We start from the raw sequence: 72,089 nt of genomic DNA on the forward strand, positions 1-72,089 counted from the left end.
AGTTGAATGAATTTGAAAGAAACAAAGTCTGGACCTTAGTGCCAAGACCTAAGAATAGATCTGTTGTTGGTACAAAATGGGTATTCAGAAACAAAACTGACAGTGATGGCATAATTGTAAGGAACAAGGCAAGGCTGGTTGCAAAAGGATATTCTCAACAGGAGGGAATTGACTATGATGAAACATTTGCGCCAGTTGCTAGGTTAGAAGCCATAAGGATATTCATGGCTTATGCTGCTCACAAAAAGTTTACTGTCTTTCAAATGGATGTGAAAAGTGCTTTTCTCAATGGAGAATTGGAGGAGGAAGTATATGTTGAACAACCTCCAGGCTTTGTAGATTCCAAACATTCAGATTATGTCTATAGGCTTGATAAAGCACTTTATGGACTTAAGCAAGCTCCTAGAGCATGGTATGAGACTTTAGCTCAGTTTCTTCTGGAAAGTGGATTCAACAGAGGAACTATTGACAAAACACTATTCTATCTCAACCATGGCAAGGACTTACTTTTGGTCCAGATTTATGTTGATGATATCATCTTTGGGTCTCCAAATGACAAACTTTGCAAAAAGTTTGCCAAACTAATGCAGTCAAGATATCAGATGAGTATGATGGGAGAACTTAGTTATTTTCTGGGCTTTCAAGTCAAGCAGAGTGAAGAAGGCACTTTTATTTGTCAATCTAAGTACACCAGAAACTTGCTGAAGAAATTTGGAATGCAAGATTGTTCAAGTGCATCCACTCCCATGGCCACTGCAACAAAACTGGATAAGGATACTGGTAATTCAGTAGATATTACTGATTACAGAGGTATGATTGGCTCACTTCTCTATCTAACTGCTAGTAGACCAGATATCATGTTTGCTACCTGTCTTTGTGCAAGATTTCAAGCAGATCCAAGAGAACCTCACTTAACAGCTGTAAAAAGAATCTTTAAGTATCTTAAAGGAACAGCTGATCTAGGATTATGGTATCCTAGAGAATCAGATTTTAAATTAATAGGTTACTCAGATGCAGATTTTGCAGGTTGCAAAATTGACAGGAAAAGCACAAGTGGAAGCTGCCAATTTCTTGGAGGCAGATTGGTTTCTTGGTATAGCAAGAAACAAAAGTCAATTTCCACATCAACTGCAGAAGCAGAGTATATTGCTGCAGGAAGCTGCTGTGCACAGATTCTTTGGATGAAGAATCAGTTACTGGATTATGGGTTAACATATTTCAAAATCCCTATTTACTGTGATAATCAAAGTGTTATTGCTATGACAGGTAATCCAGTTCAACACTCTATGACAAAGCACATCAGCATCAGGTACCATTTCATCAGGGAACATGTGGATGAAGGTACAGTGGAATTGCATTTTGTTCCCACAGATCAACAAGTAGCAGATATCTTCACAAAACCATTGTGTGAAGCTACCTTTACAAGATTGGTAAATGAACTTGGAATGATTTCAGGTTCTTTCTCTAAATCTGCTTAAACTTGTTCTATGTTATCAGACTTTATGATCAGTATTTACAGAATTAATCTCTTTGTGTATTCTGTGCTTAATTGATAAATGTTTTTAAGTACTGACTGTTGTCTGATATATATCTCTTAACTCTAATAAGTGATATATCTGTTTAAGTAATCATTCAATCCTATGAGGATAATTGTGCTAGATACTAACCTACTAGTCTTCAATAAACAAATGATCCCATGAAAGAAGTAATTATTTATGTGGAAATCTTATGACACAAGCAAATTCTGATACTTGAGCTTAGTTTAGTTTACTTTATTCATCTTATTACTAAGTCCCAAATTAGAATAATGCTACTCATCTGTTTAAGTTCTGATTCTAGTAAAACTGCTGAATGTACTAAGTGCTGATAAACCTCACTTATCAAAAGAAGAAGAAAATAATCAAAGAATAATATCAGGTACTCCTTTGAGATCTAGAGTAAAAATATGAATGGGACGACCCAAGTGCATAGCTGGTATTAAGTAAATATGCATTAGAAAAGCAAAATATTTTCTTGGTGACTTTTCACACTCTATGATTACTGGAGAAATACTCTGATAATAGCATAAATTCTGATAAGCAGTCGTAACTCACTTACACTGAGAAGCCACTGTAAAATAGAATTTAAAAAGATGCATAAAATTAGCACAAAAAAAAAATAGTTGAGGTGGACTCATGCATGAACTCATTTATCAGTAGGTTTCAGGATAATGACAGCTCTTTAGCAAAATTTTAATTATGACTTATTTCTAAGATGTACTGAAGTAAATCAGACTTTACTCTTTATTAGTTATTTAGCTTAATGCACACACAAATCACTCCATATGAATGATGAAATTTTTGTGGTGGTCTATGTTCTTTTAGACAAACAGTCACTGTGTCACCTTGCACAAATTCTGAGGACACGTTCTAGTTATATGTTCTGATGATTAAGTTCTGAAGACTATAACTCAGAACTTGTATGAAAACTTACTAAGATAGATATTCCTTGTTCGAGTTAAGACATTATGTTCTGATGACTGTTAAGTTCTGGTATAGGTCTAAGTTCTGATTTTTCAGTCTAACCCTTTACTTGACTTATCTGTGAGTAAAATTTGGTAACAGTCTCAGATTAATTTAGAATATGTTGAAGTGGAAGATTAATAGTCTATGGTTAGGACTAATGGCACTCGTCCTTGAACAGTTCACTCTTGTTACATGTGCACATTCCTTTTCAAATGACTGTTATTCTTTTTCAAGTCTAGGGAGACGAGGTAGACTTAACTCTATCTGTCAGCATTAAATATCTTCGCGTCTCCTGGCATTCTCTTGCCTATATAAACAGCCACTTCACATTAGCCTTTCCATCAATTTTTCTCACAATCTTAACTTCATATTCTTTTTCAAAAACATCATGGTCCGATTCAACATGTTTTTGAATTACCAAAATTTTCATATGGAGCTAAGCTGCGCCGACTGGCAGCAGGAGTGGCATGTAACTGCCATTCCTGAAGAGATATGGGGCTCTGTCCCACAGGCGGTGCTGAACCGACTTCTGTTCTTCGAGATGGACTACCAGCTTCATCTTGATCGATTGGAGGAGGAAAGGCGGGAAGCTATCCGTCAGCAAGAGCGAATCATTCGACTCGCTATCTTGTTTGTCGAAGATAGGAAGAGGAAGATGACTTAATCTCGTCTTCTTCCTGTTCTTCTTCATCCTCAGCTTTGTCAGGCTTCTTAGCTAGGACTAAGGCTATTGATGTTAGATTTAGAAGCTTAGGACAAGATTGTAAAAGTTCTGATGTAATTTCAATTTCATCAATGTATTATTTTGATATATTAATGGAATTTGTTTTTGTCTTATGATCTTGTCTCTGAGAAATTTTGATACGCATTGATAAATCCTGATAAATATTCTGATGATCGTATAAATTGTGTCTGACTTTAAGTTCTGATAATGTTTTATCAGTACTTACTTAACTGATTGATTTTACTCATTCTCACACACAGTTTTTTTTTCAGAATATTGATATTGCAGAGTAAAATATTTGAATTAGTGGGAACAGTTTCAATTTTAAATTAAAACTGATTCACCTTGATTAATGGAATCTAGGTAAGTGGAACGGTTTTTCCTTGAAAAACTGCAAGTGGGTGGTAATTATTCCTTATTTACCGTGCCCATTACTTTTTGCCTTCTCTATGTATAACAGGTGTCAAGGTATTTACCACTACTTTTAAATGCATGTCTGCCATGTGTCCTCAACGGTTACTTTTTGTGTATAAGTAAAAGAGAGCAAAGATTGTCAAATCTTTTATTTACCTTTATATTTTATCTCTCTCTTTACTTTTCAACTCTCTCATCTACTGACGATTTTCTTTTAAGAGGCATTTTCTCAAACACATTACAGGTTACCGATTTCTTTCCAAACATAATGGCACCCAAGGACATTCTCTTTGATGGAGCAAAGTTTGTTCCTAATAACTTCTCTGCGATACTAAACACTACAGAGGCACCCTCTGAACTTCATTTCATTCAGGACTTTCTCACTAGTTCTGATATTGGGTTTGCTCTAACTGAGCCTACATCCATTTCTGGAGTTCAAGTACTGGAGTTTTGGAGGAGTGGAGTATATGACAATGGTGGTGCTCAAGGGTCCCCAAGTATAATATTTTCATCAGAGGAAGATGAGTATGTTGTGACTTTGTCTACAGTTAGACAGGCATTACAGCTACCTGAGGACTGTGTTTATTCTACTGTTGATGACTCAGTTCTTCAAAACATGATGGTTAGTCTGGGATATGAAGGAACATTGACCATGCTTGGACAGTTGAAGAGATCTTTCATAAGGAGGGAATGGAGTTTCTTCTTTGATTGCATTACCAAAGCTTTCGCCAACAAATGTTCAAATTTTGATGCAATTCCCATATTCAGCCAACAAATCGGGTATGCACTTCTAAATCACACTGATTTTGATTATGCACGAGCAGTCTTAGGTTTTATTGGGGATAGGATGACAGAAGATCGCAATACTGTATATTTTGCAAGATTTTGTCAGCTTATTTATAGTTTTTGTTGTAATCCGCCCCAAAATTTTGGTGATCTAATTCCATCTTTCAGAATAGCTAAGAGAGCTTTTACTGATTTATTATCTTCTGATAATAAAAAGGCTGTGTTAAGACCCCTCTTAATACCTTTATCTGTCAAATAAGCCTTAATCACCTATGATCCTGTTAAGTACACTGCACTTTATCCTGATGTTCAAACATCAGAACCTGGTTCATCAGCACCTACCACCTCTACTCAGCCACCTCAAACCTCTCAACCATCTCTCAGAACATATCTCAAGTCCTATGTGAAGCCTACATCTTCTAAGTCAAAGAGAACAAAGACTGTTTCTCAAACACCTCAGAAGAAGAGGAGGATTACTTTGAGAGATGAATCAGATTCTGAGGAACAGATTCTTTCTTCAGAACCTGTGGTAACTGCAGCTGAGAAAAAGATTTCTCAGAAGGATTCTGAACTTGGAGGATCTAATCTTCTCAAGAGGCTTAGAAAAATGACAATTCCTGAAACTTCCAAGGACTCTAAATTACCAAGGAAATACAAGAAACAGAGGGCAAAAAGGCCAGTTTCAGATGATGAGGAGGAAGCAGCTAAGGAAGGGGATCAAGAATCTCTGATCTCACAAGAAAAAGAATTTGATCCAGTTACTTCTTCTCCATCCACTCCATCTCAGGAAACTGTATCTGACAAGGCTAATTTCCCATCTGTGTCTCTTGGTAATCAAGGCACAAGTGCTGATAATGCTGATCAACACTTAGTTGTGCCTGGAGTAATTTTCTTAGAAGCTCCAACAGCAACAAATCTTTTGCCAACACCTGTTACTGATGCTATTCAAACTCCGGAATTATCTAAGTCACCTTCTCTGCATCTAGACACTGATGATCAGACTTTAGGTGAGCATCAGGATATGGCTGTTGATCAGAACTTAGCATCAGATCAGCAATTAGAGGATGCTGACGCCTCCATTGCTACTCACACTGCTATTATATCAGATGATACTGATTCTATAAGTTCTGATGCTGCACATGCTGGAGATACTGGTGATGCTGCTCCAACTGCAAATACTGATGCAGCAGGTCCTTCAGGACATATTCCTCTTTCTAAGTCTGAACTAGTAAAGAAGTTTGTTACAGAGGAACCACCAGTGCCTTGGAGTGAAACTCCTGCAGGACAGGAGTGGACTAAGGAATGGAACTCAGTCTCATGTATTCCATCTGCGTTACATCTTACTGAGCACTTGACTAAAGCTGATGAAATATTAAATTCTGATGATTTCAAAACTCAGCTTCGTGTCACTGCATTGAGTACTAAACATCTACAAGGTCTTCATTCAACTACTCATGCAGAAATACACAAGATTCAGGAGAACTTTATCAAACAAGAACAAGTTTGGAAACTTGATAAGAAAAAGTTCTTTCAACCATCTATGGACAGGATTGCTTATATTGAGAAGACTCAAGATCGTCAACAAGCACAGATTGATAAAATTCTGCAAAATCAAGCTTCTCAGCAATCACAACTGACTGAAATCCAATCTTCAGTGGAATTGCTTATCTCTCTTCTACTTCCTGCTGATGCCAAAAAGTGGGAGAAAGTGATTAAGTCCAAATGCAAGGATGACAAGACACTGCAAGGAAAGGATGATGAAAAAGATGACCAAGGAAACTCTGGAATGGGTGGAGGTCATAGTCAAAGTAAAAGATTCTCATCAAGAAATGCTGAAATTGCAAGTCACAGGATAAGTTCTGATACTGGGAAGAGAATAAGTTCTGATACTGGTAAAAGAATAAATTCTGATGAACTTCTAGATCTTGATGAAGAAATGTCAAGACAGTTATTTCTTCAAGAAAATCCAGGAATGGACTTGGAAAGTTTAAAGGAAGAAGAAGCTAGACTTAAATCAAAGAAAGCCACATCAAAATCTGAAGCTTCTGGTAAAAAGTCACTTCCAAAACTGAAAGGTATTGTGATTAAAGAAAAGGCATAAACTGAAGCAACATTTGCTAAATCACAACCAAAGATAGATCCAAGATCCAAGGGTAAAGAAAAGGTTGGTGAACCTGTTAAAGTTTATGTACCTCCTGTTGATGAAGAAATTACTGATAAAGAAGATAATCTTGCTCTGACTTCAAGAAAAGTTCTTAAAACAACCTCTGACACAGCTCAAGTTGTTCAGAGTCAAGAAATTAAAAGTTCTGATATTCAAAAGAAGCAAGTAACCTCTGACACAGCTCAAGTTAACTTGATATCAGAAGGAAGATCAAAAACACTCCTACCAGGATTCACTAAAGCAAAACAAACTCAACCTTTGAAGACTACTGCAAGTCGTTTTGAAGCTAGAGTAGTTACTGGAAAGGAAGCAAGAGATAAAACTGGATTGGGAAGTGCTGATGAAAGAAGAGTACACAACACTACCAATGATCCAACTTCCTTGAGTGAACCAGGAATTGGAGCAAATCCTGAAAGATTGAATCAATTGGAATCTGTACAAATGGTTTACCATACCCACTTGAAGGAACACATCTTGTTGTATTTCATGACAGATGGTAGGGTTTATCATATAAGACAAAATACCATTCCATTGAAGTATTTTGAAGAATTGGAGCATGTATTATTCTTACTTCAAGTGGATGACAGATTGACAGGGACTGCTGCAAACTATTTGAAAGAACAGATTCAGAGACAGAAAAGACTTTATTCTGTTAAGTCTGACAGCATATATGTTCCAAAGTACAGAAATCACAATAGTGATATTGTTGATATGAAGCCTAATACTGCACAGATCAGAACATATCTTGGTATTAAGGGGCTTGAATTTAATCTAGAGTCTGACAAAGCTTATGTCATAAGACTAGATCAGGAGTTGAGAAAAGCAAAGATTAATGATCTCAGAGCTGCAATATTTCAAACTGGTGAAGATACTGCAGAGCTTAAAGATGTCAAACGGAGAATGATTGATGAACTCAGATATGCTGAGAAATGTTTGTTGAAGAATTATCTCAGAACAACTCCTGACATCAGAGAGATCAGAAAATGATGAAGCCAAGTCGAAGATCTACAACTGCTTAAATTCTGATGTGTATACAGACTAAAGTTGTTATCAGAAGTTGAATTGGTAAAAGCTTTAAGGACTGTAAGTTGTAGTTATCTTGTCTAATTCTCATGCATTTGTACTTAATGTTTTTGACATCATCAAATATCTGTTAAACTTGTATATTTTGCTAATTTACAAGTTGGGGGAGATTGTTAGATATATTTGATAATGTCATGGCTAATATGTTTTATGTTTAGATTTCAGATCTTATTTGAACAGGACAAATCAGTACTTAACTGATCAGTACTTATACTGGACGTCAGGACTTAAGGGATATCAGTACTTATGTTATCAGGAGATAAGCATCAGGAGATAGATATCATAACTTAAGTGCTGAAGGACGATCAGATAAGGACAGTAGCTGATTAAAGTTAAGAAGATCAAGATAAACATAAGAAGAGATATGCATGAAGAAGGAATTCCGTAAAGAATGGAATGCTTGGAAGAAAAGATATCTGATTGATATATATTAGGAAGCAGAATTATATTCCATATCAATTAGCGATTATCTTGTAACTGTGTAATATATAAACACAAACATAGGGTTTACACTATAAGTGTTATCATTATCGAGAATATTATTTACTGTAACCCTAGCAGCTCTCGTGATATTTTGTTCATCACTGAGAGATAACAGTTCCAGATTGTAACAGAGTTTATTGTTTCAATAAAGTTTGTTTTCTGTTACATAAGTTCTTGAAGTTTGATTTGATTGTAATAAACACTGTATTCACCCCCTCTACAGTGAAAGTGTGACCTAACACAAAGATATACTTATACGAAAGTACTATCTTTATTTGAATAATCAAAAATAAGTTTGATGATCGACACTTTATTCTTTAATAAAATAAAGAATATATTTCAGTAAATAATCGGAGTCATAGGTCCTCAAATGAATATTCAAATAATATTCAATTAATAAAATAAAGTTATCGAATAAACCTTATTCGATTAATAGTTTAGAAAACTATAACCATATATATATAAATATATATATATATATAAAATCTACTCGGGATCCTCGACTCCCGGTTTTAGAAAATGTTTTCACCTTTGGGTCCCTATACTAAGGGTATATGCAAATTACCGCTATTCTCTAGCATAGGTATTATCAACTGAACCAACAGATATATATGGAAAGAATACGAAACAGGCATGCATATGTACCATATTACATACTACAATATATCGCAAGAATTTGCTAAATAACCATTATGCATCTATCACAAGATAATGCATATACAAGTGTATACATCACAACAACAGTATAACGGATAGAAAACTTGCCTGAGTGCTCCCGGATAGACTTAAGCTTAGAGTGGGTCCGATAACCTATGAATAACAACATAAGTCGGAATTAGACCCCGGTCGCTGAAGAAACTAGACTTTAACCATTTAGAGTCCTAATGTTCGCTTTCGCGCTTAACGATTCACTTAAGTCGCTCGAGTACCCGTGGCTCCACCATTTTTAATAAATTTACCATTACGAGTTTTAAGGAGATTCTTTCACAAATGTCTTACCAACTGCCTATTACACCTTACATAAATGTTTCTTACCGCAATTAGTCATTTAAGGTCCTTTACCAAGGTTTCAAAGTAAGACGAGGGGTAATGGTTCGTTCGCGAAACGTCGTTACTTAAAACGGCCGTTTCTCCTAAACCGTACATCGGAATCAAACGAACTACATATCAAAACGAAGCTCGTAACAGGAATTATCTAAACATGGCAATGGTAAAAACCTAACAGTGAGTTCAAGGGTTCTGATGTTAAGAACAAAAACAGTCTACGGTAAATCGGGCATTACGACGGCTATGTTTACGCGATTTCCCAATTTTATACCATTCCAATTCAACCACCAATCAATCCACAATCACAACCAAATCAAAATTCCATCCATACTACATCATAACAGCCCCAACAACTCAACATTAACACTTTATACTTATTCCCCACATGAACTAAAAGCTTTACTTAAGTTCTTTAACTAATTAACAAGATTTACAACTCCAAAAACACCACAAAACCAACTAATCTATACAAACTCAACCAAACTTTAAACAAACAAGCATCATGCTTCACATATACTATATCAATCATATTCATTCCTAATTACTCAAAACTAAAGTTAGGGTTTGGAGTTTATACCTTCCTTGGAAAGTGGAGAATCAAGAGAATGGCTTGGAATCACCCTTAAAGTCCTTATCCAAGCTTAAACTAAACAAAACTTCAAGAACAAAAAATTTAGTTCTTGAAAAACACTATTCACCATCTTCTTCCATGATTTATTGGAAGAGATTGTGAAGGAATTAGAAGCTTAAACTTATAGGATATCCATATCTATGTACAAGGAACCTTAGGTAATTACCTTGTGATTTAACAATGCTTGGAACTTGATTTTGATTTTTTTCTTCCTTTGGAAAAGCAAGAAGCCGAGAGCAAGCTTGGAAGAAATGAAATGTTTTGTGTTTTGTTTGGTGAAAATGAAATTTTTGGCTTGGTTGGTTGAATTTTGATTTGTTTTAGGTTAATTACCTAATTAACCTTGATTTTGTGTGGTTATCATTCAACCACACTTCCTCCCCCCCATGTCATGCTTACATCATCAAGTGATGTCACCCTCCCTCCTTTGTCCTCTTCCTATTGGTTTGATGACATCATCCCCAATAATCCCTTTGATTAGCTTCTAATTGTTTGCCTAATGACCGTTGATCTGTTATACGGTTCGCTTAACTTTCGTTCTCGTTTCTCGTTTGAGGGATCATACCCGGGATCTTATTACTTGGGTTTCCTTAACCTTTCTCAATACATTATATTCCTTTTATGATCCTCTCTTATAATCTTTTAATTTAAATCCTTTTTTCATGTTACCTTATACTCAATTCTTTCCGTATCTAGTGGATTTTTGGGAAAAATCAAAGTGTTCGGAATTGGATTCTGACGATCTTTACATACACTTATATACCATATAGAGTACTAATAAAATCTCAGAATATCCATAACAGAACCCCTGCATAGTGTGGCATGAAAAGTTTTCTCATTCAGCAAAAACACTATTCATAAGGGTTTCAAAAAATTTCCAAAAATTGGGGTTATTACATTCATATTGTTAAATGAGAAGCTGCATTTTGTTTTCTCTAACTTATCCACTACCTTCACAGATAAGTTGCACAGTATCCTAAATTTCCTTAGCAGTTTGGCTGTTAATGACATTATCAAACATATCTTGGTCTAGGCCATTAAACAAGATGTTCATGGCTTTCTTGTCCTTATGAATAGACTGTCCAACATCAACTGTGGCAGTGGCAGCTGTGGCCACCTTGTGAGGGATGTGAAGACCATTCTTAATGCAGTTGATGTAGCTTTCATCTTGAGAGAGAAGATGTAGATGCATCTTTACTTTCCAGTGATGATAATTATCTCTTTCCAGGATTGGAATCTTTACTCCAATATCCTTCTTACTCATGATGTTAGTAGAATAGATCTTTAAATTCTTTGTATTATAAGAGCTTGCTCTGATACCAATTGTTATTCCCAAGGAACTAACAATGAGATTTACAGAAGGGGGGTTGAATGTAAATCTCAAAACTTTTTCAAGTTTTGAGCAGTTTCAAAGGCTAAGTGTTTTGATGAACAGTTGTGTGTGAATTGCTTTGAGCAGGTGCAGACAGATATATATTCAGGACACAAATGTAAAGAACACAAAAGCTTTAAAAACTTTTCTGGTGGATTTGTTATTCCACCAGAGATGTGTATTTCAGAAAATCTGTGATTTAAAGAATTGATCACAGCTGCGTCCTAGTACAAACTAGATGATTTTCTCTCTATATTTTTCTAAACAGCTCTGGAAAATTCATGTCTAATTACTAGCTGCAACTTGGTTTATATATCACCAAGTTTACAAGTGAAGACAAAGATAAAATACAATTTTAAAATACTTCTTCACATGTTTCTTCTCCATTTCTCTATCAATGCAATCTAGGATAATCTGTGAATCTTTGAATACTTCCTTGTTTGCACCAGAATGGATATGCTGCATTTTCTTAATTCCTCCAAGAGGCTACCAGATTCCAATTGTCTCTGTCAACCCATGTGCCTCTGTCAGCTTATGAATTGTCACTGTCAACTGCTATTGAACTTAGCATCCGTTGAAGCTTTCATCCGTGATGGCTTTATCAGTTGAAGCTTTATCCGTTGATGCATTAGCAGTTGAAGCTTTATCCGTTGATGCATTCATCCGTTGATGGATGTTATCCGTTGAAGCTTTAGAGACATCCGTTGAAGCTTTGTTTCTCATCCGTTGAAGGCCTTTAATTTATCAGTTAATACTACTTCATTTATACAAACTTACAAGGCATGAAATATTTACAATTAGCCCTCCTATTTGCATATCCACTAGTAGTCAACATGACTTATAATTTCCCACAACTTCTAAGAATTATAACTTAAATACAGAAACTGAAATGTGCTACAATACTAAACTTATTTCTAAGTAAAGCTACTCCATCAATGGATAGCCAGAGTGGTCTTATTCGTTGAGGCTACAAACACTAGATTTCTACTTAAGTGTTTTGCTGAACTTATCATCAAACTAATACACATATTCCTAACACACTTGCTATTCCTTTGTTCATATTTCATTTCGATTCTTGATTTCTCCGTTTCTTTGGATTCTTAATTCATATTCCATGGGTGCTACATTGAGATTGGTATATTCTGGTGATTAGAATATATCAAAGCATACCGATTGTTCCGGTTGCTAAGCGATGGACTGGATAATGATATTTTGGGGATTGAGTGTGTCTTAATCCTGAGGACCGGGATATGACTGGTGCCTCGACATGGGCCGTAGTGCCTGGGTACCCGACTGGATCTATATATTGAGATATAGATCTGCATTATATTCTGACTGATCAGCAGAATATAGATGCGAACTTGTGTCCAGTTTAGTTCATTTGTACTCGCCAGTAATGGCCTTCTTTCTATTCTTGTGGGGTTATATCTTTGCAGATATACCCGGGTGACGGATTCATTTAAAATGTTTTAACACTATTTATATTTTGTGGACTTGTTGAACAATTTTTGGCTCACCCTTTTTGTTGTTATTCACCTTATTGTTTTCAGTTAAGAAGGAATATGAAACCCATCAGGACTCGAGTGGTAAAGAAGCGGGTCAAGCCTCGGGATCCTCTCATACCCAAGGTATTGATCCCGATCTAGGAAGAAAGCTTTGAGTTGTCCGAACAGGTGGTGTGTTGATAGATAGGGTGTGTGTTTGAATAAAAGATGAACTTAGTTTAAAACTGGTTAGACAATGGTTTGTAATAAAGAGAGTTTGTGAGAGTTTGAGTTTGGTTTGTAATAAAGTAGGTAGTGGTTCTTATTTTCATACTTCAACCTAAAAAGATCCTGGTTAGTGTTAAAGGGGTTTAGTTTCATTTCTTTATTAATTGTTAATCAGATTGTACAGGTTTGGTGATTAGCTAGTAACCCCCAGACTAATACCCTGGGTCTGGAGGGCGTTACAATGGATATCAGAACTTAAGTACTAGAGGACTAACAGTTAAGGAAGGAAGCTGATTTACAGGAAAGAAGATCGAAACTAATACGGAATAAGATACGCATGGAAAAAGTTCGAGGACTAGAAAAATTATATAAGATATCTGGTTGATATATTTTAGGAGACAAAATTATATTCCATATCAACTAGAAGTTATCTTGTAACTGTGTGTCGATATAAACACAGACATAGGTTTACTCTATAAGAGTTACGATCATCGAGAAGATCATATATTGTAACCAAGCAGCTCTCGTGATATTTGTTCATCACTGAGAGAGAACAGTTCCATTGTAACAGAGTTTGTTATATCGAATACATTATTTTTCTGTTACTCGTGCTTTAAATCGATTTGATTGTATTCTACACTGTATTCAACCCCCTTCTACAGTATTGTGTGACCTAACATGGATTTTGTGTTCCTTGGGTTTGCGGGGATACGAGTAAGATTACAAAAGATCCGAGTCTCGTTTACGGTTGTTGGTGTTGCGTTACTATTGGACATCCTAAAGGTTGCGATACTTCGAAGCTAGGTTGCCAATTACTTTGTAGCTGATCAAATGTATACTATTTTAACTGTATCACATAACTTCTTGAAATATTGAATTCAAAATTTTATGTTTTATATTACCATGCAATGTGTTATCATCTTCAATTTTTTCGAGCTATCGAGATTTTATTGCAGAAAATATGAAATGTAATATCCATAATTGAATCGAAATTGGACATGGGGAAATTTGGATGGTGACTAGAAATATGAATCCGTAATAAAAATAAAGTGTATTGAACGGGGTAAATGAAGATAATATTTACTATATATGTGGTAAAATCTGTTTATTAAAGATTTTATCAAGAAACTGCCAGAAGCTCAACCAATATGTGTATTAACATCCGAAAGATAACAATATTCATAATATAATATTGATCCGAACTCAGCCGAATTCTTAAGTGTTCATGTTTCAGCTCTTTAAATATATATCGAACTCGATTTTGAAGAGTCAAAAATTTTATTCATGTATCGATTCATTGAGGAAAAGGTTATTCATGAACAGCTCATGAACTATGATTCAACGAATAACTCATAAATTGTAATTTTAAAAAATTAATTAAATAAATTGGTAAATTTATTTGTAGATAAATGTATACACAGTTATTTACTAAATATTTTGTGATAAGCGTGTGTTGATAATATGTTTACGGCATATATAACTAATAATTTATATACTTATTCACGAATTATATTAATGAGTATGTTCCCAAACATTACTCACGAACTGTATTACGAACTTGGTCACAAATATTATAATCGAATTTGTTAGTGAACTTTCGAGCTGAATTATTGTGCTTAAGTTCAACTTATTTACAACTTGAACCTTAAAATTGTGTTCATGTTCGGTTCGTATATAAATCGAATCAAATGCAAACCCAACTTTTCGAACCGAACACCGAACTATTCATAAGTGTATCAACTCTTTTACCGTTATGGTCACATTACTAACATCATTTACCTAGTATTACTATTTTACTATAATTGAAACCTCTCTCCTCTTTCCCTGAATTCATTTTCCAATCATTTACGTATAATTTAAATTTAGGTATCTATTGTATTATCCTTTTACCTTTTTTACTTTATATCATTTATTTTTTTCACTTGTTTTAAAATTTTTATTTAAACCACTTTATCTTTTTTATAAAATAATAAAATATATGGATAAAAATAGACAAAATAGTGTTCCATTAAAAAGAAAAGTCATTTGACACTTAATCCAAATATTCAATATCTCCGTCCAAATAAAAAGTGCAACTCCAAGTTGAAAGTTAACCCATCAATATCTTATATATCTAATAATAGAGTAATAAATAGCTGGAAAAATATAAATTTTGTTTCTGAGTAAAAAAAGTGAAATAATGTTTATTTTCACCAAATTCTCACTTTATAAATTGAGATTTCATCCACATTTTTATAAATCATCAATCAATAAACTATAAAATATATATTACATGGCCACCTCTAAGCTTGTAGGCATTCCCATGTTCACAATAATTCTTCCTCTATACAACTCATTTTTTGGCGAAAGTAAGGCTAAGAGCATCTCCAACCCATTACATTATTTTGGTGTAATTTTTACACCAAGATAGTGTAAAAACTACACTATCTTCAAATTCAACTCCAACCCACCAACACTAAATTTTACACCATTCTTGTACTATATAGGTTATTTTATTATTAAAGGACAAAAGTAAAGTTAAAAGTAATAAAGTGGTTGGATACAAATGGAATAAATTTGTTTTTAGTAAAGGAATACAAGGGAAATATGGGTATATACAAAAACTCTAAAAATTTGGTGTGACACCAAATTTGGTGTAACTTTTGGTGTGACGCCAAAATGGTGTAACTTTTAGAGATGGGTTGGAGAGGAGTTTTACACCAAAATGGTGTAAAAGTACATTTTTAGAGTTGGGTTGGAGATGGTCTAATAAACAGTACATTGTTAATACTTTCGTTTTGTGTTAAAGGTAATTTGTTTGATAAGCAGACGACCCGGTGAACAAAAATGGAGCTGAAAATGAGGTTTGTGTACCTTGGCTTTGCGGGGATAAGAATAAGATATCAACATATCCGACTTTCATTCACGGTTAGTACTAGTGGCGGATCTATAGTTCGAGCTCTATGGGTGTAGTATGTACTTAATTAATTACGTTGTTAAGTAGTGATTCAAATTCAATGTTTTGGTTCAATTTAATAGTTTTTTAATATTTTTACATTTAAGTGTTAGAAATTAGTATTTCAATCATTTAATCTCCAATTTATGATCATATAGCTATAAAAAATTAAATATGACTCAAATTATGAAAAAATTTACTAGCATTATAGGGCACTTAACCTTTTTCAGTGGGAGCACTTTATAAAATTTACATATTTTTATCTTAAAATTTAAATAAAAAATCACTAATTTTTGGTTTTATGGGGCATGTGTCCCCATTGGCTCCTACACGAAACGGCTTTTGGTTGGTACATTTATTGGCATTGTGTTGGAGGACCTAAAGGTTGCGAAAGATCAAAATCATGTTGTCAATCAGAATGTCATTAATCAAATGCATGTTATTTGAACCGTATCAGATAGCTTCTTAAAATTACGAGTTTAAAATTTAATATTCTGTATTAAATTCAGTCTATTAGTTAAAAAATTAAAACATCTAATTTAATATGTTACGATCAACAACAGATTTTTTGGTCCGGAAGGCTGGTTGGGTTGGAAGTTTTGATTGGACTGGATTTATAGATGGGCTTACAAGATATGTTTGATAATTAGGCTTCTAGGAAGAAGACATTAATTATTGGGCTTTTGTTAGTATTTTGCTACTGGGCTTATATGGATCAAGTTGTATTTTATTTAATGGCCTTTTGTTAGTCCATTAACAATATGACAAGAATTACAGAAGGGGGGTTGAATGAAATTCTTGAAACTTTTTCTTGAAATAAAATGTTCTAACTCAAATATAAATATAAGTGTGTTGATTAGCACAATGTGGAATAAAACTTAAGTGAATCAAAACACAAGTAATTAAAAATAAGAGTCTTTAAAAACTTTCTGGTGGATTTGAATGATTCCACCAGAGATATATATATTATATATCGAGAGAACTCTGTGTGCGAAAATGCTCACAACTGCTTACAAATATTGAACTACTGAGAATACAGAGAAATGCTAAGAATTCTGCTTACAAATATTTCTCTTCTTGTTTCTCAGATTCTTGTTTCTATTTGCTACTTCTTGGTTTATATATCACCAAGATTACAAAGTAATAAGACAAGATAATAAAAACAAAAACCATCTAATCTATTACAATGCTACTTCATTACTCTATTCCAGCATCTTTGAATATCTTCATAATAGCATGGAAATGGCAATGCTTCTTTGTTCTCGAAAACCCAGTTGAATAGGCTACCACATTCCATTTGCATCAACTCGACGCATGTGACTGTGTTGTCACTGTCAACTGATATTTGAATTCTTCATCCGTCGGGTTCATGACCATCCGTCGAGATTGATCATCCGTCGAGATATTGATCATCCGTCGGGTTGTCTATTTGATCATCCGTTGACTTCATTGTAGGTTATCCGTCGGGTAGCAAACTGAAACTTGACTTCATTTCACTTATGCAGAATTACAAGACATCATCTATGTACAATTAATCAACCTATTCTGCATATCTAGTTAAAGTCAACATGACTTGAATACTACTTTCAGAATCTACACAATGGTGAATGCAGGAATGTGCTACAGACTTATTGTTACATAAGCTACTCACTCGATGGATAATAAAACATCATCCGTCGGGACTATAATGAGTCATCCGTCGGGAATATAAATCATATCCGTTGAGTGCTACATTATTTCACTAAGTAAAATCTACTAAGGTATTTTGTTCATGAATTCATCAAGTACACAACATATACACAACACCTTTGTACTTTTCATGGCAAGTAATATATATTTCCTTCTTTTAGAAAAATAAAAAAACCAAATAAAGCACTAATCTAAAATTGATCTTTAAATCCAAATAAATTATTATTATTAAATACACATTGAATATTTCTTTGTTTTGAAAAAGATTTTTAAAATTTGAGCTCATTCAGATTTTTTAAAGTCTATATTAAATAACACAAATTCTAAAAAGTAAATAATATTCACGATTTAGATTTATTTATTACCTTTTCCTTGTTAAAAAGTAAATAATATTGCATCCCTTTTTATTTTCGTTCAAAGATATTAATCCTCGTTAAAACTCATCTTTTTCAATAATATCCCCGACAATGTACAATCTTAAATATTCATATATCTCTTTAAATATTTATTTTGGGATTTATTTTCTATAATATTTTCTTAAAAAATAGATTCTGCTTTTATATCTGCATGTACCAAAAACTTGTATAAATAACCAAGTGTTTCGGATGATAAATCCATAGCATTCTCCCCATTCATTTTTTTAAATTTAATTATATATACATATGCTACTTTTATAACATGGCCACCTTTAAACTTGTAGTCATTCTCATGTTCAACATGATTCTTCTTTTTCTAGATCTTCTGGCGAATATAAGTCCAATTTAACTACAAATATATTCAGGACATGCCCTAAGATCCACATGTTCTTAGTTAAAATTAGTTTATGGGTTGTAACATGTATATATCATGTAATTTTATATATTAAAATAAAAATTTTGAGATCTTTGAGTGTAAGATTTTAGTCGTCTTACTCGCTTATAGGCATAACCAAGCTAACCCTGTTTTTTTGTTAATAATTAGTATTATTGTTATTTTTTTAGTATGTTAATATTATAAAATCATAGTGATTTGTTTGATAAGCAGGTCACATGGTGAACGAAAGCTCATGAAAGACGGCTCGTGGTAGTGATGTGGACGGTACACATCTCCCTAATCTTTGTCGAATGAAAGTGTCACTCGATATTCACAGTTGTTGGTGTTGTTTTGGTAAAAGGATGTGTTAGTTCAAAATCAGTATGTCAACGTATATGTAAATGATAGATCAAATTCAGTCACGATAATGCAATACTACTTTAAATCATTTTTACAATTTATATGGTTTCATCACAATCTCCTGGATTCGAAAAATTTTAAAAGTTTTGAATTCGTAATATTGCGATAATATAATAAATATCTACATTAATTTACCGAGAAATATATCCAATTTTTTCGCTTTAATAAATTGTTGGGAGAATCATTTTTTGAAAAGTTAACAAATTACTGACTTAAAAGAATTTTCTACAACATTTACTGGTTTGTGTGTGAAACTTCTACAATTTCGATAACAAAAATGAGGATAAAGAATACATGATAAAAATATATTTACTAAGATTTAGAGTGAATCATTGAATTTGCGATCATATTACAAAATAAAGAGAAGAATGTGATGCATATGTAGTGTCATGTGGGCCGTGAACTATACTCTATATGTACTACTCCCTCCGTCCTGTTTTTCTTATCCATCAGTCAAAATCTACTTTTTATCTAATCAAGTAAAATAAATTCATAGTTATCGTAATAAAGAACTTTAATTACCATTTTCAACTTATTTTTACCTTTTATTTATCTTTTATTTACCATAATTATTGAAAGTCGATAATTTATTCAGGACAAGTTATAATGAAAATAGTGGATAATAAAATTGGGACAGAGTGGGAGGCAAATGATAGGTCATGTTTGATATAAGCCCAGGGAATGCCCAATAAGAAGAGCTCATAGCCCAGAATACAGTAAGGGAAGGATACCCAGACAAATGGCATCATCCCTACTGTCCAGGTTATCCAGATCTGGAACCTTCCAACGGTCCAGTTCCGGGGACACGTTGGCCCATCACAGGCGTCCACACATTCCACAATCCAGCACACTCCAATAACCCATATTTAAGGTATAAACCCCCAAATCCTAATGGGAAGCCTATAAAAGGCCGACCAAAAGATGTTTTGGGGGTTACTGATTCGATTCACCTACACACATATACACACACCACACATATCTGCATAATTCTTATTCTACCCTTTTTGTCCAAAACCCTATCTCATTCTCATGCCGGAGGTGCCGCGGGGACGCCACCCCCTCCGGTTCTGTCTTGTAGGACTCTTACCTACAACGTAACCACTTACCCATCCATTCCTGCACAAATGGAAGCCGAGTCCGGATAGATTGAGGAAAGGACCCCGGGAAAGGATTGAAGTTATCATATATCATATACTCCCACCGTCCTATAGGTTGTTAATATCATTGTTAGACACATGGATTAAAAAACTGAATTATGTTGAAGAAAAATTAAGAAAACGGAGGTAAATTTTGGAGTCATTATAAAGATAATATGTTATTTTAGAAAATGTTAACAATTTATTGGAACATCCAAAAATAAAAGTTATTGGGACGGAGAGTATTATATGTCATTCGTAAGTCAACTTACAGTACTGACGTCAATTGCCTATATAGTATGATTCATCAGTCACATTTTAATCACGCAAACGCAAAAAAATGTATACTAACATCATTTATCACTTCCTGCAAATGTACCATTGCAAAAATACCTCAATCACTCGTGTTCATATGCATAAACAAATAAATTATTCATCCATTGGGTAACAACATAAATATATCGTCAACAATTATAGCAAAAACAGTTTTAATTAACATAATCTAGAGTATGCACATGCATCGCACGAGTTATAGAGCTAGTTATCTTTAATGATTGATTTAAGTCATTGAAAATTGTTAGGTCACACACACACTGTAGAGGGGGTGAATACAGTGTATAGTACACTCAAATCGAACTTTAAGAACTTAAGTAACAGAAAACAAACTTTATTGAAACAATAAACTCTGTTACAGTATGGAACTGTTACCTCTCAGTGATGAACAAATATCACGAGAGCTGCTAGGGTTACAATGAATAATCTTCTCTAATAATGATAACACTTATAGTGTAAACCCTATATCTTTGTTTATATACTACACAGTTACAAGATAATCGCTAATTGATATGGAATATAATTTTGCTTCCTAAAATATATCAATCAGATATCTTTTCTTCCAAGTATTCCATTCTTTACAGAATTCCTTCTTCATGCATATCTCTTCTTATGTTTATCTCCTTCAGCACTTAAGTTCTGATATCTATCTTCTGACGATTATCTCCTGATAACATATGTACTGATATCCTTAAGTCCTGACTTCCAGTATAAGTATTGATCAACAGTTAAGTACTGATTTATCCTGTTCAAGTAAGATCTGAAAGCTAAACATAAAACATATTAGCCATGACATTATCAAATATATCTAACAATCTCCCCCAACTTGTAAATTAACATAATATACAAGTTTAACAGATATTTGATGATGTCAAAAACATTAAGTACAAATGCATGAGAATTAGACTAGATAACTACAACTTACAGTCCTTAAAGCTTTTACCAATTTCAACTTCTGATAACAACTTCAGTCTGTATAAATATCAGAATTTAAGCAGTTATAGATCTTCAACTTGACTTCATCATTTTCTGATCTCTCTGATGTCAGGAGTTGTTCTGAGATAGTTCTTCAACAAACATTTTTCAGCATATCTGAGTTCATCAATCATTCTCCTTTTGACATCTTTAAGCTCTGTAGTATCTTCACCAGTTTGAAAGTTTGCAGCTCTGAGATCATTGATCTTTGCTTTTCTCAACTCCTAATCTAGTCTTATGACATAAGCTTTGTCAGACTCTAGATTGAATTCAAGTCCCTTAATACCAAGATATGTTCTGATCTGTGCAGTATTAGGCTTCATATCAACAATATCACCATTGTGATCTCTGTACTTTGGAACATATATGCTGTCAGACTTAACAGAATAAAGCCTTTTCTGTCTCTGAATCTGTTCTTTTAAGTAGTTTGCAGCAGTCTCTGTTATTCTGTCATCCACTTGAAGTAAGAAAAGTACATGCTCCAATTCTTCAAAATACTTCAATGGAATGGCATTTTGTCTTATATGATAAACCCTACCATCTGTCATGAAATACAACATGATGTATTCTTTCAAGTAGGTATGGTAAACCATCTGTACAGATTCCAGTTGATTCAATCTCTCAGGAGTTGCTCCAATACCTGGTTCACTCAAGGAAGTTGGATCATTGGTAGTGTTGTGTACTCTTCTTTCATCAGCACTTCCCAATCCAGTTTTATCTCTAGCTTCCTTTCCAGTAACTACTCTTGCTTCAAAACCACTTGCAGTAGTCTTCAAAGATTGAGTCTGTTTTGCTTTAGTGAATCCTGGTAGGAGTGTCTTTGATCTATTTTCTGATATCAAGTTAACTTGAGCTCTGTCAGAGGTTACTTTCTTCTTCTGAATATCAGAACTTACAATTTCTTGACTCTGAACAACTTGAGCCATGTCAGAGGTTGTTTTAAGAACTTTTCTTGAAGTCAGAGCAAGATCATCTTTTTCATCAGTAATTTCTTCTTCCTCAGGAGGTACATAAACCTTGATAGGTTCACCAACCTTTTCTTTACCCTTAGATCTTGGATCTATCTGTGGTTGTGATCTAGCCAACGTTGCTTCAGTATGTGTCCTTTCTTTGATCACAATGCCTTTGAGTTTTGGAAGTGACTTTTTACCAGAAGCTTCAGATTTAGATGTGACTTTCTCTGATTTAAGTCTGGCTTCTTCTTCCTTTAAACTTTCCAAGTCCATTCCTGGATTTTCTTGAAGAAATAACTGTCTTGACATTTCCTCATCAAGATCTAGAAGTTCATCAGAACTTATCCTTTTACCAGCAGCAGAACTTATTCTTTTCCCAGTATCAGAACTTGTCCTGTGACTAGCTTGTCTTGATGTAAACCTTCTACCTTGACTATGACCGCTACCCATTCCAGAGTATCCTTGATCATCATTTCCATCATCCTTTCCTTGCAGTGTCTTTTTAGTGTTGCATTTGGACTTAATTACCTTCTCCCCCTTTTTGGCATCAGCAGGTAGTAAAAGAGAGATAAGTAATTCCACTGAGGATTGGATTTCAGTAAGTTGCGATTGCTGAGAAGCTTGACTTGTCAGAATGTCATGAATCTGAGCTTGTTATTTCTCTTGAGTTTTCTTAATATAAGCAATCCTGTCAATGGTAGGTTGAAAGAACTTTTTCTTATCAATTTTCCAAACTTGTTCTTGTTTGATAAAGTTCTCCTGAATCTTGTGTAGCTCTGCATGAGTAGTTGAATGAAGACCTTGTAGATGTTTAATACTCAATGCAGTGACTCTAAGGTGGGTTTTTAAATCATCATAATTTAACATTTCATCAGCTTTAGTCAAGTGCTCAGCAAGATGTATTGCAGTTGGAACACATGAAACTGAGTTCCATTCCTTAGTCCACTCCTGACCTGCAGGAGTTTCACTCCAAGGTACTGGTGCAGCCCCGGTAACAAACTTCTTTACCAGTTCAGACTTAGGAAGAGTCTGTTGAGGAGTATGTCCTGAAGGACCTACTTCATCAGCATCTACAGTTGGAGCAGCATCACCAGTATCTCCAGCATTTGCAGCATCAGAACTTAAAGAATCAGTATCTTCTGATAAGATAACAGTGTGAGTAGCAATGGAGGCTTCAGCATCCTCTAATTGCTGATCTGATACTAAGTTCTGATCAACAGCCATATCCTGATGCTCACTTAAAGTCTGATCATCAGCATCTTGATGCAGAGAAGGTGTTGTTGATAACTCTGGAGTTTGAACAGCATCAGTAACAGGTGTTGTGGAAGGATTATTTATTGTTGGAGCTTCTAAGAGAAATACTTCAGACACAACCAAGTGTTGAACATCAATATCAGCACTTGTGCCTGGATCAACAGATGGAGTTGATGGAGAAGAAGTGACTGGAGCAAATTCCTTGTCTTGTGAGATCAGAGATTCCTGATCCCCTTCCTTAGCTGCTTCCTCTTCATCATCTGAAACTGGCCTTTGTGCCCTCTGTTTCTTGTACTTCCTTGTTGATTTGGATTCCTTGGGGGTTTCAGGAACTATCATTCTTCTAAGCCTCTTGAGAAGCCTAGAACCCCCAATTTCAGAATCCTTCTGAGAAACCTCTTTCTCAGCTTCAGTAACAGCAGGTTCTCTAGCAGGAACCGATTTCTCAGAATCAGATTCATCGCTCAATGCAATCCTCCTTCTCTTTTGAGATGTTTGAGGAACATTCTTTGTCCTCTTTGGCTTGAAAGATGAAGATTTCACAGTAGGTGCTGAAGATGAAGGTCGAGCAGTCTGTGAAGTTGAGAGATAGGATTTGAGATATGTTCTGAGGGTAGGTTGAGTAGAATGAGAGGTAGGTACTGAGGTTGATGGATTTTGGGTGTTTGGAGTTGGTTGGACATCAGAGTAAACAGATCTATAAGTATCAGGATCAGCATTTACCAGGATCTGTTTTACAGACTTAGGAATCTCTAATGGTCTAACCACTTTTTTCTTAGTATCAGCATTTACCAGGTCATTAAAGTATCGTTTTGCAACTTTAAAAGGTGGGGTCTGAGTGCTGACTAAATGAGGTTCATCAGTACAGTAAGTGTAAATAAGTTGACAGAATCTAGCAAAATAAACAACATCTCGATCCTTTGTCATCCTATCCCCAATAAAACCAATTATTCCAGTTGCAAAATCAAAATGAGTTTGATGAATAATAGCATACCCTATGTGCTGACTCAGAATTGGGATAGCATCAAAATTTGAACATTTGTTTCCAAAAGCTTTGGTGATGCAATCAAAGAAGAAACTCCATTCTCTTCTGATATTAGCCCGTTTCAACTGTCCAAGTTTCGTCAGACTCTTTTCATATCCCAATTCAGCCATTAACTCCCGAAGGGCTGAGTTCTCTGGAATTGAGAAAGTACAATCTTCTGGAAGATGTAAAGCCCTGCGTACTGTACCAGGAGTGACTACAAAGGATGAATCACCCACTTGGAAGATAATACTGGGAGTTCCACGTTGACCACCATCATCAAAAAGTCCAGACCTCCAAAACCTCATAACGTGTTGGCTTGAAAAGAATTCAGGCTGTGTTAATGCATACCCAACCTCACTATGTGCAAGAAGATCTTGCACAAAGTGCAATTCAGATGGAGCTTCAGTGTGATCAAGAACTGCAGCATAGTTGTTGGGGACAAACTTAGCTCCATCAATGATTAAATCCTTTGGTGCCATGTGAAAAAAAAATTGAGATTCAAGTATGCCTGTTAGGTGTTTGAGATAATGTCTGTATGAAAAACCAACGTGAGAAAGAAAGAGAAAGAGAGTAAAAGTAAGGAAAGAGATAAAATATAAAGAAAATAAAAGATTAAAGAAATCTTCTCTCTGTTGTACTTATACTCTGAACAAAAATGTTACCGTTGGACACCTGTCAGACATGCAGTAATAACGGACAGTTACTGGGCTCGAGAAAACAGGAATCATTACTTACCCAGTTGCCTAGTTTCAAGGAAAAACCGTTCCATTTATCAAGAGAAACAGTTTTAATTCAAAATTTAAACCGTTAGCACTGATTGAATTATTTTTCACTGCATCATTAATATTCTGAAAATACATCACATGAAAATGACCAAGATAAATTAGATAAGTAAGTGCTGAAAATGAATCAGAACTTAATATAAAACAAAATTTATATGGTCATCAGAATATCAATCAGGATTTATCAACACAAGATAAAATAACTCAGAGACAAAATCTTGAAGGAAAAACAACTTTCATTAATATATCAAGACAATACATTTATGAAATGGAAATTACATCAATACTTATACAAGATTTTCCCTAAGCTTCTAATCCTAACATCAACAGCCTTAGTCATAGCTAAGAAGCCTAACAAAGCTGATGATGAAGAAAAACAGGAAGAAGACGAGATTAAGTCATCTTAATCTTCCTACTCTCGACAAACAGAATGGCGAGTCGGATGATTCGCTCTTGCTGGCGGAGAGCTTCCAGCCTTTCCTCCTCCAATTGCTCCAGATAGCGATGGTAGTCCATATAGAAGAACAGAAGGTGTGTCAGTACCTCATGTGGGACAGAGTCCCATATCTCCTCAGGAATGGCTGTGACATGCCATTCCTGCTGCCACTCGGCACAACTTAGCTCCATATTGAAGTTTTGGTAGTTCAAAAACATGTTGTATCTGACCATTGTGTTTTTGAAAGAAGAAGTATGAAGATAAGTGTGTGAGAAGAATTTGATGGAAAGACTGATGTGAAGTGGCTGCTTATATAGGCAAGAAAATGCCAGGAGACGCAAAGAAATTGAATGCTGACAGGTAGAATTAATTCTACCTCTTCTCCCTAGACTTGGAAAAAGAATAACATTCATTGGAAAGAGGAATCATGGTTTAAACCGCACAAGAAATAAGAAACAGTGGACTGTTCAAGTATGAATACCATTAATCCTAATCATAGTGACTATTAATCTTCCACTTCAACATATTCTAGTTCGAACTGAGACTATTATCAAATTTGATTCACAGATAAGCCAAGTAAAGGATTAGACTGAGAAATCAGAACTTAGACCTATACCAGAACTTAACAGTCATCAGAACATAATTTCTTAACTCGAAAAAGGAATGCCCATCTTAGTAAATCCTCATACAAGTTCTGAGTTATAGACTTCAGAACTTAATCATCAGAACGTGTAACTAGAACTTGTCCTCAGAATTTGTGCAATAATGACACAATGACTGTTTATCTAAAATAACATAGACCACCACAGAAATTTTCATCATTCAGATGGAGTGATTAGTGTGTGCATTAAGCTAAATAACAGACAAAGAGTAAAGTCTGATTCACTTCAGTACATCTTAGAAATAAGGCATAACTAAAATTTTGCTAAAGAGTTGTCATTGTCCTGAAACCTACTGATGAATGAGTTCATGCTTGAGTCCACCTCAACTGTTTTGTGCTAATTTTATGCATCTTTTGAAATTCTATTTTACAGTGGCTTCTCAGTGTAAGGGAGTCACGACTGTGTATCAGAATTTATGCTATTATCATAGTATGTCTCCAGTAATCATAGAGTGTGAAAAGTCACCAAGAAAATATTTTGCTTTTCTAATGCATATCTACTTAATACCAGCAATGCACTTGGGTCGTCCCTTCCACATTTTTACTCTAGATCTCAAAGGAGTACCTGATTTTATTCTTTAATCTTTTTGCTTTTTCTTTTGATAAGTGAGGTTTATCAGCACTTAGTACATTCAGCAGTTTTACTAGTATCAGAACTTAACAGATGAGTAGCATTATTCTAATTTGTGACTTAGTAATAAGATATACAAAGTAAACTTAACTAAGCTCAATTATCAGAATTTGCTAGTGTCATAGGGTTTCCACTGAAATAATTACTTCTTACATGGAATCATTTGTTTATTGAAGACTACTAGGTCAGTATCTAGCACAGTTATCCTCATAGGATTGAATAGGTACTTGAACAGACATAACACTTATCAGAGTTTAGAAACATATATCAGACAACAGTCAGTACTTAAAGACATTTATCAATTAAGCACAGAATACACAATGAGATTAATTCTGTAAATACTGAGCATAAAGTCTGATAACACAGAACAAGACTAAGCAGATTTAGAGAAAGAACCTGAAACCATTCCAAGTTCATTTACCAATCTTGTAAAAGTAGCTTCACACAGTGGTTTTGTGAAGATATCTGCTAGTTGTTGATCTGTGGGAACAAAATGCAATTCCACTGTACCTTCATCCACATGTTCCCTGATGAAGTGGTACCTGATGCTGATGTGCTTTGTCATTGAGTGTTGAACTGGATTACCTGTCATAGCAATAGCACTTTGATTATCACAGTAAATAGGGATTTTGAAATATGTTAACCCATAATCCAGTAACTGATTCTTCATCCAAAGAATCTGTGCACAACAGCTTCCTGCAGCAATATACTCTGCTTCTGCAGTTGATGTGGAAATTGACTTTTGTTTCTTGCTGTACCAAGAAACCAATCTGCCTCCAAGAAATTGGCAGCTTCCACTTGTGCTTTTCCTGTCAATTTTGCAACCTGCAAAATCTGCATCTGAGTAACCTATTAGTTTAAAATCTGATTCTCTAGGATACCATAATCCCAGAGCAGCTGTTCTTTTAAGATACTTAAAGATTCTTTTTACAGCTGTTAAGTGAGGTTCTCTTGGATCTGCTTGAAATCTTGCACAAAGACAGGTAGCATACATGATATCAGGTCTACTAGCAGTTAGATAGAGTAGAGAGCCAATCATACCTCTGTAGTCAGTAATATCTACTGATTTACCGGTATCCTTATCCAGTTTTATCGCAGTGGCCATTGGAGTGGATGCACTTGAACAATCTTGCATTCCAAATTTCTTCAGCAAGTTTCTGGTGTACTTGGTTTGACAAATAAAAGTGCCTTCCTCATTCTGCTTGACTTGAAGGCCCAGAAAATAGCTAAGTTCCCCCATCATACTCATCTGATATCTTGACTGCATTAGTTTGGCAAACTTTTTGCAAAGTTTGTCATTTGTAGATCCAAAAATGATATCATCAACATAAATTTGGACCAGAAGTAAGTCATTTCCATGATTGAGGTAGAACAGTGTTTTGTCTATTGTCCCTCGGTTGAATCCACTTTCCAGAAGAAATTGAGCTAAAGTCTCATACCATGCTCTAGGAGCTTGCTTAAGTCCATAAAGTGCTTTGTCAAGCCTGTAGACATAATCTGGATGTTTGGTATCTACAAAACTTGGAGGTTGTTCAACATATACCTCCTCCTCCAATTCTTCATTGAGAAAAGCACTTTTCAAATCCATTTGAAAGACAGTAAACTTTTTGTGAGCAGCATAAGCCAAGAATATCCTTATGGCTTCTAACCTAGCAACTGGTGCAAATGTTTCATCATAATCAATTCCCTCATGTTGAAAATATTCTTTTGCAACCAGCCTTGCCTTATTCCTTGTAATTATGCCATCACTGTCAGTTTTGTTTCTGAATACCCACTTTGTACCAACAACAGATCTATTCTTTGGTCTTGGCACTAGGGTCCAGACTTTGTTTCTTTCAAATTCATTCAACTCTTCCTGCATTGCTTGCACCCAATCAGCATCTTGAAGAGTCTCTTCCACTTTCTTTGGCTCAGTCTGAGAGAGAAAAGAATTGTAAAGACATTCATTTAAAGTACCTGTTCTAGTTCTGACACCTGTATCAGGATTTCCAATTATCAAATCAGGTGTATGTGATTTTGTCCACTTCCTTGCAGATGGAAGGTTTTCTCTAGAACTGGATGCTCCCCCAAGATCCATGCTATTTTCATTTTCATTTTCTGATGCTCCCCCTGAAACTTTGCTCTCTGAGTTGGATTCTTCAGTATTTAGATTTTCAGCACTATCAGAACTTGGCTTATCAGAACTTGAAGAGCCAGATGTATGTTCTGATGTTTCTTGAGATGTGGTAGGATCTTGAGTATGCTCCCCCTGTATAGGTGCATCTTCCTTTGACGTAGTCTCCACAGTTTCAATAACATCAGAGTTTAATCCATCAGAGTTTACAGTATCAGGACTTAGACTATCAGGATTTTCTGTATCAGAATTTGAGTCTTCATTTTCAAATCTCAGCTGATCATGGTCAATGAAATCTTCAAGACCAGTAATCTTTTTGTCATCAAAAGAGACATTGATAGATTCCATGACCACTTTTGTTCTCAAATTATAGACTCTGAAGGCTTTTATGGAAAGTGGATATCCAACAAAGATTCCTTCATCAGCTTTTAGATCAAACTTTGATAGCTGTTCAGGATGAGTCTTGAGAACAAAACACTTGCATCCAAATACATGAAAATATTTCAGATTTGGCTTCTTTTCTTCACCATCTCATATGGTGTTTTTCCATGCTTGTTAATGAGTGTTGCATTTTGAGTAAAACAAGCAGTCTGCACACCTTCAGCCCAGAAATAGGTTGGAAGCTTTGCTTCTTCAAGCATTGTATGTGCAGCTTCAATGAGAGTTCTATTCTTCCTTTCAACAACTCCATTTTGCTGTGGAGTTCCAGGAGCAGAAAATTCCTGCTTTATTCCATGGCTTTTGCAGAACTCTTCCATTATCAAATTCTTGAACTCAGTGCCATTATCACTCCTTAAAACTTTCACAGAATCTTTGACCATTTTATCCAGATGTTTGATATGATCAATCAAGGTTGATGCAGTTTCACTTTTTTTATGCAAGAAATACACCCATGTGTATCTGGTGAACTCATCCACTATGACCAACGCATACTTCTTCTTTGCAATAGACATGACATTTACTGGACCAAATAGATCAACATGTATTAGATGATAAGGCTCAAGAATTGATGATTCAGTCTTGCTCTTGAATGAAGATTTTCTTTGTTTGGCTTTCTGACATGAATCACAAAGACCATCAGGAGCAAATACTGTGTTTGGCAATCCTCTCACAAGATCTTTCTTGACCAGTTCATTTATATTGTTGAAATTTAAATGAGAGAGTTTCTTATGCCAATTCCAGCTTTCTTCAATTGATGCTCTACTCATTAGACAGATTGCAGAACCATCAGTACTTGTTGAAAGCTTAGCTTCATAAATGTTACCACGCCTGTATCCTTTCAGAACAACTTTGCCTTTAGATTTACTCACAATTTCACAGTGTTCTTCAAAGATATCAACATGATAACCTCTGTCACAGATTTGACTTATACTCAGTAGGTTGTGTTTAAGTCCTGAGACTAGAGCTACTTGTTTAATTATGACATTTCCAAGATTGATATTGCCATATCCCAATGTTTTTTCAATGTTACCATCTCCATAAGAAACACTTGGGCCAGCTTTCTCCACAAAGTCTGATAGCAGGGCCTTATTTCCAGTCATATGTCCTGAACATCCACTGTCCAGAACTAGAATATTTTTTCTGTTGCCCTGCAATCACAAAGACCACTAATTATTAATTTTAAGGACCCAGACTTGCTTGGATCCTTTGGCCTTATTAAGTTTGTTAACATTTGCAGCGGATTTAGCATCAGAGTTTATGTTAACATTTTTCTTATCAGAACTTACACTATCAGACTTTGAATCAGAATTTACACTAGAAGGAACAATGGAAACTTTCTTCAAAGAAGGTTTTATTTGATAATAATCATAGTACAAACTATGATATTCCTTACAAGTATAAATGGAATGCCATAAACTACCACAATGAAAACAAGGATTTTGTGGTTTGTATCTAACAGACTGACTCTTAACTCCTGATTTTGAAGGTAAGGAGTTAATATTCTTATTCTTCCTGCAAAAAGAAGCCAGATGGTTAGAACTTCCACAGTTATGACATGTTTTCCTAGGAGCATCAGGAACAGGTTTATAATCATTGTTTTTATTCACACCTTCCTTTCCATTCCTATTTTTCCTAGGTGATTTTACCTTGTTTGCATTCTTGACATCTTTCAGCTTATGCTTAAGCTGCTTCTTTGTCATTAAGCCTATGTTCACTTTAGCTGTCTTTTCCTGTTTTAGTTTATCAGAAGTTAATTTCTTTGTAACTTCTGATTTTTCATTTTCAGACTTTACAGTTACAAACTTAACAGGTTTTAACTTTGGCTTTTGTTTATCAACAGACTTAATTTCTTCAGTTCCTTTATCTTTCTTATCTTCTCCATAACCTAAGCCCTCTTTCCAGTTTCCACTACTTAGCAAATTTTGAGTTGTTTTGCCAGAGTTAGTCCAAGTCCTGATAATCTCTCTTTCCTTTTCTAACTCAGTTTTTAGAGATTCATTTAATTTTAGCACTTCATTCCTAACATAAAAAGCATCATCTCTATCCTTCTGAGTTTGATGGAACATGACTAACTCTTTTTCTAAGAAATCATTTCTTTTCTTAAATGCAAGATTTTCAGAAGTTAATCTTTCACATGTTAAAGTTTGATCTCTATAGCTAACAAACATGGTTTTAAGATATCTTCTCAACTCATTAATATCATCAGTATGAAAAGCATAAGTAGTCTGAGGTACCTTTGTTTCAGTAGCTTCAGAACTGCTCTCAGCACTTTCTTTATCAGCATTTGCCATCAATGCATAGTTTTCCTCACTTTCAGAGTCTGAGGTGTCTGTCCAGCTTTTCTGCTTTGTGACAAGAGCCTTGCCTTTGTCACCCTTTACCTTCTTGCAGTCAGGAGATATGTGGCCTTTTTCACCACAGTTATAGCATTTAACATTGGTGTAATCTCCTCTATCAGACTTTCCTCCTCTGCCTTCAGATCTTCTGAAATTCTTCTTATCAGAACTTATGCCTTTCCTGAAAAACTTCTTTCCCTTCACGAACTTCCTGTATGCAATCTTTGTGATTCCTTTCACCATAAGAGCACACAGCTTCATCATCTCCTCATCAGCATCAGTCTCAGGCAAGCTTTCAGAATCTGAGTCATCATCACTCTCAGAACTTGATGACTCGGTATCAGACTTTATAAAGAGAGCTTCTCCCTTGTCTTTCTTTGAGGAAGCTGCTTTGGGGAATTCTTCTTCAGCCTTAAGAGCAACTGTCCTTGACTTTCCTCCTTTCCTCTTGCTTCTTTGTTCCATCTCCAGCTCATGAGTCTTGAGCATTCCATAGATTTCGTCAAGAGTTATTTCATCAAGATTGTAGTTGTCTTTTATTGTCGTTGCCTTCAAATCCCAGCATTCAGGAAGAGCTAACAGGAACTTAAGGTTTGAATCTTCAAGATCATACTATTTATCAACCAATGACAAATCATTCAAAAGTTTGACAAATCTATCATATAAATCATTCAATGACTCATTAGTCTTTGAGTCAAAGTGTTCATACTCTTAAGTGAGTATTGTCTTCCTGTTCTTCTTAATTGTGTCAGTTCCCTGACACCTTGTTTCCAGAGCATCCCATATCTCCTTAGCAGTCTTGCAGTTGATTACCCTGTTTGACATTACATTATCAATGACACTATGCAGTAAGTGTCGTACCTTAGCATCCTTAGCAATTGATGCTATGTCTTCAGCAGTATAATCACTCTTCTCCTTTGGTACGGTCTTTGCTGATTCACCTGCAACTGCAACAGCGAGTTTGGTTGGTTTGTGAGGGCCTTCCTTGATTCCATCAAGGTATTCTGGATCTGTTGCTTCCAGGAACATGGTCATCCTTACCTTCCATATGGGATATTCAGATGGTCTCAGTATGGGAACTCTGATGGTCTCATACCGACTATGAATTTGTGTCTTTGGTGGTTCCTCAGTTTTGGTAGGCTTAGTTGGAGTTTCTGTGTCCGACATGATTGTGTTTGGATCTTTAACTGTATGTATGTTAACAGATAGGCTCTGATACCAATTGTTAGGTCACACGCACACTGTAGAGGGGGTGAATACAGTGTATAGTACACTCAAATCGAACTTTAAGAACTTAAGTAACAGAAAACAAACTTTATTGAAACAATAAACTCTGTTATAGTATGGAACGGTTACCTCTCAGTGATGAACAAATATCACGAGAGCTGCTAGGGTTACAATGAATAATCTTCTCTAATAATGATAACACTTATAGTGTAAACCCTATATCTGTGTTTATATACTACACAGGTACAAGATAATCGCTAATTGATATGGAATATAATTTTGCTTCCTAAAATATATCAATCAGATATCTTTTCTTCCAAGTATTCCATTCTTTACAGAATTCCTTCTTCATGCATATCTCTTCTTATGTTTATCTCCTTCAGCACTTAAGTTCTGATATCTATCTTCTGACGATTATCTTCTGATAACATATGTACCGATATCCTTAAGTCCTGACTTCCAGTATAAGTACTGATCAACAGTTAAGTACTGATTTATCCTGTTCAAGTAAGATCTGAAAGCTAAACATAAAACATATTAGCCATGACATTATCAAATATATCTAACAAAAATATAAACATATTATTATTATTATTATTATTATTATTATTATTATTATTATTATGGGCCAGACTGCCATACTACAAAGAAATCAGAAATGACTCAATTGAGGATTAAAATAGAAAATCGCTGGTTGCAAATATTATCAAAAGCCCATTTACGCTCTTTCTTATTATCAGGCCCATATTTCAGTTGTTTCTCAAATCTTGATGAATTCGCGGTGAGCAATGGAGAAAGAGTTGATCCTACTATTTCAAACGGTGGAAAAAGCCGCCGTCGCGGCAGAAAACGACGCCGTTGAAGGTTTGTCGCCGGAGGAAGATCGCTGCATCGATATACTCAAGCAGCTTCAGAAATGCCCCGTAAACTACGACGTTTTGGTCTCCACTCAGGTAACATTTTATGTAATTTTTAATGTAATAGAAGTATTATCGGTGTTTCTGCTTGTAATTTAGGTTTTTAACTAGGCATCATTGGTGTGGACAATTGAATTTATAATCAATTAGGCATTTACGTAATTTGTATGTTTGATAACTTACTCTAGGGTTTATGTAGTTGTCGAATTTTCGGTCACTGTTTATAAATGATACCTGTGGAAAATGTTCTGTTTTTCGGTATTCACTATTACCGGCTTAAATTAAAGGTTTAGTGCTGCTAGCATTATCATTTATCGTTGTTAGAATATAAACAGGGTTTAGAATGATAGATGGCTTGTATTTTTTTGGATATTTTAGGGTAATTAGTGTGAAGTGATATATTTTTAGGTCTTGCCACCTTAAATCCTTTTTAAAAAAAATTAATTCCAGGTTGGGAAAAGACTTCGGCATCTGACTAAACATCCTAGAAAGAAGATTCAGGCGTTGGCTTCCCAATTGATTGAGACATGGAAGAACATAGTAGTTGAAGAAACGCTTAAAAAGAATAGAATGGGAAGTTTGGACAATAAGGTTGATTTCAATACTCAGCCTGTCTCTGCAGGAACTTCTAAGGGCATAAAGGTTGAGAATGTTGAAACTTTGAAGATTGAGAAGAATGACTCTAGTGCTGCGTTAAGGTCTGGCAACTTAGTTAAATATGATAATAATTCGGATGAGGATAGGATTGAAATTTATGATGATGTCAGGATTCAAGGGACTGCCTCTGGGAAACGCGAAGCAGTTGTAACATTAGCTAGCAAAGGAAAACAGAATGTGGATGTGATAAAATCTACACAATCCATGTCGACTGCCCCCAAGCTGTCTACCCTTATCCGTTGTAATGATCCTGTACGAGACAAAATCCGTGAACTTCTTTTACAAGCTTTGAACAAGGTTCCGGATGAGGTTGAGGAACGTCAAAGAGGTGAAGTAGATGCATGTGACCCTATTAGGATCGCTGTGTGTTTGGAGTCTGCGATGTTTGAGAAGTGGGGCCGGTCTACTGGTGCGCAGAAAGTCAAATATAGATCCATAATATTTAATATTGGGGATTCAAGCAACCCAGATTTCCGTAGAAAAGTACTCTTAGGACATGTCAAGCCAGAAAAGGTCCTTGAAATGAAACCTGAAGAAATGGCAAGCCATGAAAGGCAACTTCAAAATAAACAGATTAAAGATAAGGCTCTGTTTGAGTGTGAGCGTGGCAAACAACCAGAGGCAACTACTAATAGTTTCAAGTGTGGCAGATGTGGAAAAAGGAAATGCACTTACTACCAGTTGCAGACTCGAAGTGCCGATGAGCCTATGACTACATTTGTAACTTGTGTAAACTGCAATAAACGTTGGAAGTTCAGTTAGTGTCTTTAGCCCCTGCCAAACTTCCATTTGGGTATAACATTTGGCTGAAGTTATACATTTACCTTAAATTTCATATGTGACATATAAAATAGATAATTTGTTTCTCTTTCTTTATTTCGGATCATAGGGAGAACTCTATTTATGCCAACTCAGTGGAAGAAATTATCCTCAACTTCCTATGTATTCTGTTAGTCCTGACTTTTGCCTATATGGTTGTGTAGTTATGAGAACTTCATTGGTTGGTATGATTTTCATGTCATTGAGCCATGTTGTTTTGGTTGATATTCCAGATCATACGGGGCAGTTGTGTAGTTGAGATATAAGGCTTGTAAGTTGCATCAACCAATGTTCTATTGTTTTTTTAAATGAAATTTTAGTTATATCATACCTATGAATTAAATTAATCTGCACTGTTAAGCCGGTTTATTTTTGGCCAGTTCTTTTGAGGATGGAAAATTTTGTTACTTTTATTTATATAATTAGCTTTTGTAACTTGCATTTACAAAACATTTTTGGCTTAATTTTTCAGATTTTAAAATGTACTGAGCCACAATTGTAAATGTTATATATATCTGCTTGCTACCTGTGCATCCATTTCGTTGTGGCATCAATCAAATATTCAAATGATAGCATGTAAATTAATATACATCTCACTTAAAATCCATCCTTAATTTTTTCTAAGAAATGTTTCTTTGTGCTAATTTGTTACTTTTGGATATTTTTTTAAGAAAGAATGTTATCCTTTAACTCTTTATATATCATTTCTATTTTTTTAAGTTTCTATTTTTTAAGATTCTTTTAAAGGTCCTTGTTTGACCTTAATTATAAGTAACATAAGCAAAAAAAAAATTAAAAAATATATGGATATTAAATCTAAAGTATGTATTTAGCCTTTGTTAGAGTAAGTCCAATACTAAATGCAAAATAGTTATATCTATTGTTATTATAATATTGAATCAAAAAGTATTTTGTGGTGCTAAAATAAAAGTTGCACTTCAATGCTAGTCTCATAACTAGTTTCAAATTTCATAAATCTTTTAAATTCTATCTAATTTAATATTGTTTTGATACTTTATGATGTACAAGACAATAATTATTTAACTTTTCCCCTTCATTTGTAGTAATAGATGATGTTGCAAGCATATTGATTTCAAATATAGAACTAAAGATGCATATATGCATATTTGCATTTAAATATGGCACCCCTTTGAAATTGAGTATTTTTGAATTTGGTGTTATAATATAGCAATAGAATCAAAGATAGCATTGCATTGGATTTGCTCATAGATTGTTATAACAATATACATCTTTTAAAGGATTTGAGGTTTTGCAGTTTTTCAAAGTTGTTTTCCTATGATTCTTTTTATATATATAAAATTTTGGAGGCTTGTGGCCTTTATAAGTTGGAACTTGGAAGTTTCTTTTTAATGGGTTTTTAAGTTGTGCCCTGTGGCCAGGCCATGCCTTGCTAATTGTTTGACCCTAATCATATAAATAAGAAGTAATTACGAAGTTAAATAATTTTTTAAAACAAAGAGTTCTGTTTCTTTGTTTTTAGTTTGTTTTGCTCTTGAGCATGTGTAGCTTTCTATTTTCAATCTTTTCCAAGAATGCATGATTATAAATAGTCCTCTTTGCAGCTTGCAGTTGCAATATACCAGAGAATGCTGTATATATTTTGAGAACAGGATTGTTGTATGTTAATATGTTATTAAGCCAACATGGACAAGTGCACAATTACAATATCTCTTCCACTCATTTAACAAATTTATTCATAGGGCCAATACTAACTGTGGTTTGTACAATGTATGTTGCTCAGGGGTAATGGCAGTTACCAAAAGAAGGATCAGTGACTGTTGGAGTGCCGATATCCTGATTGCAGAACCCGGTATTTCTATAATACACATCAAGAGCATAAGAGCCATGGTTACGTACATTCGCGGGTTGATAACACGGCCCTCCTTCCATTATATCCTTACAATTGTATCTTTCACAAGCTACTACAATAAAATCTTTCAGTGCATCATCTGGTGCTGACGTCTGAGCCACACACCATGTCTTCCCCTGCATTATGCATACAACAACATACCATATATTCTATAAATCCCCATAGTTTCTCGGAATAGAACGAACAACCTAGCTAGATCATATGCTATAGACATATGGTTGAAATAAAGATTAAATAGACTTACTTGTAGCTTTCGGCCATTCCTCAAGGCGGCTTCACAGGTTGCGCAAACAAATAAACACATGAAGAAAGTAAGGAAATACAAGGAGGAATTAGCCATGGTTATGGTATTTTGTCTCGAGTAACTTACTTGGATGTAGGTACAGATGTGTTGAATTACCTTGTCTCGTTGAGCTTATATACTGAGTCTTGTATCGAATGAATTTAATGAAATAATTAATGTTTGGGTTACTAAAATGAGATTTTAATACTGTTACGAAATAAGGAGAATGAGTTTAATATTTAGGCGGTAATTATATTGATTTACATTAACTGTTAATTTAGACTGGCATTTAGTTTACAACAAAATTTAGAAAGTTGTAAGTTACCCTTATAGATGGTGCAATTCATTTGCAGCAAAAAAGTTGCTAGTAATAGATTATAATTTTAGCTAATTTTCAAATAAATTAGTAGTCACTTGGGTACAGATAGGAAACATGTATGTAATTTTAAAGGAAAAATATATTAATGCATGAATACACACTATTAAAGCATGTGGTAAATGTGTATTAGCTGGGCGTGAAATGAAATAGGCCGATGGTCGTAATTTCCCAGGTTTTGTGTCGTAACTTTGACTGCTAAATGCATATGGTCGGTCATGACTCTGCAGGCACCAAAATCAGCTTCGACAAAACAGAATATAACTTCGTTAATTACTTGTGTTAGAGACAATTGCTCCTCGGATTGTGATACTAGTTATTATTAAGGTTTTGTTTAGTGTGTTCCATAGACACATTTTAAGCTTTAAAATTTATAAAATTTGTAATATTTTGATTAGTGTATTTGTTGTAAATGCAGGAGTTCACCATTATTAAGAAGTGTTAATCAATCAAAACAAGTTAAAATTATAAAAAATTGTATTTAGTGTGTACATAGGCACATTACAGAAAAACCGTTCATAAATATTTAACCGGACATGTGCCTTTTAAGGCACACGTTAAGAGTAATTAATAGTCCTTTTTATTTCCTATGTTATATAGAAACTAGTGCGTTATTAAATTCATTTTCAATAATTTTATCAAGCACTTAAAGTCATTTACTGTAATCTCTAATATATATGATATTGTATTTATCATAATTAAAAAATGATAAAATGATGTTGACGAGAATTGATCCCAAGTTGAGTCATTAATTTTCACACTATAATATTATTATATTATTATAGTTTTTATGTTTTTATTCAAGCAGTAAATATATGGGCCTGTTTGGCAAGCTACTTATAAGCCACTTATGGCTTATAAGCCCTTAACAGCTTATCGACGAGTGTTTGTCGACCCAACTTATAAGCTGAATTTACAACTTATAAGCTGATAAGTTGAAAGTTGGCAGTGACGTACTTTTTTCCAACTTATTTTCATTTTTTCACTTTTTTCTAAAGTTTTGATTTTAAAATATAAATATTTAAATATTTTCTAATTTAAGATTCATGAACTAAGATAATTATATTTAATAATTATTTGTTTTAATTCATTTAAGTAAAAAAAATTCTGACTTATAAGTAAATTTATCCAAACACTTATAGAACTTATAAGTATTTATCAACTTATCACTTATTTCGCACTTAATCATTTTAAGTTATAAGTTACTTATTTTAAGATTTCCCAAACGGGCACTATATGTGTCGCTAAAGAGTTAAATTTCATTTTCCAATTTGAAATAACACTTTTAGTCATATTTTTTCTTTCATATATATATATATATATATATATATATTGATATAGTTAGCTATAAATTTCTAAGTAATTAAAGTTACAATTGAAATAATAATTTTGATCAATATTTAACAAATAAAGATATTCATTATACGAAAAATACAAATAAATTAAGATTTAACATTTATTTACTAAATAATGTAATATTTTTTTTAAATAATTGTCTTATTAAAATCTACTATATTGTATATAAAAATTAAATAACGATATCAAATATTTGTGTTCACACTAATACGAAAAATAAATAAATTTTAATGCGTGTTATTTAGTTATTTAACTAAATTTATAAATAAATAAAATTTCTAAATTTTAGTTATTTAACTAAATTGTGCAAAAAAGAATTAAATAAGTTAACAATTATGGGATAAATGGAGTAGTGTTAGATGTACACATAATTCAAAAAAAAATCGATTTTTTATTTAGACCAATGTATTTTGACTTATTTCAAATATAGCATCGGAATCTACTCGATCTTAAAAAAAGTTTGATTATAGTTAAAGTGTATTTTTCAATTAACATATTTAGAAAATTTATTTATTGGCTTAGGAAAAAAAATTGTTTATTGGATCGATAAGATAGTTATATTAATGAAATAAAAGTGTTTGTAACAATGTACATCCACGAGGATTAATATGTTGGAGATCTAGGTCAATAAATAATACCAAAATGGCAGGATTGATTTATTGTAATTTGTCGTGGACTTGACCGGATTATGGCACGATGGGGTAAAACTAGGGGCATTGTACTTAACCAAGTTTTTCTCCATATTTCACTTTGTTAAAACAAAATATACAGTAATATCAAAATTTAAACTATATGTATGTAATTTTTTAATATAAGCGAATTCTTCAGGAGCAAATTTGATATTATAATTTATATTTCATACGGATTCAAAATTAAAATGTTAATTAGTTTTATAATTAAAAAAATATAGCAATTAAGCAATTTGAAAAACGTATTGACTTTACCGATTTTAAATAGTAGCCTAACTACAATAAAAACATGTAAAGCGTACATTATTTTATATAATTAAAATTTTATGTAAATTTAAAATTTTTTGAATGAAACACTGAATTTCTTGTCATTATTTGTATAAAACTATTTCATGATATTATAAATTATTTTCATATTAAAAAATTATTAAATATGAATGAAACTTATACACACACTAAAATATATAATTTAATTCGATCTATTTTATGTTAAAAATAAAAAGTAATTATATTGATCACATTATATGACACCCTCAATCTCGGGGTTAGGAAATGAGGACCCACACACCTTTAAACTATAAATTAAATAAGCATAAACCCCGATTAGCTACTAACAGGATCAAACAGGATAAAGTATGAGACAAGGTTAAAACTACCAACCATAGAATATAATTTACAACCCAAAATATAACCAAATTTACATAGTCGATTCCGACTTGGAACCGACAGATAACTCATTGTATCTTAACAACATTTCGGCTAAGCGCTTGCTCACTCAAAACCTGTACTACCTGCTCTGCAACCAGAAGCGCTCAACACGAAAGGGACCACCAGGTGCGCTCTTAGAGCAGTGCGCATAAGCCTAGCCATCTTCTTGCTTAACTGTCATGGTTAGATTAAAATAAAACATATGAGCATAAAACTCAGCAAGTAACTATAAAACAGTTCTACGATACAAAATCCACAATATACCATTTCTGAACTCAGGGCATTCTACTTTATCATTTATAGGTGGCAGATTTCTATCTTTTGGGCTATGAAAGGGTTACGAAGAAAAGCTTTGGGCTTTCAAGGAACAAGCTCAAGATAGGGTGAAAGCCAACATTCATCACAAATCATTAATCGGATCACAAATGATCTTTCAAATGGAAAGTGATAATCTTTTCATCATTGGGAATCAATTATATGATTGATAATATCAACAGAATAAAAAATCAGGGTTCACAAGCTGTAAGCTACACAATATCACAATCAACTCTTTTCAAAACAATATAAGCCTTTTCATTTTCAAAGAATCAATTACTGAATAGGAAATTCAATTCCTTTTTAAATAGTCATCGAACCCTTGATTGGATTACTTTAACTTTCAATTCATAATAATATGGGTGATCAGCCTGTACCGACCTCCATCCGGTCTTTAAGGTATCAATGACATAATTTCAGCCTTAAACTGGACTAGCCCCGCTAGCCTCTTAACAAGACTGGACTAGCCCCGCTAATCTCTTACGTCTCAATCCAATCCATCAGGAATTCGTTTGGAAAACCTTGTGTTGGAAAAAGAAAGGTTTACTAAATTCATTTAATCATTACCAAGAATATGAAATCATTCAGACTCTTTCAAGTCGAAACTCATTCTTAAGTTCAATTTCAAGAATTCAAAGGAAGTGAATAAACCAAAGGTAAGCAAGGTTCAGTGCTAAAGATCTTGATCAAATGATGACAAGGTACGCAAGTTAGGGAATCAAAACCGTTTCAAGGATCAATAGGGTATAAGGTAAACAAAGGAGTAAAGGACCATTACACAAGGGGTTTGTAAAGGTTCTTATAGGGTTTGCAACAGTTCATGGTATTTACAAGTAATCAGGATAAGAAAAGGTTACCAAAGGGTTTGAACAATAGTCTTATCAATAGCAAGTTCACAAGAACAAAAATAGGGTATCTCAAGAATCAATAACAGGGGTACATTACTATAAAAGTTCAATACTCTACATGGCATGAACAATATCCTCTTTATAACCATTTACACAAGTAAGTAGAGTTACTGCCACCTAGTATACTTTTCCCTTTCCTAGCCTGAATGCCCTCACGCTCCGAATCTACAATCAAGAACCAAAACCTTGTTGTGTATATGTTGTGAACTTGATGATTTCATTAACAAAATACCTTTGTAGATTTTACTTAGTGAAAAATGTAGCACTCGATGGATAAGGATTATAGTCCTGACGGATGACTCAATATAGTCCCGACGGATGATGATTTATTAGCCATCGAGTGAGTAGCTTATGTAACAATAAGTCTGTAGCACATTTCTGCATACACCGTTATATAGATTCTGTAGTAGCATATAAGTCATGATTGACTTTAAGTAGATATGCAGAATAGGTTGATTAATTGTACATAGATGATGTCTTGTAATTCTGCATAAATGAAATGAAGTCAAGTGCCAAATTGCTACCAACGGATGATTAACAAAGCTGTCGACGGATGATCAATATAGCCGTCGACGGATGATCAACAAAGCTATCGACGGATGATCAACAAAGCCATCGACGGATGATCATGTAATCAAAGGATAATCAATTCAAACATCCGTTGACAGTTACAACACAGTCACATGCGTCGAGTGTATGCAAATGGAATGTGGTAGCCTATTCAACTGGGTTTTCGAGAACAAAGAAGCATTGCCATTTCCATGCTAATATGAAGATATTCAAAGATGCTGGAATAGAGTAATGAAGTAGCATAGTATTAGACTTGATAGTTTTTGTTTTATTATCTTGTCTTATTACTTTGTAATCTTGTTGTTATATAAACCAAGAAGCGGCAAATAGAATAGTAACTGAGATACAAGGAGAGAAACACTTGTAAGCTATATTCTTAGCATTTCTCTGCATTCTTAGTTGTTCAACACTTGTAAGCAGCTGTGAGCTTTTTGCTACACAGAGTTCTCTCGATATATATTATATATCTCTGGTGGATACATTCAAATCCACCAGAAAGTTTTTAAAGACTTGTGTTTTTAATTACTTGTGTTTTGATTCATTTGAAGTTATTATTCCGCACTCTGCAAATTAATTCACACTGATATATAAATATTTAAGTTAGAACAATTTTATTTAAGAAAAAGTTTCAAGAATTCCATTCAACCCCCCTTCTGTAATTCTTGTTGAATTGTTAAGGGACTAACAATTAGTATCAGAGCAAGCTCTTGATAAACAAAGAGTTTGAAGATCAACAAAATAGCAAGATGAACAAGAAGGATGTTGGAGTCAAGATTCCTTTTCTGGATAAAGATAATTACCATCACTGGAAGGTAAAGATGCATCTTCATTTGCTTTCTCAAGATGAGGCCTATATAAATTGCATAGAAAGAGGTCCTCATGTACCAATGAGAGCTGCAACTGGAAATGAGCCATATGTCCCCAAGCCAAGGCATGAATGGTCTGATCCTGATATTGAACAATTCAGGAAAGATAAGAAGGCCATGAATATCCTGTCCAATGGAGTTGATGGTGATATATTTGACAACATCATCAATTGCAAAACTGTCAAGGATGTTTGGGATACAATAAAGATTATCTGTGATGGCACTGAGCAAGTTAGAGAAAACAAGATGCAGCTACTGATTCAGCAATATGAGCATTTTCACAATGAAGAAAGTGAGTCTCTCACTAACATCTTTAGTAGGTTTCAAAAACTACTAAATGCTCTGAACCTGCATGGAAGGGTCTATCAGACAAAAGACTCCAATCTGAAATTCCTTAGATCTCTTCCAAAGGAATGGAAACCAATGACAGTCTCATTAAGAAACTCTCAATATTATAAGGAGTTTACTTTGGAGAGACTGTATGGCATCCTGAAGACTTATGAGCTTGAAATAGAGCAAGATGAGAGGATGGAGAGAGGAAAGAAGAAAGGAGGATCCACTGCACTAGTTGCTGAGTTAGAAAAAGAGAAGGAGATGAAGATGGAAGCTGTTGAATCAACTTCAAAGGTCTGTGAAAACAAGGGCAAGGGGCTGGTAACAGAAAATGAAGATTCTTTGAGCCAAGATGACATGGAAGATATTGATTAACATCTAGCAGATCTTTCCAGAAGATTTTCCAAGCTCAAGAAGAACTTTGGAGCAGCCAAGCCAAATAGAAACATGGTGGATAAATCAAAATTCAAATGTTTCAAATGTGGCTTGGCAGGGCACTTTGCCAGTGAGTGTTGAAAGTCAGATTCCAACAAAAAGAAGTTTGAGCCTGTGGATTATAAATAGAAATACTTTGAGTTGCTCAAACAAAAGGAAAGGGCTTTCATTACACAAGAAAATGACTGGGCTGCAGATGGTCTGGATGAAGATGAAGATGAAGATGTCAGCTATGTTAATCTAGCCCTAATGGCCAAGTCTGATGAAACAGAGACAAGTTCTTCAAGTAATCAGGTAATTACTACAAACCTTGCACATTTATCTAAAGCTGAGTCTAATGATGCTATAAATGACATGCCTACAGAGTTATATCATTTGCGTGTTACACTTAAATCTCTTACTAAAGAAAATGCTAAAATCAAAGAAAACAATTTGTTTTTAAGTGAGAGGAATAATGTGCTAGAGTCTCAGTTCATTGATTTTGAAAAATTAAGAATTGAATGTAAGATTTCCAAGGAGGAATTAACTGAGTCTTTGAAGAAAGAAGAAATTTTGAAGAAGCAGCTTGAACGTGAACAGGAGGTGATTAAGGCATGGAAAACACCTAGAGATGTTCATGCTCAAATCACCAAAGTTCAAGGGATCGAATCCTTTTGTGATGCAACCTGGAAGAAGAACAAGGAGAAACTAGATCCAAATTTGGTGGAAGGAGTGCTAACAATTGTAGACTCGACGGATGATGAGGGTCATCCGTCGGATAACAAAAAGGGTTATCCGTCGAGTGATGTAAATCCTCATTCGTCGGCTGAGAGCAAGCCTATCAGTAAAGCCAAACTTGTTAAGCTGAATGAGAAGTATGGATCTGTTTCCAAGAAATTTGTTTCAGGAGAATCGAGTCAAGTTAAGAAAGGGAAGAAGACTAATGTTGGTCACATGACTGTCAAACAGTTAAGTGACAGACTTGAAAAGATTGAGGTAAAAACAGAGGCTAAAAAAACAATAGAAATGGTAAAGTAGGGATTAACAAACACAATAACTACACACCTGACAAATATGCTCCTAGAAAAATCTGTGTCAAGTGTGGTAGTGTAAATCATTTGTCTGTTAATTGCAAATCTGCCATGCCTACTTCCATGTCTGTGCCACCTCACTTTCCTAACATGAATGCCATGCCTCCCATGCCTATGAATGCTATGTCTACACAGAATATGAATGCACAGCTTGCTAACATGCCATTTGCACCTAATCCTTAATATGCTGCATTTAGTATGCCATAAATGCCATTTAGCATGCCTTACTGGAATAACATGTTTACTAATAGCATGCCATTCCCTGTTGATTATAATATGCATGATAATTCTGTTGCAATGAATGGTTTCAAAGGCCCAACTCAAATGACCAAGGATGAATCTGATATCCCCAAGTCAAATGAGATAAAGCCTAAGAAACAGAAAAGCAAGCTAACAAGGCAGGACCCAAGTAAACTTGGGTACCAAAATCAACTTGATTTGATTTTGATATGTGCAGGGAAACAAAAAGAACCTTTGGTACTTGGATAGTGGTTATTCAAGACACATGACTGGTGATTCTACCCTGCTCACAGAGTTTAAGGAGAGGGTTGGCCCAAGTATTACTTTTGGAGATGACAGCAAGGGTTATACTGTGGGATATGGCTTGATTTTAAAGGAAAATGTCATCATTGAGGAGGTTGCCTTAGTGGATGGTCTCAAACATAATATGTCGAGTATTAGCCAGCTTTGTGATAAAGGCAACTCAGTAACCTTCAATTCAGAAGCATGTGTTGTGACTAATAAAAGAAGCAACAAAGTGGTTCTCAATGGTGTGAGAAAAGGAAATGTGTACCTAGCTGATTTTAAATCATCTAATGCAAAATCTGTTACTTGTCTTCTCAGTAAAGCAAGTCAGGATGAAAGTTGGCTATGGCACAAGAAGCTATCCCATTTAAATTTCAAGACCATGAATGAGCTAGTAAAGAAAGAACTGGTTAGAGGCATTCCTCTAGTGGAGTTTTCTAAGGATGGATTGTGTGATGCCTGCCAAAAAGGGAAGCAGATTAAAGCATCATTCAGGAAGAAACTTGATTCAACAATTGAAGAACCTTTGCAACTGCTACACATGGATTTGTTTGGACCAGTCAATGTGTTGTCCATCTCAAGGAAAAGATTTTGCCTAGTAATTGTAGATGATTTCTCAAAGTTCTCTTGGACATATTTCCTACAGTCTAAAGAAGAGGCTAGTGAAATCATCATCAATCACGTAAGGCAAGTCAATAATCATCCTGATTTCAAGGTTAGAAGAATCAAGAGTGACAATGGAACTGAGTTCAAGAATTCTATCATGAGAGCATTTTGTGAGGAAAATGGGATTCTGCATGAGTTTTCAGCAGCAAGAACTCCACAACAAAATGGAGTAGTGGAAAGGAAGAACAAATCACTTATTGAAGCTGCAAGGACAATGCTTGAAGAATCTAAACTGTCAACATATTTCTGGGCTGAAGCTGTAAATACTGCATGCTACACTCAGAATATTTCACTGGTTAATCAAGTAAGATGCATGACTCCCTATCAATTGTTCAAGAACAAGAAGCCAACTCTAAATTTTCTTTATGTCTTTGGCTGCAAATGCTATATTCTGAGAAATCAAACTGATCAAAATGGAAAGTTTGATGCTAAAGCAGATGAAGGAATTTTTGTTGGATATGTTGTTGGTAAAGCATATAGAGTCTACAATCTAAGAACCAACATTATTGTGGAATCAATACATTTTGTGTTTGATGATAAAAAAATTGAAGGACTGCAAGATGGAGATTACCATGAGAGCCTCAAATTCGACAATGTGGAGATGGTTAGTGATGACAGTGATGATGAAAGTGATCAAGAAACAGTATCTAAGGATAATATAAAAAATCTACTACCAATGAAGCACAAAACTCAACATCTGTCGAGTTGCATAATGCTTCATCCGTCGGGAGGCAATATGCGTTATCCGTCGGGAGACAACCAGCTTCATCCGTCGGCACTCAAAATTCACCATCTGTCGGGTTATCAAAAGGAGCGGGAAGTCAAGATAGATCACCTATAGAAAGTTCCCTTTCTCAAATCAAAGATCCACAAACTCATGGGGAGTTTCTAACAATCAAACTCAATCACACATCAAGACAATAATGAGGCCTATTCAACTAGAGCTAATCTACCTCAACAAAGGAAATGGACAAAAGATCACCCCTTTGAGCTTATAATTGGTGATGTTTCTTCTAGAGTTCAAACCAGGAGAGCAACTCAAGAAGAATGTCTATACATCAGCTTTCTTTCCAAGGAAGAACCAAAGAAGGTAGAAGAAGCTTTGTTGGATCCTGATTGGATTTTAGCTATGCAGGAGGAGCTAAACCAATTTGAAAGGAATAATGTATGGAAGCTGGTGCCCAAGCCTAAAGGAAAGAATCCAATAGACACCAAATGGGTTTTGATGAACAAGAAGGGCTATTCCTTTTGCATAGTAGTCAGGAACAAAGCTAGATTGGTTGCTAAGGGCTATTGTCAACAAGAAGGAATAGATTTTGATGAAACATTTGCTCCTGTTACAAGACTTGAAGCCATCAGAATCTTCTTAGCCTATGCAGCTCATGTCAATTTCAAGGTCTATCAAATGGATGTCAAAAGTGCCTTTCTGAATGGAGATTTGGAGGAGGAAGTCTATGTCAGTCAACCTCCTGGTTTTGAAGATCCAAATTTTCCAGAACATGTCTATTATCTTTTGAAAGCACTTTATGGACTGAAGCAAGCACCTAGAGCCTGGTATGACACTTTATCAAAGTTCCTTTTGGAAAATCACTTCACAAGGGGTACTGTAGATAAAACTTTATTCTTTAGAAATGTTAATGGCTCTAGCATACTTGTTCAAATTTATGTAGATGATATTATTTTTGGCTCTACAGATGAGAAACTTTGCAAAAAGTTTTCCAAATTGATGCAAAGTAAGTATGAAATGAGTATGATGGGAAAACTCAGTTACTTTCTTGGTTTGCAAGTTAAGCAAGTTAGTGATGGAATATTCATTAGTCAAACTAAATACATTTTTGATCTTTTAAAGAAGTTTGATCTAATGGATTGCACATCTGTAAAAACTCCCATGGCTACTGCAACTAAGCTTGAATTAAACACTACTGAAAAGTCTGTGGATATTTCAAGTTATAGGGGCATGGTTGGCTCACTTCTGTACTTAACAGCAACGAGGCCAGATATAATGTTTGCTACATATTTGTGTGCTAGATTTCAGGCTGACCCTAGAGAATCTCACTTAGTAGCTATTACGAGAATTTTCAGATATCTCAAGGGAACACCAAAACTTGGCCTTTGGTACCCTAGAGATTCTGGTTTTGATCTAACTGGTTACTCAGATGCAGACTATGCAGGTTGTAGAATTGATAGAAAAAGTACAACAGAAACCTGTCAATTTCTAGGAAACAAGCTTGTGTCCGGTTCAGTAAAAAGCAAAATTCAGTTTCTACTTCAACAGCTGAAGTTGAATATATTGTTGCTGGCAGTTGCTGTGCACAGATTTTGTGGATGAAAAATTAATTGCTAGACTATGGTTTGCAAGTTGAAAGGATTCCTATTTTCTATGATAACACAAGTGCAATTGCCATCACTGAAAATCCAGTACAACATTCAAGGATAAAGCACATAGACATCAAGTACCACTTCATAAGGGAACATGTAATGAATGGTACTGTGGAACTACATTTTGTTCCAAGTGAGAAGCAGCTTGCAGATATTTTTACCAAGCCACTGGATGAATCCACCTTCTCAAGGTTGGTAAGTGAGTTAGGTATGCTTAATTATTCTTAAATCCTTATGAGATAATTTGCAAGTTGTAATGCAGCCAGAAATTTAAATTGATTTTTCAGTCTAGGATGAAATTTTGGTTAAGTCAAAATTTACATCTCGACGGATGATCGTTATCCATCGAGTTTGATCATCCGTCGGAATACAATTTGCTAATAAAAATCAATTATTTTTCTGGAATACTTTATCACTCGACGGATAACAGTTTAACCTGTCAATTTCTAGGAAACAAGCTTGTGTCCTGGTTCAGTAAAAAGCAAAATTCAGTTTCTACTTGAACTGCTGAAGCTGAATATATTGTTGCTGGCAGTTGCTGTGCATAGATTTTATGGATGAAAAATCAATTGCTAGACTATGGTTTGCAAGTTTAAAGGATTCCTATTTTCTATGATAACACAAGTGCAATTGCCATCACTAAAAATCCAGTACAACATTCAAGGACAAAGCACATAGACATCAAGTACCACTTCATAAGGGAACATGTAATGAATGGTACTGTGGAACTACATTTTGTTCCAAGTGAGAAGCAGCTTGCAGATATTTTTACCAAGCCACTGAATGAATCCACCTTCTCAAGGTTGGTAAGTGAGTTAGGTATGCTTAATTATTCTTAAATCCTTATGAGATAATTTGCAAGTTGTAATGCAGCCAGAAATTTAAATTGATTTTTCAGTCTAGGATGAAATTTTGGCTAAGTCAAAATTTACATCTCGGCGGATGATCGTTATCCATCGAGTTTGATCATCCGTCGGAATACAATTTGCTAATAAAAATCAATTATTTTTCTGGAATACTTTATCACTCGACGGATAACAGTTTATCCTCATCCGTCAAATTGTCTTAATCTTAGCCGTTAATTTCCTGAACATTATCCATCGAGTATACTTACAGTTTGTAAGCATAACACGACGGATAATTGATGGAATTTTTACAGTTTATTTTTAAACAGATATTTTAGGCAATTTTAATTGGCTACTTTATTTTACTTTATTATTTTTGGCAGTTATTTTTGAGATAGTATAAAAGCCAATTTCATTTCCATTGCTTTTCTTTTATCATTCTCAAATTATCTGCTCCAATTTCTTTCTCTTTCAAAGCACTTACTCTCTCTCTCTGCAAACTCTTATTCTCTAACAATGGCGCCTGTTGTCAAGATTATGTCTCAAACTGGGTTCATTTATGAGAAGAATAACTTCACAGCCTTAGTGAACAAGGGGATTCAGCATTCTGGTGACTACCACAAAATAATGGATTTTGTGAAGAACTGCAAGCTTTACTATGCCATGCTGGAATCACCCACCATCTTTTGTGAAGTTGTTGAAGAGATGTGGACCACTGCTACATACAACTCAACTGATAAGACCATCATACTCACCATTAAAGGTAAGGAATTATGTATTAATAGTGATGTTATCAAAGCATGTTTCAAAATTCCTGATAATATTGTGACCTCACCACACACAGACACTAAAATAGTTAATATGTTAAATTCCATGAACTATGCTCTTTCTACTTCTAAGTTGAGTGACATTAGGAGATTGGGTCTTAGGAAGGAATGGAGTTTCATGTGTGATATAGTGACCAAGGTCTTTTCTGGTAAAATCAGTAATTTTGATTCTGTCAATATTTTCATGCTTAACATGCTCTACATGCTAGTTACAGATAATTACTTTAATTTTAGTGACCTTATTTTGTTTGAGTTCAGCTTTAAATTAGGAGAGTTAAATAAGAGGGGCAAAAGTGTTTATTATGCCAGATTCTTCATGATGTTAGCTAACCACCTCTCTGAGGAAATTGTGCTTGAGATCCCAAACAAAAAATTAGATTGTTTGGTTCAAGAGAGAAGAATCATTGCAGATTTGAACAGGGAAAATCATCACAGAGAAGTGCCATTTTTCTATTTCCCTGTAATGGAAGCACCTCAGGTAAGTGAGGTAAGTTCATCTATCCCTACTACTATTCCAACCTCACTAGTTTTTTTAAATTCTAGTGTAGTTATAGCAACTGTGTCAATGACCCAACAGTTTCCTACCAGAGCTACCAAACCAACAAAAATTTCAAAATCCAAATCAAAGAAAGCCCCCTCTGGTATCTCTCAAAAGATACCAGTTGCGAAATCCACCAAAACCAAAGAGGGGAGTGTGAAGGAGGGCAAGGTAGGTGAGGGAAAGGGTGAACATAAAAGAAACCCTAAGGATAAGGATGGAGAGTTGAGTGGTTCCCATTCTAGCCACACTGCAGTTTCCCAACAAACTGTAGTGCTTAAAAAGGATAAAAGCTCATTTCTAGTTGCATCCTCCCAAAATAATGTAACTATTGAACAAAGCTCTCAACCAAGAGAACAGGCCAAGAGGGTAAGGGACACAAGCTCACCCCAAAATTATGCCAGAAAGAAGAAATCCAAAACCCTTGGGGATGCACAGGGTACACACACTGTGCAAACTGGTGCTAAAGACACAGTCACTGTACCTCTACAAATTTAGCTTGATGTTGCTCCAATAAATGTGGAGTCACAGCCAAAGTCTCTAGTGATAGAAGTACCTCAAACACCAAATTCTCCTACAAATTCTCTGGATGTGGATATGATCAACACATCAATTCCTGATTCCCCCTCTTTAACCTTGTTGGGGAAGCCAAAATCTAATGCAAGTGAGCATCATCTTTTAGATGATTTGTTGGCTCATTTGCCAATCCTTTCAGGAACTGTTGAGTCATCTGTGCCCAAAATATCATCAATCAGCACAGAGTCCACAATAGTTTATATTCCAAGTTCATTCATTTCTATTCTCTCGATGGATATTGCTCATCCGTCGAGTAGTGATTGTATCCCGACGGATAAGCTTAACAGCAGTTATCCGTCGGATAGCAAAACCACTAACCCGATGGATATTACTCATCCATCGAGTGTCTCTGCACAACTTCAAACTTCATTTATTTCTAGTGCAGAAGAATTAGTGGTTGTACAGTCACTCTTAGGATTGAGGGAAGAGAGTGTTATGAGTGAGAGTCTGGGTTGCTCCCAGGAAAAAGGAGAGGAAAAGAGTGAAACTATGCAATCCATTTCTTCAGGATTGGCAAAAGTAAGTGAGAGGAGTCCCACCTTAGATGGTGAAGGTGAGGGTGTGAGGGTGGGGAGCCAGAGTGAGACCCTGATGCAACAAAAGAGAGAACACGAGAGAAATGCAGGTACAGGAGCTATAAGGATGGATGGCATTGCTAGTGAGTCAATGAATGTCCAGATTGCAGACAGGGAGGGACTATCTCAGCAACCTCAAGCTGTTATAGATTCCACCTCCCTTGATACTGAGGCATTTACTCACCCTGTTCCAGCCTATCAACTTCTAGCTGAACAGGGCAATGACAATGCAGAAAGGATGCTCAATTTGGTGCATACCACTCAGTCAATGCTAAGAGCTAAGGATGGCATCACAGCTTTGCCTTCTATAGCTGGTGATGTGGATTATGAGACTGGTGGTTCAGCAGATTTCTTTGGTGATGAAGGTGGAGATAGTGAAGAAGAGGCATTGTCATAGGGGAGAAGTAGGTTCAAGTTCAAGATCAGGAATGCCATCATGGGCATTTTCAAAGCACTGTGATGAGCACTACTTCAAGATAACTCTGATTCAATTAATCAATCAGACAAATTCTGCCCTTCAAACCACTACAAATGCCAAAACCAAGAAGCTCCTTCAAGCACATCTTGCTTCTCTGCAACTACAACAGATTCAAGGCTTCCAATATGCTAGAGATGTTAACACCATCAAGGGTGATATTGATGAGATGAAGAAGGCCATTTCAGACAAAATGGATTCTAAGCTTCCAGAAGCTACAATGCTTGACATCAAGAGGCAACTAAGGAAAAATTCTGATCTTGCAACAAAGATAGATGCTTTGGATACAAGAATGTCAGCTATGGAAGCATCTCTAACAGCCATTTATCTTCATCAAGCCCAACAGACAGATTTTCTTCAGAAACTGGTGGCTGCTCAAACCTCCTCCTCTACTCAACTTGATGATAACAAAAAGGGGGGGAAAGGACCAAGTGAGGGGGAGAAGCTTCAAATTCAAATCAGTAAAGTAATTATGCCCACAATTGCTTTCACCAAGCCACCAGTAACAAACAGTATAGATCTGATCAATGAAGCATCAGCCATTTTAAGAGAAGCTGAAAAGGAGCAGTTGAAGCCAATCAACTAGGAGAAAATTGATGAGGACATACAAAGGAAGTTTGGGCTAGTAAAGGAGCCAGTAAAGTCAGCCATTCATCACTCTGAAGTCAAACAGATCTCTGTGAATGAAATGAGCATGAACAATCTGGAAAGAGGACAGCCATCCTGCATCAAATCTCCAAAGGCTGAAATTATTCTGAAGTCAAGGGTGAACTATCTAAAACTATCATTAAAGAACCCTTTGGATACAGTGTATGAGACACCTAAACCTGATGAGAAGAAGCTTCTGTCAAGGTCAATTGCCTTCTATAAGGATCCAGCTGATTCAGCTTTAAAACGAAGAATTGCTAAAGTTTTTAGGAATGGGAAAGAAATTTGTGTGGTGGCTGGACATCCTCAATTTGCTCAAGCAAAGAGAGAAGAAAAGGAAAGATTGAAGCAGGAAAAGAAGCAAGCTACTCTAGATGCCAAAAAGGCTGAGCAAAAGAAAGAGCAAGCTGCTATCTTAGCCAAGCTACAAGCTGTGAAACCAACACAACAGATTCCTTCTCAGCCATCTGGAATCACTGAATCTCAAGATCCAAAGAAGAAAGTTGAATCAGAACAGAAGAAAACTCAAAGATATAAGAAATTGGCCAAAAGAACCAAAAGGAAATTAAACTTTGTTGGCAAGGAATTGAAGGATCAGTTTCCCAAGGAATCCACTCCAACTACAACTCAAGCATCAAAACCCACTGTGATATTTGAAGACATCAAGGTGGTGGATCCTTATAGGAACATTCATGGTGAACCTATTATGCCTAAGGATGAGCAAATAGACTGGGAGAGCCTACCAATTCCTGACTTCAATTTGCCAATCATTAACAAGCCAAAGAGAACAAAGTCAAGAGCAGTCAAGAAAGTGAAGTTGTTACCTCTCAAATCCAAATCTCTAGTCCAAGCTCAATCTAAAGTCAACAAGGGAGATTACATGTACTTGTGTGATATCAAGGAATTATCTGATCTAAATCTCTATCTGGATAAATTAGAAGAAGTGAGGGGAATTGATGCATACAGAAATCTACCTGAAAGGTTAGTTTTCAAGTACAAGAGAGGAAAGGAGATTCAATGGCCACTTCACAGGATCCTTCAAGAAAGCCAAGCTGTACAGATTAAGGTTTATTCATCTTTCAAGAAGAACTTTGGGTTCAATGTAACTGCAAGAAGATTGGTTATAAAGAAGATTGAAGAACTGAGGAGTTTTAGAGCTAAAGATGCACTCCCAAAGACTCTAATTATCCCTTACACAGTGAGAAGAGTGCATCTAAGGCCCTACTGGCTGATGGAGTTCATGGATGACAAAGGAGTGAGAAGATTTTTCAGATTAGAAGACCAATTGAGCATCTCTAACAATGAGACTCTCTTGGAGATGCAAGAAATGCTAAATCTCTCAGAATCTGATGAACTGGAATTCCACAGAAAACTCCAAAATCAGATAGAAGAAAACAACAGAAAGCTTGGAAAGAGATCCAGACCTTCAAGGAACTAGATAAATCTACTCAGGCTAGAGGAGCACCTTGAAAATGACTGTGAGCTAAACTTTGTACATTTTGTTAATTAAAGCACTTTACAGTATTATCTACTTTCTTTTAAAGTTGTATTTTTAGGGTGTTTTGTTATCATCAAGTTTCTCTTAATTTATGGCTACAATTCCAGTAGACATAAATTGGGGGAGATTGTTGTGTATATGTTGTGAACTTGATGATTTCATTAACAAAATACCTTGATAGATTTTACTTAGTGAAAAATGTAGCACTCGACGGATAAGGATTATAGTCCCGACGGATGACTCAATATAGTCCAGACGGATGATGATTTATTATCCATCGAGTGAGTAGCTTATGTAATAATAAGACTGTAGCACATTTCTGCATACACCATTGTATAGATTCTGTAGTAGCATATAAGTCATGATTGACTTTAATTAGATATGCTGAATAGGTTGATTAATTGTACATAGATGATGTCTTGTAATTCTGCATAATTGAAATCAAGTCAAGTGCCAAATAGCTACCAACGGATGATTAACAAAGCTGTCGACGGATGATCAATATAGCTATCGACGGATGATCAATAAAGCTGTTGACGGATGATCAACAAAGTCATCGACGGATGATCATGTAATCAATGGATAATCAATTCAAACATCCATTGACAGTGACAACACAGTCACAGGCGTCGAGTGTATGCAAATGGAATGTAGTATCCTATTCAACTGGGTTTTCGAGAACAAAGAAGCATTGCCATTTCCATACTAATATGAAGATATTCAAAGATGCTGGAATAGAGTAATGAAGTAGCATAGTATTAGACTTGATAGTTTTTGTTTTATTATCCTGTCTTATTACTTTGTAATCTTGGTGTTATATAAACCAAGAAACAGCAAATAGAATAGTAACTGAGATACAAGGAGAGAAATATTTGTAAGCTATACTCTTAGCATTTCTCTGCATTTTTAGTTGTTCAACACTTGTAAGCTGCTGTGAGCTTTTTGCTACACAGAGTTCTTTCGATATATATTATATATCTCTGGTGGATACATTCAAATCCACCAGAAAGTTTTTAAAGACTTGTGTTTTTAATTACTTGTGTTTTGATTCATTTGAAGTTATTATTCCGCACTCTGCAAATCAATTCACACTGATATATAAATATTTAAGTTAGAATAATTTTATTTAAAGAAAAAGTTTCAAGAATTCCATTCAACCCCCCTTCTGTAATTCTTGTTGAATTGTTAAGGGACTAACAAACCTTAATTAGATTTCCACTTGACGTTCCCAGAACGCTTAACATTTTCCTTAATCGCAATACCCTAAGAGTATATATATATATACTCAATTATAATCACACAACACGTCTATACATAACTCGTATACTTTAACCATATAGACTTCGAATCACGCATTACGATGCAAATACGACATATAACACTTAATCCTTGCATTTTCAACTCTATACTTGAGTTATAATATCAAATATATACCCTTGTAACTAGACAACTCAATTCTTCCTTTTTCAACACTTAATTCGAACCAAAACAATCAAACAAATCAAATATCTATTAGAAATTACACATACATTCACGTAGCATCAAATCAACCACTTTTATATCTATATTCCATTCAGCTATAACCATAAAACACAATCCAAGAATTCAACATTAGCATGCAAGTATCAAAATCGCATAAAAACTTGAGATCAGGTCACCAATATTCCTTTAAATCATCTTTTAGCCTAAACGCTTACATGCAAAACTCTATCTCGATATGCATCCAAATTCTCATGTCGATTCTTGCTAGTAACTAATGCAATTAGCACATAAACTCACAAAAATCCACTTAATCTTTTTTAACCATAGGATCCATTCGGATTTTTCAAAAGAAACACACATGCATAGATAAATTTTGACATGCACTTACTAGAACCAAATCGAAATCACACCTTTAGTTCGTTTAAACACATAAATCAACTTTAATCCATTAAGATCAAACAAGAACACCCGAATTTCCAACAATCAAGACATGCATGCATCATTTGGAGTTCTTAAACCACAACTCAACCTACTTATTCAAGAATTTCTATAATCAATCAACAATAAATCATTTACATCATCAAAATCATCATAATAAACAAGAACCACTCGGTTTTCAAGCAAAACAACACATGCAACTCTTAATTTGATTCTTTAAATCATCAACTAATCAAATCTCTCAATTACTACTAAGAATATACATTAACAAATCATTTTTATCAAAGAACAATCAAATTTATTTTCTCAAAATCAAGGACCCATTCGGGTATCTATGAAATCACCATATGCAAACTTTGAAGATAGGTTTTATGATTAGTAGAGTTCAGTTTACACATCATGACTCACCACCTGTTCACCGGAGTTCATCACCGATGGCGGTGGTTCCACGGTGGTGCCCCCATTCGGGGGTTTCAATCCTTGAACCTCCGATTTCTCTTCAAAAATCACAGCAACAAATACTGCAAGATATAATCATCACAAATCACATCATCTCAAGTTTATTAAGACAAGAACTCGGAAAAAGTCGAACCCAAACACACACACATACTCGCATGCAAGTCCAAACACACACATACAAGTGAATCAAAGCTCATATAGGGAACAAGGGTGAAGTTTCATGAAGGTTTCCAAAGAAATAGAGAGGAAGAGAGATCATATAACGAGAGATAGGTAGAGAGAGAGAGCTTAGAGTGAGAAAGAGAAAGAGAGAAAAATGAGAGAATGTGAGAGAAGAGAGAGTGAGGCCGGGTGAAGAAAAGAAAAGGGGGAGGGAAGGGAGTATTTATATTGACTTGGAAGGGTGTGTGGTTAGTGTACCACACTTTTACATTTCTTTTCTCTTTTCTCTTATTTTCAATCCAAAAATTAATTTAATCAAGAAATAGCTCTCTCGGAAAAGATGAGAATGAAATGAATAATAATTTTAGAGCATAGATCTCGAAATTAGCTTTTTGACCATATTTTCGGAATAATTTTTGAGCGAGCGGTTGATTAAATACGGATTTTACAAGATTATGCTGAAAATAGCATTTTAGCTCCATAAAATCATTTTAAAATGCAACGATGACGAAATAAATCCATCTATCACTTTTACAAATTCTCTAAGACTATTTTGAAGATAACACAACAAATATCATGCCTTGACCTTACTCGAATAATTTTATAAAAAAAGCATAAAGGTCCAATAATCCTTATTTTAAATCAAATAAATCCCTTAAACCCTTTAAAAATTAACAGATCACGTAATCATGCATATAGACAAGCAAGCACATATATCCGCACGTCACAACTCGTATTCAATCATAGATTTTTCCCTTTTTTCATTATTATTCCTCTTTTTGCGTATCGGGTCACGTTCCGCTTGACGGCCCAACGCTCAGCGTTTCAATTACGATTCACAATTGATTATCTTTACTAACCGACACATTACTAGATCATAATTCTCACTTAAACATTCCATTTTACATATCAACACATATTTCACATTTAAACACTTTAACCCCTTTTTAAGACGGGTTCCGTTCTACCTGACGGCCCGACAACACAACTTAAGCTCTAAGCTGGCTCTTTAAATTGGAACGCGTCTATCTACACTCCCAGATACTAATATACAATAAAGATAATTAACCATCACTTAATTACATAATTTACAATCACACCACAGAAATCATACTTTATTCACTTAATTACGTCGTGAAATTCCCAGTCGTTACAATCTACCATCCTTAAAAGGATTCTGTCCCCAGAATCTAGTCTAACCAAATAGATGGGGATACTTTTCTTTCATTTTTCTTTATAATTCCCAAGTTGACTCTTCCACTAATGGATTTCTCCATAATACTCTAACTAGAGGTACAACTTTATTTCTAAGTGTCCTCTCCTTTCGATTCAAGATTCGAACTGGTTGTTCCATATAAGACAAATCTGGTTGAATTTCCACTGGTTCCAATTCGATCACATGGCTTACATCAGCATTATACTTCTTTAGAAGAGATACATGGAATACATTGTGAAGATGTTGCATTTGCGGAGGTAGCACTAATTCATAAGCCACCTTTCCAACTTGTCGCAGTACTTCGAATGGTCCAATATACCTAGGACTCAACTTCCATTTCTTTCCAAATCTGGTTAAACCTTTCCAAGGAGATACATTTAACAAGACTTTGTCTCCAGTCTCGAATTGCACATCTTTTCGTTTTCGATTCGCATACTTCGTTTGTCGATCTTGAGCAGGAATTAATCTTTTTCGAATCATTTCTAAATTTTCATTCGTTTGTTGAACTAGCTCTGGGCCAATTAATTTGCGCTCACCAACTTCATCCCAATATATAGGGGATCTGCACTTTCTTTCATATAACGCTTCATAAGGCGGCATGCCAATACTCGTGTGATAACTGTTGTTGTAGGAAAACTCAATCAATGGCAAATGATCATCCCAATTTTCTTTGAAATCTATTACACAAGTTCGCAACATATCCTCGATCATTTGAACTGTCCTTTAACTTTGTCCATCGGTCTGCGGATGATATGACGTACTCATTTTCAGCTTAGTTCCCAAATGATCATGAAATCTTGAGTTAAACCTCGAGTCTCTATCAGATATGATAGATACTGGAACTCCGTGACGCATCACAATCTCATCCAAATATAATTTAACCAATTTTTCTAATGAAAACCTTTCATTTATCGACAAGAAATGCGCTGATTTCGTCAATCGATCGATTACAATCCAAATTGTATCATGATTAGACTTGGTCTTTGGTAATCCTACCACGAAATCCATCGTAATATGTTCCCATTTCCATTCTGGTATGTCCAGTGGTTGAAGCAATCCACTTGGTCTCTGATGTTACGCTTTTAGTCTTTGACACGTATAACACTTACTTATCCATTCCGCAATTTCATTTTTCATGTTTGGCCACCAATAACTCTCTTTTAAATCCTTGTACATTTTCGTACTTTCAGGGTGAATTGAAAATCTCGAGTTATGCGCTTCATGCAATCTCATTTTTTAGCTCCACAACGTTAGGTATCCGGATATGTGAGTTAACACGATATATTCCCGTTTTATCCTTTTGAGATTTGATTTCCTCTCCTGTCACCTTATCCTTTTCACAATTCATCACTTGCTCTTGACAACATCAAATCTTTTCCTAAATTTCAGGTTGAAATGACATTGCATATATTGCTTCACCTCCAAATTCTGGAGTCTGCACTTCTATTTCCATCTTTTCGAAATCCTTGATCAATTTCTCTGATGACGTTAACATATTCAATCTTTCCTTGTGACTTAAAGCATCTGCTACTACATTCGCCTTTCCAGGATGATAATTTATTGCACAGTCGTAATCTTAGATCAATTCTAACCATCTTCTTTGTCTCATATTCAACTCCTTCTGGGTGAAAATATACTTTAAACCCTTATGATCCGTATAGATCTCACACTTTCCCCCGTACAAATAATGCCTCCAAATCTTAAGGGCAAACACAATTGCTGCCAATTCTAAATCATGTGTGGGATACTTCTGTTCATGCGGCTTGAGTTGCCTTGACGTATATGCCATTACCTTCCCGTGTTGTATTAACACACATCCAAGTCCTTTATATGAAGCATCGCTGAAAATCACAAATTCTCCTTTCTCATCTGGTAGCACCAACACTGGGGCGGTTACCAATCTCTTCTTCAATTCTTGAAAGCTTTCCTCGCACTTATCTGTCCACACAAACTTCTTGTTTTTCCTTGTCAACTTAGTCATTGGAACAACAATCTTAGAGAAATCTTGCACAAACCTTCTATAGTATCCGGCTAATCCCAAAAAACTTCCGACTTCCGTTGGAGTCTTGGGCCTTTGCCAATTCATCACAGCTTCTATCTTGGCTGGATCTACTTTGATTCCTTCTTTATTTACTACATGACCAAGAAATTGCACTTCCTTTAGCCAAAATTCACACTTCGAAAAACTTGGCGTACAACCTTTCATTTCTCAAAATTTCCAAGGAAATCCTCAAATGCTCCTTATGATCTTCTTCTTTCTTGGAATATATCAATATATCATCGATAAACACTATAACAAACTTATCCAAATATTGCTTGAATACTCTGTTCATAAGATCCATAAATAAGGCTGGCACGTTCGTCAAACCAAACGTCATTACCAAAAACTTGTAGTGTCCATATCTCGTTCGAAATGTCATCTTGGGTATATCCTCCGCTTTAATCTTTAGCTGATGATACCCAGATCTTAAATCAATCTTGGAGAAACACGAAGCTCCTTTTAGCTGATCAAACAAGTCATCGATTCGCGGTAGAGGGTACTTATTCTTAATCGTCAACTTATTTAATTCGTGATAATCAATGCATAACCTCATACTTCCATCCTTCTTCCTTACAAACAATACTGGTGTACCCCACGGGGATACACTCGGGAAAATCACTCCTTTATCCAACAATTCTTGGAACTGCGCTGCCAATTCCTTCATCTCTACTGGCGCCATACGATAGGGAGCCTTCGATACTGGTTCCTTTCTAGGAGCCAAATCAATCGTAAACTCGATCTCTCTATCTGGAGGTAGTCCAGGTAATTCATCTAGAAACACATCAGGAAAATCTCTTACTACCGGAATACCTTCCATCCTTATATATTCTTTCTCCACGTCCTTGACATGAGCCAAATAAACTTCACATCCTTGATGTAATAATCTCCTCGTCTCGATAGCCGTTAGAAATTTATTCTCTTGTCTTTTCCCTTTGAATATCACTTCATCACCATCCTTGGTTCTTAACTTCGCCTTCTTAATTTTACACTCTATTTGCGCCTCATGGTTTGACAACCAATCCATTCCTAATATAACATCGAATTCTCCTAACTTAAAAGAAATTAAGTCAGCGGATAAGTGCCGACCTTCTATAACCACATCACAATCGGGACAAACCTTATTAACAATGACTTTCTCTTGATTTGCTACCTCTATAATCAAGTTAGGTTCCAGAGGATACGCAACACAATTTATTCTATCAAGAATACTTTCAGAAATAAAAGATCTAGTTGCTCCAGAATCCATCAATATTTTTACTTCTACTGAGTTAATAACAAGCATACTTGCCACCACATCCACATCTTGCACAACATCTTTCATTGTCATATTAAAGGTCCTAGCTCTGGGTTGAGCTGATAGTGTTGGGAGAGGCGGCGGTCCAGCAATCCTAAGAACATTGGCCTTTTGAGCAGGCTCCTTGCAGTTTCTGGCCATATGGCCCACCTTTCCACATTTGAAACAAGCTAAGTCAGGCTTTTCTGTTCCACTCGGGCACTCCGATGAATAATGCCCTTTCTGGTTACACTTGAAACAGGTCACATCCAAGTTGTTACACCTTCCCGGGTGTCTCTTCCCACAAACCTTGCACTCTTGAATCTGAGGTCTATTATCCTTACCCGGTTGTCCTGCCTTTTGAAAACGGTTCTTCTGGGCTCCATTACCGGGTTTAAACTTTTAAAACTTTTGGTTCTAACCTCCACCATTCTTTCCAAACTTCCCTCTAAACTTTGAACTTCCTTGCTCTTGCTCCGAGCTTTCAAACTTCCTTTTCCTACCTTCATTTTCTCTTTTTGTAGCTTCACGCTCTCCTTCCACTATCATTTCCTTCTTCACCAAGGCGGCATAATTCTTGATTTCCAATAATGCCACTTAACTTCTAATCCATGGCCTAAGTCCCTGTTGGAACCGCTTGGCCTTCTTTGCCTCCGTATTTACATACTCAGGTACGAATATAGACAACTCCGAAAATTTCACCTCATATTCCGCTACCGACATATCTTTTTGACTAAGGTCCAAAAACTTCATCTCCAACTGATCTTGTATATAACTTGGCAAATATTTCTCCAAAAACATTTCAGTAAACTTCTCCCATGATAAATCCTTTCCTTCCAGCAACGCCTTCGAAGATTCCCACCAGAAGCTCGCTTCATCTTTAAGGTAATAACTCGCATTCTGAGCTTTCTTCTCATCCTTAACTTCCCCTAACTCAAACACTTTCTCCAATTCTCTTAACCACGACTGAGCTTTTATCGGGTCTGGTAAACCTAAGAACTCTGGGGGATAAAGAGATTGAAAATGTTTGAAGTTTCCAACTTTAGGGGCTACGGGTTGTTGCAAAAGCTGAGCAAGTCTGCTCATCATGGTGGTTTTTGGATTCACTTCTGGGTCTTGGGTTTGGATTTCTTCTTCTTGGTGATCCGGTGAGTTGGCCATTTCTTACAAACCTGATTGAGCAATTATTTAGCAATACGATAGCATGGCATACCTATAACAACATTTTATTATGAAGTCTCTTTTGCGGGTTTTAAGCTTTACCCAATTTTGCACATGTAATCCTATTACTATATAATTCTCATATCAGTGTTGTTTTCTCGTGGCATAGGGTATGATTTTACGAAATTTTAAACACGGTTGTATGAGAGCATGGTATGAAAAACAGTTTATATGGATTTCCAGGGTGCACAATAGGAAACAAGATATGTAATTGATTCATCAAACCAAGGGTACATAAATAAAAGTCTGATTATCACAAGTTCAGGAATAAGGTACAATAATATAAAGGGTTAAACAGAGGAAAAACTGGAAAACATCCCCCTAACTACCCCTAACTTCTAACAACTACTACTATAAGGTTCCGAGATACAATAGAATAAATGAAAAAGGGATCTCGGCATCTGACCAAGTATCTCAAAGCCCACCGGCGCTGAAAAACAACAACTACGGGCTCCACCAAAAGTCCCGCCTGACCAACACTAACATCTAATCATCCATAATATCTCTCAACACAACCAACATCCAGCGAATGATCTTGTGCAGCCTCCGGGCCTCAACATCAGCATCACTAGTGGATGGTCCCTCATCCAATCTCCTCCAGGCAACCTGGTCCACCATCTTAATCCAGACTCTCCACTCATCATCCATAACTGAAGTACTTTGCCTAGTCTCTCGAGCTAGCCTATCCACCAAAGCTCCCAACTCAGGAAAACGGGAGTAAACAAAGTCTCAATCCTGGGCTAACTTGCCACCAACACCGAAAGGCATAATCTTAGGCATCTCAGACTCTGGCTCAAGGGCTGGGGTCTCTGACTCTGCCTCAAGGGTGATATCTGCATAGGGATCTCACTACTCTCAGATGGATCCTCCTCTGGATCTGAACTAACATACACAGGCTCCTCTGAAGAGGGTGAAATGGGGTCCACTGGGGTACCGGTCAAACTAACCTCTGAATCGAAATCCATACCACTACTGGGATCCTGAGAGAAAACATAAAACGGCAACCAAGAAATAACATTAGGGTTAAATAAAGCTTCCAGCTAACTCACACCCTAACTCTAGTCACCACTCTAGCTTATATACACTTTCCTTAGACTATACCTAATAGTCTAACTCAACTCTATATGAGTCGAACTCTCTCACGATATGGATATATACCCAAAATACCCTTTTACTCCTAACTTGTCTCAGGGACTAGATCATGTAGCTCTGATACCAACTTGTGACGCCCTCAATCTCGGGGTTAGGAAATGAGGACCCACACACCTTTAAACTATAAATTAAATAAGCACAAACCCCGATTAGCTACTAACAAGATCAAACAGGATAAAGTATGAGACAATATTACAACTACCAACCATTGAATATACTTTACAACCCAAAATATACTCAAATTTACATAGTCAATTCCGACTTGGAATCGACAGATAACCCATTGTATCTTAACAACCTTTCGGTTAAGCGCTTGCTCACTCAAAACCTGTACTACCTGCTCTGGCAACCGGAAGCCCTCAACACGAAAGGGACCACCAGGTACGCTCTTACGAGCAGTGCGCCTAAGCCTGGCCATCTTCTTGCTTAACTGCCATGGTTAGATTAAAACAAAACATATGAGTATAAAACTCAGCAAGTAACTATAAAACAGTTCTATGATACAAAATCCACAATAAACCATTTCTGAACTCAGGGCATTCTACTTTATCATTTCTAGGTGGCAGATTCCTATCTTTTGGGCTATGAAAGGGTTACGGAGAAAAGCTTTGGGCTTTCAAGGAACAAGGCTCAAGATAGGGTGAAAGCTGACATTCATCACAAATCATTAATCGAATCACAAATGATCTTTCAAATGGAAAGCGATAATCTTTTCATCATTGGGAATCAATTATATGATTGATAATATCAACAGAATCAAAAATCAGGGTTCACAAGCTGTAAGCTACACAATATCACAGTCAACTCTTTACAAAACAATATAAGCCTTTTCATTTTCAAAGAATCAATTACTGAATAGGAAATTAAACTCCTTTTTAAAAAGTTATGGAACCCTTGATTGGATTACTTTAACTTTCAATTCATAATAATACGGGTGATCAGCCCGTACCGACCTCCATCCGGTCTTTAAGGTACCAATGGCATAATTTCAGCCTTAAACTGGACTAGCCCCGCTAGCCTCTTAACATGACTGGACTAGTCCCACTAGTCTCTTACGTCTCAATCCAATCCATCAGGAATTCGTTTGGAAAACCTTGTGTTGGAAAAAGAAAGGTTTACTAAATCCATTTTATCATTACCAAGAATATGAAATCATTCAGACTTTTTCAAGTCAAAACTCATTCTTAAGTTCAATTTCAAGAATTCAAAGGAAGTGAATAAACCAAAGGTAAGCAAGGTTCAATGCCAAAGATCTTGATCAAATGATAACAAGGTACGCAAGCTAGGGAATCAAAACCGTTTCAAGGATCAATAGGATATAAGGTAAACAAAGGAGTAAAGGATCATTACACAAGGGGTTTGTAAAGGTTCTTATAGGGTTTCCAACAGTTCATGGTATTTACAAGTAATCAGGATAAGAAAATGTTACCAAAGGGTTTGGACAATAGTCTTATCAATAACAAGTTCACAAGAACAAAAATAGGGTATCTCAAGAATCAATAACAGGGGTACATTACTATAAAAGTTCAATACTCTACATGGCATGAACAATATCCTCTTTATAACCATTTACACAAGTAAGTATAGTTACTTTCCTGAATTCGCTTTCCTGTTCCACAAAGGTTGAATACTGCCACTTAGTATACTTTTCCCTTTCTTAGCCTGAATGCCCTCACGCTCCGAATCTACAATCAAGAACCAAAACCTTAATTAGATTCCCACTTGACGTTCCCATAACGCTTAACATTTCCCTTTATCGCAATACCCTAAGAGTATATATATATACTCAATTATAATCACACAACACGTCTATACCATAACTCGTATACTTTAACCATATAGACTTCGAATCACGGATTACGATGCAAATACGACATATAGCACTTAATCCTTGCATTTTTAACTCTATACTTGAGTTATCATATCAATTATATACCCTTGTAACTAAAAGACTCAATTCTTCCTTTTTCAACACTTCATTCAAACCAAAACAATCAAACAAATCACATTCTAAAAGACTCAAGGGTGAAGTTTCATAAAAGGTTTCCAAAGAAATAGAGAGGAATAGAGATCATATACCGAGAGATAGGTAAAGAGAGAGAGCTTCGAGTGAGAGAGAGAAAGAGAGAAAAATGAGAGAATGTGAGAGAAGAGAGAGTGAGGTCGGGTGAAGAAAAGAAAAGAGGGAGGGAAGGGAGTATTTATATTGACTTGGAAGGGTAGTATGGTCATTGTACCATACTTTTACATTTCTTTTCTCTTTTCTCTTATTTTCAATCCAAAAATAAATTTAATCAAGAAATAGCTCTCTCGAAAAAGATGAGGATGAAAAGAATAATAATTTTAGAGCATAGATCTCAAAATTAGCTTTTCGACTATATTTTCGGAATAATTTTTGAGCGAGCGGTTGATTAAATACAGATTTTACAAGAGTATGCTGAAAATAGCATTTTAGCTCCATAAAATCATTTTAAAATGCAACGATCATGAAATAAATTCATCTATCACTTTTAGAAAGTCTCTAAGACTATTTTTAAGATAACATAATAAATCTCATGCCTTGACATTACTCGAATAATTTTATAAAAGAAACATAAAGGTTCAATAATCCTTATTTTAAATCAAATAAATCCCTTAAACCCATTTAAAAATTAACAGATCACGTAATCATGCATATAGACACAAGCACATATATCTACACGTCACAACTCGTATTCAATCATAGATTTTCCCTTTTTTCATTATTATTCCTCTTTTTGCGTATCGGGTCACGTTCCGCTTGACGGCCCAACGCTCAGAGTTTCAATTACGCTTCACAATCGATTATCTTTACTAACCGACACATTACTAGATCATAATTCTCACTTAAACATTCTATTTCACATATCAACACATATTTCACATTTAAACACTTTAACCCCTTTTTAAGATGGGTTCCGTTCTACCTGGCGGCCCGACAACACAGCTTAACCTTTATGCTGACTCTTTAAATTGGAATGCATCTATCTATACTCCGAGATACTAATATACAATAAAGACAATTAACCATCACTTAATCACATAATTTATAATCACACCACAGAAATCATACTTTATTCACTTAATTACGTCGCGAAATTCCCAGTCGTTACACATTAATTATCGTATTATTTGTCATAATAACTTAAAGCATTAAAAATTTAAGTACTAATATTTATGAACATTTTATCGAATTTATAAGAGTTTGGCACAAGAATCCAGTATATATATATGATGATTACTGGATATGTATATGAAAAAAGGTTGAAATCATTCATAAAAAATGACAATGATAATTAAAATAACGCTATATTAGTTCTATAGTAGAAATAATATGTAGTATAATATCAATCATATCATATAAAATAACATATTCTAAAGTACATATGTCATGTACAAATACTATATATGCATATATTTGTTAACTAAACACTTTCGCAAATAATTTAACAACATTATATTGACACTTCAACACGAGAAATTTGTAATTGGGTTGAGACATCTTCTAAATCACTTAAAATAAGTTTTCATCACATTACATTCATATATATGAACAACACAAATTATACGAAAAAACAGCTTATTTGACTTAGAGATCGCCTACAATCAAAATATTTGTTATCAACCGAATTTTCAAGTCTGCAAAAAAAAAATTGTAACACAAAAAATCATCAACTTATAGTCTAAATATTCATTAACCATAAAATATCTACAATGTTATTTTTTTACATTTTAAATTAATTATTAGGGGCTATACTTTATTTATTAATCTTAAAAAATTCAAAAAATTTACACGTCGAATTCCGAGGAAAAAGCTCGTGCCTCGCACGGGCTATTATGCTTGTTTGTGTTTTTATAGTTTGATTCATATTTTATTTAAAATTGTAATTTACTTTTCGGCTTCTCTGTTTACTTATATTCAAATTTGTAATAAGCATATTATTTACTTCATTAATAAATATTTTCTTTAAACAAAAATCTAGCTCCGTCATTTTTTCAAATTTTTACTACTAAATATAAATTCAATAATAAACACCATACCACATCTTGAATAAAAAACTATTATAAGTAAATCTTAATTGGAAAGTTTTTATGAATAATACTAACATCCAAAAAATGATGAAGTTGATAAATTTGTACTATCTATTTAATTAAAATTAAGTTAGTATTTTAATTAAATTGATTAATATATTTAATAAACAATGATAGAAATATTGAACTGAAGAATGATAACTTTCAGATTGAAACATTATATTAAATCAAACTAAAAAATTTAATTATCCAAAAATTTGTAAAAACGAACGTGTAATTAATGCAGTTGTAGTTTTGATTGTTGTGCGACTAACTAATTCACTTATTGCTATGCATAATACAGTTGTAAACACCAATGTTAATATATTAATTACAACTTATCCAGTGCCTTAAAAGGAACAAGTTAAAAGAGTCAAATTGTGCTCTTAAATTTTTAAATTTGAGTAGAGTGAAAAGATTTTTAATGATTTAAAGAACCGCTAAGAGTTTCTTATAGCAATATTTTTGTTTTTTGGAGCAACATTTTTGTTCTCCCTCCTAAAAAAATATGTTAAGAACTAAAATAGAGAATTTATTGAAGATGCTCTTACATCATGTAAGATTCTGTTATGCACATATTTACTCTTAACTTTAGAATAAGTATCAAACTTGTATTCACATTTCATTTTTAAGTTGAATATACAATTAGTTATATATATATTTCTTTTTTTTTCTCTTAGCTCTCTCTTTCTCTACACAATATTATTCATTTTTGCTTGAATTCATAGAGCTCTTCATAGTATCAATGCTTTCGGTAACAAGATGAACTTCCGCAAATGCTAAGATAATCGTCTCTCTCATTTCTTATGATCATATATCCGTCTATTTCATTTTTTAGTATACATCAGGTTTCCAATACGTATATTAATGTATTTTTTTAGTTGATATTTGTTAAGATAAAGATTGAATCAGTGGCTAGAAACTCGTATATTAATGTTGTTTCCAATACGTCAACAAGCAATACTGCCAGTAATAATAATACTACTGGTAATATAGAAGAAACGGAATCTGATAGTGTTAATGCGACTATTTTCAATCAACATGCGTTATTTTTCGCAAAACTTGGTCATCCTGGTTTAGTTTTAATCTCTAAGAAACTGACTAGAAGCGAGAATTATGTTCCCTAAAAGAGATCTCTCACATTACTCACTGTAACTTCTCCTTTAAAGACTCGGTGAAACATGATTAATGACATACTAGTTATTCTCAATATTGTCTCTTAGAAAATCAGTAGTGAAATTAATTTTGTTCATTCTACTAAAACTGTTTGGGAGAAATTACATGATCAGTTATCATGTGTTGTCGTGTTGATGATCATTGTGTATACCAAGTCTTAAAAGATCTTTATACTCTGGAACAAGGTGATTAGACCGTAAAATTTTATCATCACAAAAAATTGTATAGTCTGAACTAAAATGGTAAGTTCTGCAAGAAGATATTAAAGTTATGAAACTTCACAGGAAGGGCTTAGCCAAATCTCTAAATTCATCGTAAACTAAGCTAGGAGATTTGGTTTATTGCTATTTTTCTCGCAAAAAATGGCCACATAACTGAGTAAAAAATTATGCAACCAACGGAACGTGTATCAACCATATTACCAACACAGTCACTATAACCCTTTTTTTTTAAAGTTAGCAAGAAACAACGAAAAAATTCAAATGTGTATTTTTAGTAACATAAAACTTTAATGACAGCCTCAAAATGAGTTATTCGGGGAGCATATAAGAACAGGCTCTATGATTGCACTAAATAAGTAATATCTTGTTGAGAAGATGTAAGGTACAAAGTCTTATCAACTAAACATTGATATAAAGAAAAATCACGAAGAATAATACCAGAATCAGCATTATCAAATAACTTGACATGAAAAACATAGAAATTGATAAACCATAAATAACTTATATGAGAAGCAATAACATTATCAATCCAACATGTTTGAGTAACTTCAAACCTTCACAATTATTAACTATAATAGTCTATGTGGTAGTAAATAATAGAAAATATAGTTATCTTCTACCATATGCACCATTCCAACCATACTCTTTAGGTAAGATTTTAGCTATCAAAGATTCACAAACTACTTCTTTTAATCACAATCTCGTCCTCTTTATTTATCCACCTCATCTTACGCTTAATTTCTCACCCCTGCTGTTGCACAGTTCTTATTGCAGAGGTATGAACTCACTTTTAGTCATTTTATTTTATATTGAATTGAAGTTGTTGATTTTTTTTATTTCATTTGTTTATATATTTATTTGTTCATTTCAAATCTTTTGTTATTATGTTATCTTGAATTAATGCATTTTTAGAATGCAAATGAAAGTCATCTGTCAAAATTAGGAAATGTTTCATTCAAATGTATCAAATTTCAATTTATATTCGCAGATAAAGCAATTATTAATTTTTCTCAGTTTTTATTTACACTATAACAGTTATAGGAGCATTCACATCCCATTACCCATCTATTCCCAATCCCCTTAATTTAGGAAATTTATGAAATATAGCTCAAATATCATTTTACATCTGATTCCCCGTCTTAGGATATTTTTTATAAAACAAGCATTTGAGTCCCCATATTTGGGACTTGTTTTCCATTCTCCATTTTATATTTTATACAATTTTAAGTGTAGATTTGGAGTAAGAAATAATAAAATAATAGTTAGTGGTTAAAGTTGTGAAAATAGGTGGGAGAAAGAATTAATAAAAAAGAATATAGAGATAGAGATGAGAATTGGGATGTAGGAAATTTTTTGAAGGTAAATAAAATGTGAGAAAATTTTTAGGAACTTATTATTTATAGTATGTTTTTAGGAATGGGGACGGGATGTGATTGTGAATGCTCTTACGAGTTTGGGAGTTTTGAGCACAACAGGATGATATGATATTATCTATTGATTGTGCAGCTTATGAAATTAAAATTTGCAAACCTTACGGCACCATTGTTTTTGAAAATCTAATTAAATTTGTTTTTAAAAAATAACTGTTGTGCTCGTTTTCGGTTATGGGCCCTAAACAGGTCCCCATGAGTGTATTGAAGAGATAGGCTCTCATATGTGAGCTAGAATTGAGGATTCATATGACTTGGGTCAGTATATGCGAGCTGGGCTCGTGACGTGCGAGCTAGGCTCGTAACATGCGAGCTGGGCTCAGGTACACACACACGAGCTGGGCTATGGGTTCAGGTGTCCACACGCGAGCTGAGCTCAGGTGTACACACGCGAGCTGGGCTATGGGTTCAGGTGTCCACACGCGAGCTGAGCTCAGGTGTCCACACGCGAGCTGGGCTCAGGTGCCCATACGCGAGTTGGGTCCATGAGCCCACATCTTATGGAAACAAAGGAAACATCATATTTATTTATTGAGTGGAAAGGCGTTGCGGGCCGAGGTGACCAAGCCGGCCCGCATTAAAGGACTTTTATGTACAACATGGAAAGTGACTCATAAATGACTGAGTTGCTCGCAAATTTCGGGGCCGACACGGGGTGTTCCTGTAATCACGGAAAGAAATGCGGAGATGCCGTGAGATTGTAGGAAGCGTGTGGAGTCTGTCGACATTTGCGTGACTAATTGGCTGAAGGCCTGACTTTATCATGGGCTTGGGCTGCACTGGTTAAAGAACTCTAACCCTAGCCTATGTGACTTGTTCCCCAAGAACTACGTGTTTCACGATCAAGGGTGTAATACTCTTTGTAGTAGCGGTCTTGATCCCTATAAATAGGGTACGTAGGCACTTGTATGAGACATGAGTCG

General features: G+C 35.0%; 1 protein-coding gene across 1 annotated transcript; it reads left to right on the forward strand.

Annotated features, from left to right (window-relative positions):
* Positions 1–33,784: 33,784 nt before the first annotated feature.
* On the forward strand, positions 33,785–35,645 carry LOC141723993 (transcription elongation factor TFIIS-like). Its single transcript, XM_074525977.1, has 2 exons — positions 33,785–34,014; positions 34,429–35,645. Exons 1-2 carry the CDS (start codon positions 33,850–33,852, stop codon positions 35,395–35,397), a joined length of 1,134 nt encoding a protein of 377 aa, XP_074382078.1. The 5' UTR covers positions 33,785–33,849; the 3' UTR covers positions 35,398–35,645.
* The last annotated feature ends 36,444 nt before the right edge of the window (positions 35,646–72,089 follow it).

The sequence above is a fragment of the Apium graveolens genome, chromosome 5, assembly GCF_009905375.1.
Source record: "Apium graveolens cultivar Ventura chromosome 5, ASM990537v1, whole genome shotgun sequence".
Lineage (NCBI taxonomy): Eukaryota > Viridiplantae > Streptophyta > Magnoliopsida > Apiales > Apiaceae > Apium > Apium graveolens.

Bases quoted from the DNA above. Each gene is read 5' to 3' on its own strand.
- LOC141723993 (XM_074525977.1), top strand. From the start codon at position 33,850: ATGGAGAAAGAGTTGATCCTACTATTTCAAACGGTGGAAAAAGCCGCC. The intron at 34,015-34,428 runs GTAACATTTTAT...AATTAATTCCAG, and splicing joins ACGTTTTGGTCTCCACTCAG to GTTGGGAAAAGACTTCGGCA.